We start from the raw sequence: 72,089 nt of genomic DNA, 5'->3' as shown, positions 1-72,089 counted from the left end.
GTGCTCCACTAAGCTGCTTTCTCCACCCACACCCACTACATAGGACCCTCCCGCCAGCTACGGACCTGGGACTGTGCTCTCCCTTAGGAGCGATCTCGCATTACCCCCACTGCGGGTAAGTGTTGGATGCAGGTGGTAGGGTCCCAAGCCATGCTCCTTCCTTACCTGAGGGTGAGATACCACACCTCTGGGTGAGATGCAGTACCTCTGTGGCGACTGAACCCTCAGGGGCACCACACACCCTTCTGCACAGTTTTGAAATGGCGATGAAGGTGTTTAGTGCTGACGATGCCGTTATCAGCATGACTATTCCGGTGATTTACATGCTGGAGCACACGTTAAACAGAATTCAGAGTCAGGTGGTGGGACAAGAGGAGGTAGAGGAAGTAGAAGAGGAGTCATATGCAGAAGGGATAACATCTCTAAGGTCCAGACAGTCGGCAGCACCAAGGCGGCAGGCATGGGAGGGTGGGGGAGAGGGATTAACCAGGGCGCATGGTAGCAGCCAAACTGTTGCGGAAGGTGCATGAGCCGAGGAAGAAGTGGAGGACGAACTGGCGATGGGCATGTAAGACTCATCAGACCTTGATCACATTTCTGTTGTGTGAGGTTGGGGGGAGAGGGCAGAGGAAGGAAGCATGATTCTTACCTCGCTACCAACACAACAAGGACTTGGTCCTCCAGGATGCGCAAGACACATAAGTGCCTTCTTGCTGCACTACCTGCATCATGACCCTTGGATTGTCAGAATTAGAAGTACTTGGTTGCCACACTCTTAGATCCCTGGTACAAAATTAAATTTGCCGAAATAATTCCTGCCATAGAAAGGGATTCACGCATGCAGGAGTATCAGTAGAGGCTGTTGCAGAATATTACATGTGCTTTTCCACAAAACACCAGTGGTGCACGCAGTGAATCTCACAGTTCTAACTTGCAAACCGTGGGACTGTCGAGTCTTCATCACTCAAACCGTAACAGTAACACAGTATCTGCTGGTAACAGCAATTTTGTGGAATCTTTTCACCACTTTTTTAGACCATCCTTTGCAAGGCCACAGGAGACAAGAAGTCTGACACATAGTCAACGCCTAGAGATGATGGTACAGGAGTATCTCCAAGTGAACATCGAAGCCATGACTGTGTCACTGGACCCTTGCTCATTTTGGGATTCCAATCTGGAAAAATGTCCGAAGCTCGCCACTCACGCCTTGGAGATCTTGTCATGCCCTGCAGCCAGCGTTCTCTCTGAATGTGTGTTCAGCGCTGATGGTGGTGTGCTGACAAATAAGCGCACGCAGCTGTCCACTGAGAATGTAGACAGACTCACGTTCATAAAGATGAACAAATCATGGATCCGCAAGGACTTTTCTACCCCTGTGTCATCCTGGGGAGACTAAAAGCTTGAGGATTTGGTAAAATCACCTCACCAACCGTTTTAAGCAACTCTGGGGCAATTGATGACACTTAAGTGGTGTCTGTGCCACAATTTTTGGAAAAAATGGAGACTCTTTTTGGAGTCCCCTTGCTGTGTTTTATGTGACGTTGGCATCGTCAATTCCAGGTGGGTTGGATCGCTCCCCCCCCCTTTTAACTGTAAGAAACTACATACACTATGGCTTGGGGTAACACAGATGGTTGAGTCTGAAGAGCTGTTTACTCGGAGGTCTGCTCCAAAGCTTCAGTGTCTGCTAGTCAGCGTAGAAGTTTTAACTGCATCTAGCCTAGGCAATACTTTGGGCGTAGTAGCCCAGCTGCGAAGCAAGCTGCACCGCCTGTGTATCTATTAATAATTTTTAATTGCATCTAGCCTAGGCAGACTTTGGGGACCCCCAACCAAACCCAGACGCTCAGCCCCCCTACCGCCCCCCTTTCCTTAACAATACAATAATGTAACTCTTACAACTGGATGGGTGAGGATCGGTCACAACTTTATTAACTCTTTATACTCATTCCATTAGAAAGGCATTTTATTTCTAAAATAATTCAGCTTGTTGCAGCATGCCCTGGGTCTCCACACTGGCAAGTTGGCCAAAAAGTGTAACTCTCCAATATGTCCTTTCTATTTCCAGGCCACGGAGGATCCTGCGTACTCGTATGCAGGACTCTGACCCCCATCCATCACTCTTAACGCTTGTTCCACTCCATCCTGGAGTCCTGACAGGAATATGTCCAGTCCAATATCCATTAAGTGAACACCGTCGGGCCGTATGAGGCCTGCTTTATCTCCTTCCAGTTGTCGGTGTTGTATCACTACACTGCTTCTGTCTCTTCTAAATTTTGCCATCCGAATATTTATTGCCCGCCTTGTCCGTTCGATGGCCGTGATGTCTCGCGCACCTTGCCATATCGCTATCGGCACAATCTCTGACCATACTATAGTTAGTTTTGTGAAAAATTCTCTGAAGCTCTCAGCGTCTAGTTTCATTATTGCCATTAGTTATGCGCTCTTGTGATGACCTAGGTCGTTTGCCCCGGCCTATATAACTAAGATGACCGGACCTCTTGCCTCTCTCCCTACGTTGATTACCTCCATTAGTACCTGTGGCCATAGCAGGCCTCCAATACCTCTCCAGTTGAAATATGTGTTATGAAACTCTAATTTACTCCCGCCTGGGCGGACTTTCGCCCTTTTTTCTGCCCAATATATATACGAGTGGCCTATCACCCACACTGTTAGCTTAGCGTCACCTGTAAAAGAAACAAACCACGTTAGGATAACAAGTCCGGTCATATGTATCTCGCCAAACACGTGGATCGCCATCTCCCTATCCTCTGAACTTCCGTTTCTGACAGTCCTGTTCTTGCTGCTTCCATGGCCGCGCCTATGTGGAATGAGTGTGTCCCGTAATCTTTGGGGTGGTTCCCTGTCGATGTTAGGCATTTATTAAATATAGCTTGGAACTGGTATCTTGATAATGGCATTCCATCAATGTGTGATATGAAGAAATTTCTTTGTGATCTGATGGTTATATATGTTTTTACTATTGTTACCCGACTCAGTGTACCGTTTGTGGGTTGTAGAAGTACCCAAGTGCCCCTGCCCGCTGGAACCGTTTTCGATTGGCGTATGCGTAGACGTATTGCATTATTGGCTATGACTACGTCCTGGTGTAATAACCCTCCACTAGTGGTAATTTTGGATTGAGGGACTAATTCGCTTATGCATAGCGCCCCAAAGAAGGCAATTGCAAATGCAGTAGACAGTAGTGTTGCTTCAAATTGTGAGTGTCATGTTAATGGCGTTAAGGATATAATGTGAGAAATCAGTTTTAGTGACACGGGACGGAACGTCTACACTCCTGACATGGCTGACCCCTTTTCCACCCTTTTATGGATTGTCTGATGATGAATCTCTTTGTCACATCTCCCCAATTCAGTAGTTGGAAGTGAAATGCTACTCCGGTCAGACAACGCTGCGCTGAAGCCCCTGATATGCCCCTCATCATTAGCTGGTGGAGAAATTCTATGGTGACTTGAAATCTGGCTTGTTCACATTGGTCAACCCGTCTGCCTGCTACTAGTCGTGTCAACTCTTCCCATGCCTTATCGTATGCTTGCCACGTCGACGGGGCAACTGACGCTCTGATTAATGGCATCAACTATTCGCCACTAGATCCCATAGGGAGGGTGGGCAACGGTTGCCCGATGGGTGGGGGTTGGGGAGGAGCTCTGTGAAAATCTGCCAATTAAATTGTGACAAAGCGTTAGCAGCAGCATTAGACCCCTCGGCATTGTGGCTAGTGCGGACCCATACATTGTGTTTTAGGCACAGGAATGCTAGCCGGCGTAGTAGGCCTAGCACTGGGAGAGACGATGAAGCCATCTTATTAATGCAGTGCGCTAGGCTCGTGTTTTTTGTTATGAAGCGTATATTTTTGTTTGCCAGGCGCGCGCCCCATATTTCTATTGCTACCACTATTGGGAAGAAAAATTATTTTCCAGGCTAGATGCAGCTAAAAATTATTAGTAATTTGAAAGCTGGTGGAGCTTAGTATAGATGGCCTAATAGAATGAGTACCACACACTGCTAATATGCCCAAAATTATTTTACAGGCAAGATGCAGCTAAAAATTATTATTAATTTCAAAGCTGGTGGAGCTTGGTATAGATGGCCTAATACTATGAGTACGACACACTACTTCTATGCCCAAAATTATTTTCCAGGCAAGATGCAGCTAAAAATTATTAGTAATTTGAAAGCTGGTGGAGCTTAGTATAGATGGCCTATTAGAATGAGTACCACACACTGCTAATATGCCGAAAATTATTTTACAGGCAAGATGCAGCTAAAAATTATTATTCATTTCAAAGTTGGAGGAGCTTGGTATAAATGGCCTAATACATTGAGTACCACACACTACTACTAGGCCCAAAATTATTTTCTAGGCAAGATGCAGCTAAAAATTATTAGTAATTTGAAAGCTGGTGGAGCTTAGTATAGATGGCCTAATAGAAGGAGCACCACACACTGCTAATATGCCCAAAATTATTTTACAGGCAAGATGCAGCTAAAAATTATTATTAATTTCATAGCTGGTGGAGCTTGGTATAGATGGCCTAATGCAATGAGTACCACACACTACTACTAGGCCCAAAATTATTTTCCAGGCAAGATGCAGCTGAAAATTATTAGTAATTTGAAAGCTGGTGGATAGTGTTGAGCATTCCGATACTGAAATATCGGGTATCGACCGATATTCGCTGTATCGGAGTTCCGATACTGAGTTCCAATACATTTACAATATCGAATACCGGAATCAGAAGTTCACATAATGCCTGCGCTCTGCATTGTCTCTGAAGGATGACAAGCTGGATGGCAGCGCTCAGCTGCGATCCAGCCTGTCATCAGAATGCCATCCTGGCGTGGGAGAATTCTCCTGCTCAAGCGCTGACATTACATTACATTACAATTAAATGGAATAGTAGGAATTAATATTTTTTTTAAGACGTTAATGCCACAGCCATGGTGGTTGTGGCATTACAGTGGTTGCCCAAATCGATGGGAACAGTGCTCACAGTGAAACATGAAAAGTCGGCAATTCATCAGCGGCATATACCGGTACCCGACAATTTAGAACAGAAAGAATAGAGCTTCACACATAGATTAGATAGATAGAAACATGTCAGTCACATATATAAGAAGTACAGTGACAGTGTTGGTTACTGTACTTGTCATATAGTGTTAAAGGATTTTTTTTTTCAAAATAATAGTGTTTTCATGCACCGTCTCTTTAAAAAAGCCGGCCGGCAATTCAGCATCGGTACCCGACAATTTAGAACAGAAAGATAGAGCATCACACATTGATTAGATAGATAGAAACATGTCAGTCACATATATAATAAGTACAGTGACAGTGTTGGTTACTGTACTTATCATTTAGTGTTAAAATAAAGGATTTATTAAAAAAAGAAATGGCGTGGGGTTCCCCGTAATTTTTGTTTCTAGCGGAGGTTAAGCAGACGGTTGGGGCAGACGTTTGAAGCCTAGGAAGGGGGTAATATCCACAGAGCTTCCCAGGCTACTAATATCAGCCCCAAGCTGAATACCTAGCCTTTACTAGCTATTAAAATTGGGGACCCAAAAAAAAAATGACGTGGGGTCCCCCCTATTTTAATAGCTAGCAAAGGCTAGGCAGACAGCTGGGGGCTGATATTAATAGCCCAGGAAGGGTGCCATGAATATTGGCCCCCTCCCAGGCTAGAAACACCAGCCGTCAGCCGCCCCAGAAATGGCGCATCCATAGGATGTACCAATTCTGGCACTTAGCCTCGCTCTTCCCACTGCCCTGTAGCGGTAGCAGTGGGGTAATAGGGCTGGAGTTGATGTCAGCTTATAATGCCAGCGGACATCAAGCCCAGGTTTGTAATGGAGAGGCGTCCATAAGACACCCCCATTACTAACCCCATAGTCAAAGTTAAAAAAAACACAAACACCCAGAATAAAGTCCTTTAATTGAAATAAACACACAATTCTTTATTGTTCTAAATTAAACCATACTTACCGTCATGCCTATTCCAGCTGAAGCCAACGATCTCCTGCAATAAAAGTAAAATAATAAAGCAACATCATCCTTACCTTTCCATGGTTCCCAGGATGGCTTCAGCTCTGCTACATTCACGTGACAGGCTGGATCGCAGCAGAAAGCTGCCATCCAGCCTGTCATGCCGCAGGTAGACACTGAGAAGCGCAGGCATGCTTGCGCTCCACAGTGTCAGACTGTGACGGCAGCCAGATGAGCCGACAATGTACTCAGCTCACCTCATACACGTCACTGACACCGTGGGAGAATTCTCCTGTGCATGCGGTGAGAGTGTGAGACTCGGCTCATCTGGATGCCGTCACAGCCTGACACTGAGGAGCGCAAGCAAGCCTGCGCTCCTCAGTGTCTGCCTGCGGCATGACAGGCTGGTTGGCAGCTTTCTGCTGCGATCCAGCCTGTCATCTCGATGTAGCAGAGCTGGAGCTGTCCTGGGAACCATCAAAAGGTAAGGATGATGCTGGTTTATTATTTTTCTTTCATTGCAGGAGATCATTGGCTTCAGCTGGAATGGGCGTGATGGTTCGTATCGTTTAATTTAGAACAATAAAGAATTGAGTGTTTATTTCAATTAAAGGACTTTATTCTGGGTGTTGTGTTTTTTTTAAATACTTTACTAGAAATTCATGGCGGTCATGTCTAATATTGGTGTGACCCCATGAATTTCGGACTTAGGGCCAGCTGATAATACCAAGCTGGCCCTAACCCCTTTATTACCCAGTGAGCCACCGCACCAGGGCCTTGGATGAGTTGGGTACAGCGCCAGAAGATGGCGCTTCTATGAACGCGCCATTTTCCGGGGTGGCTACGGACTGCAATTTGCAGCGGGGGGGGCCCAGAAAGCTTGGGCCTCCCTGCGCTGCAGATTCCAGCCCCCAGCTGCCTAGTTGTACCTGGCTGGACACAAAAATAGGGCGAAGCCCCACGTATTTTTTTTTTTCATTATTTCATGAAATTCATGAAATAATTAAGAAAAAAAGGGCTTCCATATATTGTTGTGTCCAACCAGGTACAAATAGGCAGTTGGTGATTGGGGGCAGCCAGTTCCTGCCTGCTGTACCTGGCTGGACACAAATATAGTGCGAAGCCCCACGTCAATTTTTTTTAAATAATTTCAGGAAATTCATGAAATAATTAAAAAAAAATGTATGTGGGGCTTCGCCCTATATTTGTGTCCAGCCAGGTACAGCAGGCAGGAACGGGGTGCGCCCAACCACCAGCTGCCTATTTGTACCTGGCCGGACACAACAAAATTGGGAAGCCCTTTTTTTTAATTATTTCATGAATTTCATGAAATAATTAAAAAAAAATTTACGTGGGGCTTCGCACTATATTTGTGTCCAGCCAGGTACAGCAGGCAGGAACGGGCTGCCCCCAACCACCAGCTTCCTATTTGTACCTGGCCGGACACAACAATATAGGGAAGCCCTTTTTTTTTTAATTATTTCATTAAATAATTTAAAAAAAATTGACGTGGGGCGTCACCCTATTTTTGTGTCCAGCCAGGTACAACTAGGCAGCTGGGGGCTGGAATCCGCAGCGCAGGGAGGCCCAAGCTTTCTGCCCCCCCCCCGCTGCAAATTGCAGTCCGCAGCCACCCTGGAAAATGGCCCGTTCATAGAGGCGCCATCTTCTGGCGCTGTAACCAACTCATCCAGGGCCCTGGTGCGGTGGCTAACTGGGTAATAAAGGGGTTATGGTCAGCTTGGTATTATCAGCTGGCCCTAAGCCCGAAATTCATGGGGTCACGCCAATATTAGACATGATCGCCATGAATTTCTAGTAAAGTATTTAAAAAAAAACACAACACCCAGAATAAAGTCCTTTAATTGAAATAAGCACACAATTCTTTATTGTTCTAAATTAAACCATACCTACCACCACGCCCATTCCAGCTGAAGCCAACGATCTCCTGCAATAAAAGAAAAATAATAAACCAACATCATCCTTACCTTTCGATGGTTCCCAGGACAGCTCCAGCTCTGCTACATCGAGATGACAGGCTGGATTGCAGCAGAAAGCTGCCATCCAGCTTGTCATGCCGGAGGCAGACACTGAGGAGCGCAGGCATGCTTGCGCTCCTCAGTGTCAGGCTGTGACGGCATCCAGATGAGCCGAGTCTCTCACGCTCACTGCATGCGCAGGAGAATTCTCCCACGCTGTCAGTGACGTGCATGAGGTGAGCTGAGTTCATTGTCGGCTCATCTGGATGCCGTCACAGCCTGACACTGAGGAGCGCAAGCATGCCTGCGCTTCTCAGTGTCTGCGGGATGACAGGCTGGATGGCAGCTTTCTGCTGCGGTCCAGCCTGTCATCTCGATGTAGCAGAGTTGGAGATGTCCTGGGAACCATCGGATGGTAAGGATGATGTTGGTTTTTTATTTTTCTTTTATTGCAGGAGATCGTTGGCTTCAGCTGGAATGGGCGTGATGGTAAGTATGGTTTAAATTAGAACAATAAAGAATTGTGTGTTTATTTCAATTAAAGGACTTTATTCTGGGTGTTTGTGTTTTTTTTAACTTTGACTATGGGGTTAGTAATGGGGGTGTCTTATAGACGCCTCTCCATTACTAACCTGGGCTTGATGTCAGCTGGCATTATAAGCTGACATCAACCCCAGCCCTATTACCCCACTGCCACCACTACAGGGCAGTGGGAAGAGCAAGGCTAAGTGCCAGGATTGGCGTATCCTATGGATGTGCCATTTCTGGGACGGCTGACGGCTGGTGTTTCTAGCCTGGGAGGGGGCCAATATTCATGTCACCCTTCCTGAGCTATTAATATCAGCCCCCAGCTGTCTGCCTAGCCTTTGCTAGCTATTAAAATAGGGGGGACCCCACGTCATTTTTTTGGGGGGTCCCCCATTTTAATAGCTAGTAAAGACTAGGTATTCACCTGGGGGCTGATATTAGTAGCCTGGGAAGCTCCGTGGGTATTACCCCCTTCCCAGGCTTCAAACATCTGCCCCAGTCATCTGCTTAACCTCCGCTAGAGACTAAAATTGGGGGGAACCTCACACCAATTTTTTTTTCAATAAATCCTTTATTTTAACACTAAATGACAAGTACAGTAACCAACACTGTCACTGTACTTATTATATATGTGACTGACATGTTTCTATCTATCTAATCTATGTGTGATGCTCTATCTTTCTGTTCTAAATTGTCGGGTACAGCTGCTGAATTGCCGGCCGGCTTTTTTAAAGAGACGGTGCATGAAAACACTATTATTTTTTTAAATAAATCCTTTACACTAAATGACAAATACAGTAATCAATACTGTCACTGTACTTCATATATATGTGACTGGCATGTTTCTATCTATCTAATCTATGTGTGAAGCTTTATTCTTTCTGCTCTAAATTGTCGGGTACCGGTGTATGCCGCTGCTGAATTGCCGGCTTTTCATGTTTCACTGTGAGCACTGTTCCCATCAATTTGGGCAACCACCTCCCCCAAAACATTCTACATTATTGTTAGTTGTTTTCCTTCATGTAGAATTAACCTACAAGGAAAGAAAGGGTTTATTTTCATTCCGATATTTGTGTCCCATTGACTTGCATTGGTTTCCGGTATCGGAATCGGCGATATCCGATACTTTTTGGGTATCGGCCCGATCCAATCCGATCCGATATTTCCTGATATCGGAAGGTATCGCTCAACACTACTGGTGGAGCTTAGTATAGATGGCCTAATAGAAGGAGTACCACTCACTGCTAATATGCCCAAAATTATTTTACAGGCAAAATGCAGCTAAAAATTATTATTAATTTCAAAGCTGGTGGAGCTTGGTATAGATGGCCTAATACAATGAGTACCACACACTACTACTAGGCCCAAAATTACTTTCCAGACAAGATGCAGATAAAAATTATTAGTAATTTGAAAGCTGGTGGAGCTTAGTATAGATGGCCTAATAGAAGGAGTACCACACACTACTAATATGCCCAAAATTATTTTACAGGCAAGATGCAGCTAAAAATTATTAGTAATTTGAAACCTGGTGGAGCTTGGTATAGATGGCCTAATACAGTGAGTACCACACACTGCTACTATGCCCAAAATTATTTTCCGGGCTAGATGCAGCTAAAAATTATTATTAATTTCAAAGCTGGTGGAGCTTAGTATAGATGGCCTAATGCAATGAGTATCACACACTACTACTATGCCCAAAAATATTTTCCAGGCAAGATGCAGCTAAAAATTATTAGTAATTTGAAAGCTGGTGGAGCTTAGTATAGATGGCCTAATAGAATGAGTACCACGCACTGCTAATATGCCCAAAATTATTTTACAGGCAAGATGCAGCTAAAAATTATTATTAATTTCAAAGCTGGTGGAGCTTGGTACAGATGGCCTAATACAATGAGTACCACACACTACTACTAGGCCAAAAATTATTTTCCAGGCAAGATGCAGCTAAAAATTATTATTAATTTCAATGCTGGTGGAGCTTGGTATAGATGTCCTCGTACAATGAGTACCACGCACTGCTACTAAGCCCAAAATTATTTTCCGGGCTACATGCAGCTAAAAATTATTATTAATTTCAAAGCTGGTGAAGCTTGGTATAGATGGCCTAATAGATTGAGTACCACACACTGCTACAGGCCCAAAAGGTTTAACTTGGCTAGGTGCAGTAAAAAATTTGTATTACATACACAGGTGGTATAGCTTGCAACAGAGATATGCTACTCCACTGACTAACACACACTGCAACAGGCCCAAAAGGATTTGCTTAGCTAGATTTAGCCAAATGCTGTGAATAACACTTGCACAGCACTAAAACAGACCTGCCTGGCAAAAAGTGATAGGAACTGATGTAACCTAGCCCTCAACAGGGCTGGAATTACAACTAGTCACTACTCCCAAACTATCTGTCGATTTAAGAGCACAGACCTGCCTGCTAAAAGTGCTAGGAACTGCTGTAACCTAGCCCTCAAAAGGGCTGCAATTACAAACTAGTCCCTACTCCCTAAACCTTTCTGTCTATTTAAGAGAAAATTTGCTTGCAATTCAGTTACACAATATAGCGCTAACAGCAGCAGCAGTGCCGTCTAATACTCAGCTGCAGCAGTGAGAAAATTGTGGAGACGGGGAAAATGGCTGGGTCTTATAGGGCAAGGACATGTGACATACACAGCCAATGACACATGCCCTTGCTTGTGTGAAAAAAAGCACTTCGCTCCTCGTGTGGGCTGCTGATAGGCTGACAGACTGCACCTCCCCACTGTAAATGCGGGAAAGAGAAAAAAAAATGGAGATCTTCATTATTTCTGCAGTGATCCATCCCATGCCCATCCCCCCACCCCGCTGTACACTCAAACTGTGTATTAACATTGATTATCAGCATTACTGTGAAAAAATCCAGTTACGATTTGGGTGCACGAACAGTTATCGAACATAAACTCGAACAGCCGGATTTTTTTCAAATCGTTCGTGTTCGTCGAACGGCTCGAACACCGCCCAAAACAGCTCGAATTTGAGATTGGCGAACAATTCGATTCGAACACCGCTCATCTCTATTTATAACATTTGTTACGCACACGCCCGGGCTGACTGGCGTGAGCATGATTAGTGATCCTACTGGACCATGAACCGAGGAGTGCCTGGAGGGGCGTAACTAAGTATTAACTTGGTCCGACCAAGGTCACAGGCTGCTCAGTCGACTCCGTGAACCAGGGAGGAACCGATCAGAAGGACCATGTGCTACTCCAGGTCAGACCCCGGTCACAGTTGTTGACCAACACCGGGGAATGCAGGAACAGGCAGGTTAGGCTGGCATACAGACAGGAGGGTACTGGCAGGCACGGTTGGTATGCAGAAAGGTGGGTATTAGCAGGCACGGCTGGTATGCCGACATTTGGGCACTGGCAGGCACGGCTGCATGCAGACAGGTGGGCACTGGCAGGCACGGCTGGCATGCAGACAGGCGGGTACTGGCAGATAGGAACGCAGGCAGGATAGGGACCAGTACAGACTGGGACACAGGAACGGAGCCGCAGGTACGGTAGACAAGCAGAGCAGAGCAAAACGCGCAGATGCGGTAGACAAGCAGAGCAGAGAAAAACCCGAAGATACGGTAGAAAAGTAGACCGGAGCAAAACCCGCAGGTGCGGTAGACAAGCAGAGCAAAACTCGCAGGTGCGGTAGACAAGCAGAGCAGAGCAAAACCAGCAGGTGTGGTAGACAAGCAGAGCAGGGCAAAACTCGCAGGTGCAGTAGAAAAGCAGAGCAGAGCAAAACCCGCAGATGCGGTAGACAAGCAGAGCAGAGCATAACCCGCAGATGCGGTAGACAAGCAGAGCAGAACAAAACCCGCAGGTGCGGTAGACAAGCAGAGCAGAGCAAAACCCGCAGGTGCGGTGAACAAGCTGAGCAGAGCGAAACCGCAGGTGTGGTGAACAAGCTGAGCAGAGCGAAACCGCCGGTGTGGTGAACAAGCAGAGCGAAACCAGCGGTGCGGTAGACAAGCAGGACGGAGCAAAACCGCAGGTGCGGTGGACAAGCAGAGCAGAGCAAAACCACAGGTCCGGTGAACAAGCAGAGCAGAGCGAAACCGCAGGTGCAGTGAGCAAGCAGAGCAGAGCGAAACCGCAGGTGCGGTGAACAAGCAGGCTAGAGCAAAACCACAGGTGCGGTGAACAAGCAGAGCAGAGCGAAACTGCAGGTGTGGTGAACAAGCAGGGCAGAGCAAAACCGAAGGTGCAGTGAACAAGCTGAACCAGATACACACAAGGTACTTACAATGAAGTAGCGAGTGTACACAAAACTCACAAACAGAAATTCAAAGACAACGAGTTGGAGTTAGGTGCAGGTTTAGACACTGCAGGAAAAGGGAAGGTTCGGACATAGAGAGAAACAGGTAATGGGCTAGGACACAGTTCAGACAGGAACTGAACCAGGAATAAGATACAGGAACGAGCCAGGGAACTCAGCCCCCATGGTGGCGGAGACAGACTAGAAGTCACAGATACAGGTAACAGGCCTGGGTATACAGCTCCCAGGTGTGGAAACAGACAAGATACAGGACAGGACCTGGCAACTCAGTTGCACAGAACACACTGAATGAAAGTGTTGCTTAGGCACCCCCTACTGGGTGGAGGAGTTTAAGTATCCAGTGACTCACAGAAATAGGCTGGGGAGGCATTAGGAGTGTGCACACAGTAACTATAAGAATTAGGCAGTAGCCACGCCGACGCCCTAAGCAAACAGACAAGAGACACAGCAGGTACTGGAGCAAAGTGTGCAGCCTGGATTGATAGGTAAGATGGCGGTCTTGCATGGTGGGAGGTGGTAAGTCATGCCAGCACGCCGCGATGGATGTTACAGTACCTCCCCCTTTACTCCCCCTCTTCTTCAAGCCTGCAAGGATTTTCTGCAGAGAATTTGGAGGCCGATCCTTCTCTTCAAGAAGATTACCTCTTCTGTCCACTAGAGGGAATGAAACTGGTCTCACCATCTTGGTGACTATTATGCTTCCACCCATTGAGCCATCCTCAGCAAAAGATGAAGTGAGTGAAGTACCGGGAACAAGACACAGGAAAGTCTCTCTCCATTTGTTAATATCGGATAGCACCCCAAAAGATTCAGGGGACAACTGGAGATCCTCCACCGGGTTGGGGGGGTGCAGAGACTCGGGGGTAACCACCGCCTTGATGTACACTTTGCCAAGCTTACTGGATGAAGTGGGCGAAGTACCAGGTACAGGGTGCAGAAAAGTCTCTCTCCATTTGTTATCAGATAGCACCCCGGAGGATTCAGTAGGCAATTGGAGGTCCTCTGCCTGGTTGGAGGGGTGCAGAGACTTGGAGGTAGCCACCGCCTTGATGGACTTATTGCCAGATTTGTTAGAGATGGAGGATTCTTGCTTAGGGACCAACTTCAGTCTGGTTTCTGAGATGACACGTCTGCAAGGTGGGGTGGTGCCAAAAGCCAGATCATTGGTACAATCGTTGAGACTGTGTGGGGACAATGCCTCCGCTTCCCTTCCTTCGGAGACTTCAGCGCACAGCGAGTCAGCGACTAGCAGATCTGGTGAAGAAGTAGAAGACACTGCTGACTGTCCTGAAGATATGGGGACTGGACACCCCTTGTACCTCAGCAGTCCCCCAGGAAACACCATGTAGGATCTCCAGACCTGAGCGGGCACAAGATCTCTCAGCTCTGGACGACCTCTGGGTAAACCAGACAGCACCTGGAATGTGAACTTCTTCATGTGTAATGCTCCAATCTGGAGCTTAATTTGTACAGACTTATTTTGACTGTTTCTGAGTAGGGCTCGTCCTTCCGCTGACAATTCCCAAACCAGATTCTGGAGTTGTCGGACGGGAATCAAACACCGACTCTTCAAGGCTTTATGCTCGAAACTTCAAGTTAATCCGAGGCCTTCACTTGCCACAGAGACAGTCACGGTCATCTGTGGAGAGGAAACATTAACGCCAAGGGCAGCCTCTCCCACAGGCCTAATGTCTTGGGATTCTCCAACCTTCGCTGGACAAAGACCATCAGGGTGCCCTAAAAAACCACAGCGAAAAGTCATGCGAAAAGAAAAGAGGTGGAGGAGTAAAAGGAGAGGGAGACCCAGATATAGGCATGTCATGCCCTTCTAAAATCAAGAAAGGCTGGAGTAAAAATCTAAAATCAGCCTACCAACACCCAGACGTCGTGACAAGAAAATTAAAAAAAGAAATATCTTTAGGTAGAATGGTGGTTCCATTCAGAACACTTTCCTTACAAGACATAGTGGTATCCCCGTTGTGAGTTGTGCCAAAAACGGAACCCAATACATTCGGACTAATCCACCATTTGTCATATCCAAGGGGCAGGTCAGTAAACGACATCATCAACGCGGAACCAAGTACAGTAGTATATATTGTACATCCTTTGACAAGGCAATCAGGCAGATCAAGAAGATGGGAAGTGTCACCCTAATGGCCAAAACAGACATTGATGCGGCGTTCCGGTTACTTACTACCTGTGCCTCCGAATAGTGTCCACCTATTGGGCTGCTTCTGGGAAGGAGCATACTATATAGATCTCTGTTTGCCCATGGGGTGTTCCAGATCCTGCTCACTATTTGAGGTGTTTAGTTGCTTCCTCGAATGGGTTGTAATGGACGTTTCTAAGGGGACACATATTATCCATTACCTCGACAATTTCTTATGCCTGGGCCCAAAAGATTCGCCACAGTGTGAATACACGCGGTAGTCCACCTGTGAGAAGAAGAGAGCTGGAGGGAGAGCGGACACCACAGAGCCGAGGGGTTAGATGGAGAGTGGAAATAGGAAAGAAGGCAAGGGAGGTAAGGGAGTACAGTGGAAGGCCCACCTGAGCTCCCCCACCTTCCTGCTGGGCGGGGAACAGCCCTGGGAAGAAAAGCCGCTTGCTCATCCCTTTGAGGTTATGGTCGCGAGCGGGCAGAGGGACTACGCTGGAGTGCGAAGCCGACACGGCCAGTCCGTTCCTGCCCGTGCGACCTCGGTGTCGCCGGGTTTGTGCCAGAGCCGCGGTGGACCCTGACGGCCAGCCCCCCTCTCCCAATACTGGTGCCTGTCCACTGGTGGGTCGAGCCCCCCTGCGGTGGGGGGGGAGTAACATCTGCAGAAGAAAGACCATCTTCCAGCCAAAATAAGATGTCTACTTCTTTTCATGGACAATGTGATACGATTCCTTTCTAACGGCCACGCCCATCGCTACAAATTCCAGATGAGGCACAAAAACAGCAGGTGCTTCAACGGATATCAAGTGCTCCTCAGTCCTCAGAGGTGTCACCCCAATCGCACTTGCTTCCTCACAGCTCCCAAGTCTCCATCTGCCCGTCTGAATATGGGATAACACAGACGGTTGAGTCTGCACAGCTGTTTACTCATACTATAGCCTGGGAAATGGAGGTCTGCTCCAGAGCTTCTGTTAATCCAGACGAGGAAATGATCTGCACTGATGCCCAGAATCTTTATGAGTCGGATCCAGGACCAGATGATGAAGGTTCTGAGCATAATGTAGACCCTCGTTCCCAAACTGTAACTCCTGTTGGTGGAGACAATGATGAAGACGATGATGAGACTCAAATACCTGATTGGAGCGACAACTTGACTTTTCGGTCAGGGCAGGAAGAGGTTGGCTCTGAGGACGACGGGTGTGAGAACACACAGGGTGATGATGACGAGGTTGGAGATCCCAGTTACTGTCATCCCACAGTCAGCCAGTCGATGAGGTCAGCAGAGGAGGTGGAGGAGGATGTGACTAGCCCACGGGATGGGGATGACTCGGTACCCGGGCCTTTGCCTGGCCTTTGGGATGTCGTGGTTGTCGGCTCCCGGGCCCGTACCCTGGGGTCACTCTTTAAAAGGGTTGATAATTGGCAATTTTATAAGAGTTTGTGACGCCACCTGTGGTATCTGGTGAGAAGCACCAGCGCTGCAGCAGTCCACTGAGGCCGGTGATAAGGCAGCTCGATGGTATAGCTAGGCCTCAGGGCAGCGTATGGAGGGGGAATGCAGGACAGGCGAGACCCAGCTGGGTCAGAGCAAGAACGGGAACGGACACGGTAGTCACTTCAGTACCTTTTACTGGTGGAAATTCAGGCACATTCCGGAGCACTGTAGGGTGAAGGGTGCATATCAGGATCCTCCCCAATGAGCGGGTGTAGGGCCTCCTGTTTCTTGCCTCTGCGTAGTAAGTTTCTGACCTGCCTGGAGCTAGGCCAAACTTTGTCTCTGTCCCGCGCTGGCTGACCTTGTGGTAGAGCCTTGTCTTGGAGTTCATGCTCCCAGTATGCGGGGCCTAAGCGTCTCCTGGCTCTGTTAAGTATCAGCACCTTAGCGATCCTGGGACTTGTAGTTCTCCAGGGATTTCGGTTATGCCTTACTGGGTCATAGAGATCCCGGTAAGCTCGGATCCGGTGTCTGGTAAATGCTTCGGAGTGAGCTGGTTAAGCTCCTCTGCCCCCTATGTACTAACTCTCCATTCGCCTTTGGCCTACTCGGGCCCTCACTAGGCTATTCACACTAACGGCAGCTTGCCGCGCTTCACCGATCTTATGGCGCTGGCACACCTTAAGCTCTAACTGGGCTTCCTGAATCTAGCTAGCAGGAGCCTCGTGCTCCACTGTTGAACTATTAACTGAGTTCTCTAGACTAGACTGAGCTCCACTGCAGACTGACCTCTCTTAGGCTTCTCTACTGCAGGAACTCTTCAGAGGAACTGAACTGCCTAGCTCCACCTTCCCTATTTATATCCCTAACGGGCTCCCTCTTCTGGTCTGAGGTGGAAGGTGGAGATGTGTGAATGTTTATGGGGGCCTCTTGTGGAGGATTCCATCAATGCACTCTTCTAGGATCTGTGATACCAAGCGCAGCTGGGCGTCACAGATGCTATTGACGACAATGTTAGGTTGCGACTTCCTGGACAGAGACGGAGTACTGGAAGCACGTGAACAACTGCATCCTCAACCACAACTCTGCCTCTGACCACAAGTCGTGGTGGCTCTTCAGGTCGCAAGGGCTCTAAGCCTTGCATAGCCTGGGCATTTTTTCAGATTGATAAGGATGACCCAGCTCGTGTTATCTGTAATATTTGTCACCATAAGCTAAGTAGAGGCCAAAAAATCCATAGCTTGAGTACTTCATGCATGAACCGTCACATGGATATGAAGCATAAGCTGCAGTGGGGAGCTCACTGTGCTACAATGCGGCCTAGCGGGTCGGGCCAACCACTGTCTGCCCCATCTTGTGCATCCGCGGCCTCTTCATCCTCTGTGACTCGGGGGACATCAGTCACACATGTTTTTGGACGCAGACCTGCCACCTCTTTACCCACAACAGCTAGTGTGATTGGCAGGTCATCATTTCATTTGGAAGTGGAAACACCAGCTGGTGTTGAGCGCTCTCCGACATCGAGAGCACCACCTTTGGATCAAGGCAACCTAACTTTTCCTCCTACATCTTCCTCACAGACCGGCAGTTTGCCGGGGACACCCTATTCAACGCCGTCTAAGCAAAACAGCCAGCCCTCGGTCCCTCAGATGTGGACAAGTAAAATACCATTTCCTCCTAGCCATGACAAAGCTAAGAGGTTGAATTTCACCATCTGCAAGCTGTTGGCTGCAGAAATGCTGCCTTTCCGTCTTGTGGACACAGAGGATTTTCGAGACCTTATGTCTGTCGCAGTGCTCCAGTACCAGATGCCCAGTCGTCACTACTTCTCAAAGAAAGGTGTGCCTGCGCTACACCAGCATGTCGCACACAACATCACCGCTTCTTTGAGAAACTCTGTGTGTGACAGGGTGCATTTCACCAGACACTTGGATGAGTAGGCATGGACAGGGGCATTACATGTCGCTGACTGGGCACTGGGTAACTATGGTGACAGCAGGACAAGGGACTGCTGTCCAAGTCTTGCCGTCACCACGAGTTGTGCTTCAATCCTCTTTATCTCAAAGTTCCTCCACTGCTTCCACCTCCTCAACCTCCTCTCAGTCCTCCACCTGCACCCAAAGCCTGTCTGGTAATGCCACCCGCTTTCTAACTGCGCAGAAGGAATCCTGCACACCTCCTTACTATGCTGGCAGCAGGGCTCAACGGCATCAGGCGGTGTTTACTTTGAAATGTCTGGGAAATGTGAGTCACACAGCTGAGGAGTTGTGGTCAGCTCTGAAGGCCCAGTTTCATGAATGGTTGTCTCCACTGGACCTGCAATCAGGGAAGGCCTTGTGCGACAATGCTGCAAACCTGGGTGCGGCCCTTTGCCAGGGCAATGTCACACAGGTGCCTTGTATGGCTCACGTGTTGAACCTGGTTGTCCAGCAATTTTTAGCCCACTATCCCGGACTAGATGGCCTTCTGCAGAGGGCATGGTCGCTGTGTGCTCACTTGCGCCGTTCGCATCCCACAGCTCAACGACTTACATCTCTACAGAAGTCGTTGGGCCTGCCAGTTCACCGGCTGAAATGCGATGTGCCGACACGGTGGAATTCAACTCTGCTCATGTTGCAGTGACTGTGGCAGCACCGACAAGCCCTGGTGCAATACGTTCTGACGTATAGCCTGGGCCAATGAGATCCAGAGGTGGGGCAAATCACGCTGCAGGAGTGGTCTCAGATCAGGGACCTATGAAGTTGTCGCGCCCCCTGGGCCATGGGGTACCCGGGGCCGGGCCGGTAGACACTGGGGGTTGTAGTCACTGTGGCGGTGACCCGGTCCGTGACCGAGGGCGGTCAATCGAAGGGTAATTTGTATATATGGGTTTTATAATGTCCGACTACGCCACCTGTGGAGTGCGATCAAAGGGGCCGCCGCTGCGGAACAGTCCTCTGAAGCTGGTGGTTTTGCAGCAATGGTATTATTACTCCCCACAGGAAGAGTGTAGCTTCAGGGCAGTGTGGGTGGATGATGGTGGTTGTAGTGCTGGGAGTCAGTAATGAACACAGAGTCCATGTGATGCAGTCCCAAGATCTTTACTCACAGTTGTTGCAGTCCATATTACAGGTACCAGAGCAATCTCCCCCGTCGTGCTGTGCGTACTCAGTGAGGGGCTCAGTCCACCCCCAGATAGCTCTGGAGTACTTAGCAGGACCCCCTTCTGTGTGTCCTTTCTCTGGCCTTCTCCCTGCACCTCACACCCAGTGACACTTCTATCCGGTATCCTCGGGCCTTGGCGGGAGACGTGTGTTCCGTCCCCTGGGTCCAATGTGGCTACCTTCTTAGTGAGACTGGTGTGGACTTTGGCCTGCAGTTCTAGTTGAGCCTTGCTGTTTCTCCGCTAGTTGAGGGACCGGTTCCCCTTATCTGGCCTGACCCCTCTACCTCCTGGTAGCTGCGGGCGTACGGGTGGCCTTCTGCACGGCCCGTACCCCTAGGGTCCCATCGGTTCCTGGAGCCTTCCTGCTCCCACTCCTCTCTTCTCTCCTTCAGTCCTGGGCCTCCCAGGCTAGGCCCGCCTCCGAAGCAGAGCTCATGCAGAGCCTCTGCTCCTGTCACTTCTCCTCCTCTGACTGGCTTGCTCTTTCTAAGATGGCTTCCTATTTATACTCTCCCTGTCATGTGCTCCACTAAGCTGCTTTCTCCACCCACACCCACTACATAGGACCCTCCCGCCAGCTACGGACCTGGGACTGTGCTCTCCCTTAAGAGCGATCTCGCATTACCCCCACTGCGGGTAAGTGTTGGATGCAGGTGGTAGGGTCCCAAGCCATGCGCCTTCCTTACCTGAGGGTGAGATACCACACCTCTGGGTGAGATGCAGTACCTCTGTGGCGACTGAACCCTCAGGGGCGCCACACACCCTTCTGCACAGTTTTGAAATGGCGACGAAGATGTTTAGTGCTGACGATGCCGTTATCAGCATGACTATTCCGGTGATTTACATGCTGGAGCACACGTTAAACAAAATTCAGAGTCAGGTGGTGGGACAAGAGGAGGTAGAGGAAGTAGAAGAGGAGTCATATGCAGAAGGGATAACATCTCTAAGGTCCAGACAGTCGGCAGCACCAAGGCGGCAGGCATGGGAGGGTGGGGGAGAGGGATTAACCAGGGCGCATGGTAGCAGCCAAACTGTTGCGGAAGGTGCATGAGCCGAGGAAGAAGTGGAGGACGAACTGGCGATGGGCATGTAAGGCTCATCAGATGTGGGAGACCTTGATCACATTTCTGTTGTGTGAGGTTGGGGGGAGAGGGCAGAGGAAGGAAGCATGATTCTTACCTCGCTACCAACACAACAAGGACTTGGTCCTCCAGGATGCGCAAGACACATAAGTGCCTTCTTGCTGCACTACCTGCATCATGACCCTTGGATTGTCAGAATTAGAAGTACTTGGTTGCCACACTCTTAGATCCCTGGTACAAAATTAAATTTGCCGAAATAATTCCTGCCATAGAAAGGGATTCACGCATGCAGTAGTATCAGTAGAGGCTGTTGCAGAATATTACATGTGCTTTTCCACAAAACACCAGTGGTGCACGCAGTGAATCTCACAGTTCTAACTTGCAAACCGTGGGACTGTCGAGTCTTCATCACTCAAACCGTAACAGTAACACAGTATCTGCTGGTAACAGCAATTTTGTGGAATCTTTTCACCACTTTTTTAGACCATCCTTCGCAAGGCCACAGGAGACAAGAAGTCTGACACATAGTCAACACCTAGAGATGATGGTACAGGAGTATCTCCAAGTGAACATCGAAGCCATGACTGTGTCACTGGACCCTTGCTCATTTTGGGATTCCAATCTGGAAAAATGTCCGAAGCTCGCCACTCACGCCTTGGAGATCTTGTCATGCCCTGCAGCCAGTGTTCTCTCTGAATGTGTGTTCAGCGCTGATGGTGGTGTGCTGACAAATAAGCGCACGCAGCTGTCCACTGAGAATGTAGACAGACTCACGTTCATAAAGATGAACAAATCATGGATCCGCAAGGACTTTTCTACCCCTGTGTCATCCTGGGGAGACTAAAAGCTTGAGGATTTGGTAAAATCACCTCACCAACCGTTTTAAGCAACTCTGGGGCAATTGATGCCACTAAAGTGGTGTCTGTGCCACAATTTTTGGAAAAAATGGAGACTCTTTTTGGAGTCCCCTTGCTGTGTTTTATGTGACGTTGGCATCGTCAATTCCAGGTGGGTTGGGTCGCTCCTCCCCCCTTTTAGCTGTAAGAAACTACATACACTATGGCTTGGTGTAACACAGATGGTTGAGTCTGAAGAGCTGTTTACTCGGAGGTCTGCTCCAAAGCTTCAGTGTCTGCTAGTCAGCGTAGAAGTTTTAACTGCATCTAGCCTAGGCAATACTTTGGGCGTAGTAGCCCAGCTGCGAAGCAAGCTGCACCGCCTGTGTATCTATTAATAATTTTTAATTGCATCTAGCCTAGGCAGACTTTGGGGACCCCCAACCAAACCCAGACGCTCAGCCCCCCTACCGCCCCCCTTTCCTTAACAATACAATAATGTAACTCTTACAACTGGATGGGTGAGGATCGGTCACAGCTTTATTAACTCTTTATACTCATTCCATTAGAAAGGCATTTTATTTCTAAAATAATTCAGCTTGTTGCAGCATGCCCTGGGTCTCCACACTGGCAAGTTGGCCAAAAAGTGTAAATCTCCAATATGTCCTTTCTATTTCCAGGCCACGGAGGATCCTGCGTACTCGTATGCAGGACTCTGACCCCCATCCATCACTCTTAACGCTTGTTCCACTCCATCCTGGAGTCCTGACAGGAATATGTCCAGTCCAATATCCATTAAGTGAACACCGTCGGGCCGTATGAGGCCTGCTTTATCTCCTTCCAGTTGTCGGTGTTGTATCACTACACTGCTTCTGTCTCTTCTAAATTTTGCCATCCGAATATTTATTGCCCGCCTTGTCCGTTCGATGGCCGTGATGTCTCGCGCACCTTGCCATATCGCTATCGGCACAATCTCTGACCATACTATAGTTAGTTTTGTGAAAAATTCTCTGAAGCTCTCAGCGTCTAGTTTCATTATTGCCATTAGTTATGCGCTCTTGTGATGACCTAGGTCGTTTGCCCCGGCCTATATAACTAAGATGACCGGACCTCTTGCCTCTCTCCCTACGTTGATTACCTCCATTGTACCTGTGGCCATAGCAGGCCTCCAATACCTCTCCAGTTGAAATATGTGTTATGAAACTCTAATTTACTCCCGCCTGGGCGGACTTTCGCCCTTTTTTCTGCCCAATATATATACGAGTGGCCTATCACCCACACTGTTGGCTTAGCGTCACCTGTAAAAGAAACAAACCACGTTAGGATAACAAGTCCGGTCTTATGTATCTCGCCAAACACGTGGATCGCCATCTCCCTATCCTCTGAACTTCCGTTTCTGACAGTCCTGTTCTTGCTGCTTCCATGGCCGCGCCTATGTGGAATGAGTGTGTCCCGTAATCTTTGGGGTGGTTCCCTGTCGATGTTAGGCATTTATTAAATATAGCTTGGAACTGGTATCTTGATAATGGCATTCCATCAATGTGTGATATGAAGAAATTTCTTTGTGATCTGATGGTATATATGTTTTTACTATTGTTACCCGACTCAGTGTACCGTTTGTGGGTTGTAGAAGTACCCAAGTGCCCCTGCCCGCTGGAACCGTTTTCGATTGGCGTATGCGTAGACGTATTGCATTATTGGCTATGACTACGTCCTGGTGTAATAACCCTCCACTAGTGGTAATTTTGGATTGAGGGACTAATTCACTTATGCATAGCGCCCCAAAGAAGGCAATTGCAAATGCAGTAGACAGTAGTGTTGCTTCAAATTGTGAGTGTCATGTTAATGGCGTTAAGGATATAATGTGAGAAATCAGTTTTAGTGACACGGAACGGAACGTCTACACTCCTGACATGGCTGACCCCTTTTCCACCCTTTTATGGATTGTCTGATGATGAATCTCTTTGTCACATCTCCCCAATTCAGTAGTTGGAAGTGAAATGCTACTCCGGTCAGACAATGCTGCGCTGAAGCCCCTGATATGCCCCTCATCATTAGCTGGTGGAGAAATTCTATGATGACTTGAAATCTGGCTTGTTCACATTGGTCAACCCGTCTGCCTGCTACTAGTCGTGTCAACTCTTCCCATGCCTTATCGTATGCTTGCCACGTCGACGGGGCAACTGACGCTCTGATTAATGGCATCAACTATTCGCCACTAGATCCCATAGGGAGGGTGGGCAACGGTTGCCCGATGGGTGGGGGTTGGGGAGGAGCTCTGTGAAAATCTGCCAATTAAATTGTGATAAAGCGTTAGCAGCAGCATTAGACCCCTCAGCATTGTGGCTAGCGCGGACCCATACATTGTGTTTTAGGCACAGGAATGCTAGCCGGCGTAGTAGGCCTAGCACTGGGAGAGACGATGAAGCCATCTTATTAATGCAGTGCGCTAGGCTCGTGTTTTTTGTTATGAAGCGTATATTTTGTTAGCCAGGCGCGCGCCCCATATTTCTATTGCTACCACTATTGGGAAGAAAAATTATTTTCCGGGCTAGTTGCAGCTAAAAATTATTAGTAATTTGAAAGCTGGTGGAGCTTAGTATAGATGGCCTAATAGAATGAGTACCACACACTGCTAATATGCCCACAATTATTTTACAGGCAAGATGCAGCTAAAAATTATTATTAATTTCAAAGCTGGTGGAGCTTGGTATAGATGGCCTAATACTATGAGTACGACACACTACTACTATGCCCAAAATTATTTTCCAGGCAAGATGCAGCTAAAAATTATTAGTAATTTGAAAGCTGGTGGAGCTTAGTATAGATGGCCTAATAGAATGAGTACCACACACTGCTAATATGCCCAAAATTATTTTACAGGCAAGATGCAGCTAAAAATTATTATTAATTTCAAAGCTGGTGGAGCTTTATATAGATGGCCTAATACTATGAGTACCACACACTACTACTATGCCCAAAATAATTTTCCAGGCAAGATGCAGCTAAAAATTATTAGTAATTTGAAAGCTGGTGGAGCTTAGTATAGATGGCCTAGTAGAATGAGTACCACACACTGCTAATATGCCCAAAATTATTTTACAGGCAAGATGCAGCTAAAAATTATTATTCATTTCAAAGTTGGAGGAGCTTGGTATAGATGGCCTAATACAATGAGTACCACACACTACTACTAGGCCCAAAATTATTTTCTAGGCTAGATGCAGCTAAAAATTATTAGTAATTTGAAAGCTGGTGGAGCTTAGTATAGATGGCCTAATAGAAGGAGCACCACACACTGCTAATATGCCCAAAATTATTTTACAGGCAAGATGCAGCTAAAAATTATTATTAATTTCATAGCTGGTGGAGCTTGGTATAGATGGCCTAATGCAATGAGTACCACACACTAGTACTAGGCCAAAAATTATTTTCCAGGCAAGATGCAGCTGAAAATTATTAGTAATTTGAAAGCTGGTGGATAGTGTTGAGCATTCCGATACTGAAATATCGGGTATCGACCGATATTCGCTGTATCGGAGTTCCGATACTGAGTTCCAATACATTTACAATATCGAATACCGGAATCAGAAGTTCACATAATGCCTGCGCTCTGCATTGTCTCTGAAGGATGACAAGCTGGATGGCAGCACTCAGCTGCGATCCAGCCTGTCATCAGAATGCCATCCTGGCGTGGGAGAATTCTCCTGCTCAAGCGCTGACATTACATTACATTACAATTAAATGGAATAGTAGGAATTAATATTTTTTTAAGACGTTAATGCCACAGCCATGGTGGTTGTGGCATTACAGTGGTTGCCCAAATCGATGGGAACAGTGCTCACAGTGAAACATGAAAAGCCGGCAATTCATCAGCGGCATATACCGGTACCCGACAATTTAGAACAGAAAGAATAGAGCTTCACACGTAGATTAGATAGATAGAAACATGTCAGTCACATATATAAGAAGTACAGTGACAGTGTTGGTTACTGTACTTGTCATATAGTGTTAAAGGATTTTTTTTTCAAAATAATAGTGTTTTCATGCACCGTCTCTTTAAAAAAGCCGGCCGGCAATTCAGCATCGGTACCCGACAATTTAGAACAGAAAGATTGAGCATCACACATAGATTAGATAGATAGAAACATGTCAGTCACATATATAATAAGTACAGTGACAGTGTTGGTTACTGTACTTATCATTTAGTGTTAAAATAAAGGATTTATTAAAAAAAGAAATGGCGTGGGGTTCCCCGTAATTTTTGTTTCTAGCGGAGGTTAAGCAGACGGCTGGGGCAGACGTTTGAAGCCTAGGAAGGGGGTAATATCCACAGAGCTTCCCAGGCTACTAATATCAGCCCCAAGCTGAATACCTAGCCTTTACTAGCTATTAAAATTGGGGACCCAAAAAAAAATGACGTGGGGTCCCCCCTATTTTAATAGCTAGCAAAGGCTAGGCAGACAGCTGGGGGCTGATATTAATAGCCCAGGAAGGGTGCCATGAATATTGGCCCCCTCCCAGGCTAGAAACACCAGCCGTCAGCCGCCCCAGAAATGGCGCATCCATAGGATGTACCAATTCTGGCACTTATCCTCGCTCTTCCCACTGCCCTGTAGCGGTAGCAGTGGGGTAATAGGGCTGGAGTTGATGTCAGCTTATAATGCCAGCGGACATCAAGCCCAGGTTTGTAATGGAGAGGCGTCCATAAAACACCCCCATTACTAACCCCATAGTCAAAGTTAAAAAAAACACAAACACCCAGAATAAAGTCCTTTAATTGAAATAAACACACAATTCTTTATTGTTCTAAATTAAACCATACTTACCGTCATACCCATTCCAGCTGAAGCCAACGATCTCCTGCAATAAAAGTAAAATAATAAAGCAACATCATCCTTACCTTTCCATGGTTCCCAGGACGGCTTCAGCTCTGCTACATTCACATGACAGGCTGGATCGCAGCAGAAAGCTGCCATCCAGCCTGTCATGCCGCAGGTAGACACTGAGAAGCGCAGGCATGCTTGCGCTCCACAGTGTCAGACTGTGACGGCATCAAGATGAGCCGACAATGTACTCAGCTCACCTCATACACGTCACTGACACCGTGGGAGAATTCTCCTGTGCATGCGGTGAGAGTGTGAAACTCGGCTCATCTGGATGCCGTCACAGCCTGACACTGAGGAGCGCAAGCAAGCCTGCGCTCCTCAGTGTCTGCCTGCGGCATGACAGGCTGGTTGGCAGCTTTCTGCTGCGATCGAGCCTGTCATCTCGATGTAGCAGAGCTGGAGCTGTCCTGGGAACCATCAAAAGGTAAGGATGATGCTGGTTTATTATTTTTCTTTCATTGCAGGAGATCATTGGCTTCAGCTGGAATGGGCGTGATGGTACGTATCGTTTAATTTAGAACAATAAAGAATTGTGTGTTTATTTCAATTAAAGGACTTTATTCTGGGTGTTGTGTTTTTTTTAAATACTTTACTAGAAATTCATGGCGGTCATGTCTAATATTGGCGTGACCCCATGAATTTCGGACTTAGGGCCAGCTGATAATACCAAGCTGGCCCTAACCCCTTTATTACCCAGTGAGCCACCGCACCAGGGCCTTGGATGAGTTGGGTTCAGCGCCAGAAGATGGCGCTTCTATGAACGCGCCATTATCCGGGGTGGCTACGGACTGCAATTTGCAGCGGGGGGGGCCCAGAAAGCTTGGGCCTCCCTGCGCTGTAGATTCCAGCCCCCAGCTGCCTAGTTGTACCTGGCTGGACACAAAAATAGGGCGAAGCCCCACGTATTTTTTTTTTTCATTATTTCATGAAATTCATGAAATAATTAAGAAAAAAAGGGCTTCCATATATTGTTGTGTCCAACCAGATACAAATAGGCAGTTGGTGATTGGGGGCAGCCAGTTCCTGCCTGCTGTACCTGGCTGGACACAAATATAGTGCGAAGCCCCACGTCAATTTTTTTTAAATTATTTCAGGAAATTCATGAAATAATTAAAAAAAAATTGATGTGGGGCTTCGCCCTATATTTGTGTCCAGCCAGGTACAGCAGGCAGGAACAGGGTGCCCCCAACCACCCGCTGCCTATTTGTACCTGGCCGGACACAACAATATAGGGAAGGCCTTTTTTTTTAATTATTTCATGAATTTCATGAAATAATTAAAAAAAAATTGACGTGGGGCTTCGCACTATATTTGTGTCCAGCCAGGTACAGCAGGCAGGAACGGGCTGCCCCCAACCACCAGCTTCCTATTTGTACCTGGCCGGACACAACAATATAGGGAAGCCCTTTTTTTTTAAATTATTTCATGAAATAATTTAAAAAAAATTGACGTGGGGCGTCACCCTATTTTTGTGTCCAGCCAGGTACAACTAGGCAGCTGGGGGCTGGAATCCGCAGCGCAGGGAGGCCCATGCTTTCTGCCCCCCCCGCTGCAAATTGCAGTCCGCAGCCACCCCGGAAAATGGCCCGATCATAGAAGCGCCATCTTCTGGCGCTGTAACCAACTCATCCAGGGCCCTGGTGCGGTGGCTCACTGGGTAATAAAGGGGTTATGGTCAGCTTGGTATTATCAGCTGGCCCTAAGCCCGAAATTCATGGGGTCACGCCAATATTAGACATGATCGATATGAATTTCTAGTAAAGTATTTAAAAAAAAACACAACACCCAGAATAAAGTCCTTTAATTGAAATAAGCACACAATTCTTTATTGTTCTAAATTAAACCATACCTACCGCCACGCCCATTCCAGCTGAAGCCAATGATCTCCTGCAATAAAAGAAAAATAATAAACCAACATCATCCTTACCTTTCGATGGTTCCCAGGACAGCTCCAGCTCTGCTACATCGAGATGACAGGCTGGATTGCAGCAGAAAGCTGCCATCCAGCTTGTCATGCCGCAGGCAGACACTGAGGAGCGCAGGCATGCTTGCGCTCCTCAGTGTCAGGCTGTGACGGCATCCAGATGAGCCGAGTCTCTCACGCTCACTGCATGCGCAGGAGAATTCTCCCACGCTGTCAGTGACGTGCATGAGGTGAGCTGAGTTCATTGTCGGCTCATCTGGATGCCGTCACAGCCTGACACTGAGGAGTAGTGTTGAGCCACCCCCGTAGTGTTCGGGTTCGGTTCGGTTCGTCGAACACCGGGATGTTCGAGGAACTGTTCGTCGAACTGTTCGTCGAACACCTTAGAACAACGTCGAACACCGTTAAAACCAATGGCAGGCAAACAAAAACACATAGAAACACATAGAAAACACCTTCAAAGGTGTCCAAAAGCTGACAAACTGCTCAGAAGACGCTTTCTTTAAAAAAGCCGGCCGGCAATTCAGTAGCGGCAAACACCGGTACCCGACAATTTAGACAAGAAGGAATAGAGCCTCACACATAGATTAGATAGATAGAAACATGTCAGTCACACATATATGATGTACAGTGACAGTGTTGCTTACTGTACTTGTCATTTAGTGTAAAGGATTTATTAAAAAATATAATAGTGTTTTCATGCACTGTCTCTTTAAAAAAGCCGGCCGGCAATTCAGCATCTGTACCCGACAATTTATAACAGACAGAATAGAGCTTCACACATAAATTAGATAGATAGAAACATGTCAGTCACATATATATGAAGTACAGTGACAATGTTGCTTACTGTACTTGTCATTTAGTGTAAAGGATTTATTAAAAAATATAATAGTGTTTTCATGCACTGTCTCTTTAAAAAAGCCGGCCGGCAATTCAGCATCTGTACCCGACAATTTATAACAGACAGAATAGAGCTTCACACATAGATTAGATAGATAGAAACATGTCAGTCACATATATATGAAGTACAGTGACAATGTTGCTTACTGTCCTTGTCATTTAGTGTAAAGGATTTATTAAAAAAAATAATAGTGTTTTCATGCACCGTCTCTTTAAAAAAGCCAGCCGGCAATTCAGCAGCGGTACCCGACAATTTAGAACAGACAGAATAGAGCTTCACACATAGATTAGATAGATAGAAACATGTCAGTCACATATATATGAAGTACAGTGATAGTGTTGGCTACTGTACTTGTCATTTAGTATTAAAATAAAGGATTTATTATTAAAAAAAATTGGCGTGGGGTTCCCCTTAATTTTAGGCTCTAGCGGAGGTTAAGCAGATGGCTGGGGCAGATGTTTGAAGCCTGGGAAGGGGGTAATACCCACGGAGCTTCCCAGGCTACTAATATCAGCCCCCAGCTGAATACATAGCCTTTACTAGCTATTAAAATGGGGGACCCCCCAAAAAAATGACGTGGGGTCCCCCCTAATTTAATAGCTAGCAAAGGCTAGGCAGACAGCTGGGGGCTGATATTCATAGCCCAGGAAGGGAGCCATGAATATTGGCCCCCTCCCAGGCTAGAAACACCAGCCGTCAGCCGCCCCAGAAATGGCGCATTCATAGGATGCGCCAATTCTGGCACTTAGCCTCGCTCTTCCATGCTGCCCTGTAGCGGTGGCAGGGGGTAATAGGGCTGGGGTTGATGTCAGCTTATAATGCCAGCTGACATCAAGCCCAGGTTAGTAATGGAGAGGCATCTATAAGACACCCCCATTACTAACCCCATAGTCAAAGTTAAAAGAAAACACAAACACCCAGAATAAAGTCCTTTAATTGAAATAAAGACACAATTCTTTATTGTTCTAAATTAAACCATACTTACCATCACGCCCATTCCAGCTGAAGCCAACGATCTCCTGCAATAAAAGAAAAATAATAAAGCAACATCATCCTTACCTTTCCATGGTTCCCACGACAGCTTCAGCTCTGCTACATCGAGATGACAGGCTGGACCGCAGCAGAACGCTGCCATCCAGCCTGTCATCCCGCAGACACTGAGAAGCGCAGGCATGCTTGCGCTCTGCAGTGTCTGGCTGTGACGGCATAAAGATGAGACGAGTTCATGTCCAATGAACTCGGCGCACCTCATGCACGTCACTGACAGCGTGGGAAAATTCTCACGCTGAAGCGCTGAGTGCAGGAGAATTCTCCCACGCTGTCAGTGACGTGCATAAGGTGAGCTCATGTCCAATGAACTCAGCTCACCTCCTGCACGTCACTGACAGCGTGGGAGAATTCTCCTGCACTCAGCGCTTCAGCGTGAGAATTCTCCCACGCTGAAGCGCTGAGTGCAGGAGAATTTTCCCACGCTGTCAGTGACGTGCATAAGGTGAACTCATGTCCAATGAACTCAGCTCACCTCCTGCACGTCACTGACAGCGTGGGAGAATTCTCCTGCTCTCAGTGCTTCAGTGTGAGAATTCTCCCACGCTGAAGCGCTGAGTGCAGGAGAATTTTCCCACGCTGTCAGTGACGTGCATGAGGTGAGCCGAGTTCATTGGACCTTAACTCGGCTCATCTGGATGCCCTCACAGAGAGACACTGTGGAGCGCAAGCAAGCCTGCTCTTCTCAGTGTCTGCGGGATGACAGGCTGGATGGCAGCGTTCTGCTGCGGTCCAGCCTGTCATCTCGATGTAGCAGAGCTGAAGTTGTCATGGGAACCATGGAAAGGTAAGGATGATGTTGCTTTATTATTTTTCTTTTATTTCAGGAGATCGTTGGCTTCAGCTGGAATGGGCGTGACGGTAAGTATGGTTTAATTTAGAACAATAAAGAATTGTGTGTTTATTTCAATTAAAGGACTTTTTTCTGGGTGTTGTGTTTTTTTTAAATACTTTACTAGAAATTCATGGTGGTCATGTCTAATATTGGCGTGACCCCATGAATTTTGGGCTTAGGGCCAGCTGATAATGCCAAGCTGGCCCTAACCCCTTTATTACCCAGTGAGCCACCGCATCAGGGCCCTGGATGAGTTGGGTACAGCGCCAGAAGATGGCGCTTCTATGAACGCGCCATTTTCCGGGGTGGCTGCGGACTGCAATTTGCAGCGGGGGTGGCCCAGAAAGCTTGGGCCTCCCTGCGCTGCGGATTCCAGCCCCCAGCTGCGTAGTTGTACCTGGCTGGACACAAAAACAGGGCGAAGCCCCACGTCAATTTTCTTTAAATTATTTCATGAAATAATTAAGAAAAAAAGGGCTTCCCTATATTGTTGTGTCCGGCCAGGTACAAATAGGCAGCTGGTGGTTGGGGGCAGCCCGTTCCTGCCTGCTGCACCTGACTGGACACAAATATAGTGCGAAGCCCCACGTCAATTTTTTTTTAATTATTTCATGAATTTCCTGAAATAATTAAAAAAAATTGAAGTGGGGCTTCGCACTATATTTGTGTCCAGCCAGGTATAGCAGGCAGGAACGGGCTGCCCCCAACCACCAGCTGACTATTTGTACCTGGCCGGACACATCAATATAGGGAAGGCCTTTTTTCCTTAATTATTTCATGAATTTCATGAAATAATTAAAAAAAAAATACGTGGGGCTTCGCCCTATTTTTGTGTCCAGCCAGGTACAACTAGGCAGCTGGGGGCTGGAATCTGCAGCGCAGGGAGGCCCAAGCTTTCTGGGCCCCCCCCGCTGCAAATTGCAGTCCGCAGCCACCCCGGAAAATGGCGCGTTCATAGAAGCGCCATCTTCTGGCGCTGTACCCAACTCATCCAGGGCCCTGGTGCGGTGGCTCACTGGGTAATAAAGGGGTTAGGGCCAGCTTGGTATTATCAGCTGGCCCCAAGCCCAAAATTCATGGGGTCACGCCAGTATTAGACATGACAGCCATGAATTTCTAGTAAAGTATTTAAAAAAAACACAACACCCAGAATAAAGTCCTTTAATTGAAATAAACACACAATTCTTTATTGTTCTAAATTAAACTATACTTACCATCACGCCCATTCCAGCTGAAGCCAACGATCTCCTGCAATAAAAGAAAAATAATAAACCAACCTCATCCTTAACTTTCCATGGTTCCCACGACAGCTTCAGCTCTGCTACATCGAGATGACAGGCTGGACCGCAGCAGAACGCCGCCATCCAGCTTGCCATGCCGCAGACACTGAGAAGAGCAGGCATGCTTGCGCTCCTCAGTGTCTCGCTGTGACGGCATCCAGATGAGCCGAGGTCATGTCCAATGAACTCGGCTCACCTCATGCACGTCACTGACAGCGTGGGAAAATTCTCACGCTGAAGTGCTGAGTGCAGGAGAATTCTCCCACGCTGTCAGTGACGTGCATGAGGTGAGCTCATGTCCAATGAACTCAGCTCACCTCATGCACCTCACTGACAGCGTGGGAAAATTCTCCTGCACTCAGCGCTTCAGCTTGAGAATTCTCCCACGCTGTCAGTGACGTACATGAGGTGAACTCATGTCCAATGAACTCAGCTCACCTCATGCACCTCACTGACAGCGTGGGAAAATTCTCCTGCACTCAGCGCTTCAGCGTGAGAATTCTCCCACGCTGTAAGTGACGTGCATGAGGTGAGCCGAGTTCATTGGACATGACCTCGGCTCATCTTTATGCCGTCACAGAGAGACAATGTGGAGCGCAAGCAAGCCTGCTCTTCTCAGTGTCTGCGGGATGACAGGCTGGATGGCGGCGTTCTGCTGCGGTCCAGCCTGTCATCTCGATGTAGCAGAGATGAAGCTGTCGTGGGAACCATGGAAAGGTAAGGATGAGGTTGCTTTATTATTTTTCTTTTATTGCAGGAGATCGTTGGCTTCAGCTGGAATGGGCGTGATGGTAAGTATGGTTTAATTTAGAGCAATAAAGAATTGTGTCTTTATTTCAATTAAAGGACTTTATTCTGGGTGTTTGTGTTTTTTTTAACTTTGACTATGGGGTTAGTAATGGGGGTGTCTTATAGACGCCTCTCCATTACTAACCTGGGCTTGATGTCAGCTGGCATTATAAGCTGACATCAACCCCAGCCCTATTACCCCCTGCCACCGCACCAGGGCAGCGTGGAAGAGCGAGGCTAAGTGCCAGAATTGGCGCATCCTATGAATGTGCCATTTCTGGGGCGGCTGACGGCTGGTGTTTCTAGCCTGGGAGGGGGCCAATATTCATGGCACCCTTCCTGGGCTATTAATATCAGCCCCCAGCTGTCTGCCTAGCCTTTGCTAGCTATTAAATTAGGGGGGACCCCACGTCATTTTTTTTGGGGGTCCCCCATTTTAATAGCTAGTAAAGGCTATGTATTCAGCAGGGGGCTGATATTATTAGCCTGGGAAGCTCCGTGGGTATTACCCCCTTCCCAGGTTTCAAACATCTGCCCCAGCTGTCTGCTTAACCTCCGCTAGAGCCTAAAATTAAGGGGAACCCCACGCCAATTTTTTTAATAATAAATCCTTTATTTTAATACTAAATGACAAGTACAGTAACCAACACTATCACTGTACTTCATATATATGTGACTGACATGTTTCTATCTATCTAATCTATGTGTGAAGCTCTATTCTGTCTGTTATAAATTGTCGGGTACAGATGCTGAATTGCCGGCCGGCTTTCTTAAAGAGACGGTGCATGAAAACACTATTATTTTTTTTAATAAATCCTTTACACTAAATGACAAGTACAGTAAGCAACACTGTCACTGTACTTCATATATATGTGACTGACATGTTTCTATCTATCTAATCTATGTGTGATTCTCTATTCCTTCTATTCTAAATTGTTGGGTACAGATGCTGAATTGCCAGCCGGCTTTTTTAAAGAGACGGTGCATGAAAACACTATTATTTTTTTTGATAAATCCATTACGCTAAATGACAAGTACAGTAAGCAGCACTTTCACTGTACTTCGTATATATGTGACTGACATGTTTATTAGTGTTGTGCCACCCCCGTAGTGTTCGAGTTCGGTTCGGTTCGTCGAACACCCGTGTGTTCGCCGAACTGTTCGTCGAACTGTTCGTCGAACACCTTCGAACACCGTTAAAAACAATGGCACGCAAACAAAAACACATAGAAACACATAGAAAACACCTTCAAAGGTGTCCAAAAGCTGACAAACTGCTCAGAAGACATAACTAACACATGGAAAAGTGACAAGTACATATAGTCATGCGAAAATAAAAGAGGTGGAGGAGTAAAAGGAGGGGGAGACACAGATATAGGCATGTCATGCCCTTCTAAAATCCAAAAAGTGAGAAGCCGACACGGCCAGTCCGCTCCTGCCCGTGCCACCTCCGTGTCGCCGGGTTTGTGCCAGAGCCGCGGTGAACCCTGACGGCCAGCCCCCCTCTCCCAATACTGGTGCCTGTCCGCTGGTGGGTCGAGCGAGCCCCCCTGTGGTGGAGGCAGCTCTAAGCTTTTTAATTTAAATTGTCTCTCTAATTTGAATGAATACACTTTAAATCCATTTACAAGGATCTATTGGAGGGCAAGTCTCATGCCAGCAGCCGCGTAATTCCAGCTCCAGTAGCGTCCACTAAAGCTGCTGCAGTTAAAAAGCTTTTATAAGGATCGAGCTTGGCTGTCCACCGCAAGGCATCCTACTGCCAGTCCCAGCCCCTATGCCTTGGGGTGCCTCCTGATGCTCTTCACTAAGTATCCCATGGTCCCGAATCATTTCCTTTGAAAAAATTAAGTGTCTAAACTACAGGTGGTGTAGCTTGCTTAACAGCCGGGATAATCCGCTGACTAGCAGACACTGCTACTAGGCACAAAGTATTTCCTGGGCTAGATGCAGTTAAAAATTTCTAATTAGATACTCTCGTTGGATGCTGAGAAAGCATTCCATAGAGTCTCCTGGCACGCCATATATGATTCTCTTAAAAAGCTTGGGGTAGGGGTCTAGGGGACCCTTTTATAGCCAAAATCACGGCCCTGTATCGCAATACGTCACCTAGGCTGAAGATAAATGGAACTGTAGCACCCTGAGGGCTCGGTTGCTACAGACGTATTGCACCTCACCCAGAGGTGTGATATCTCACTCTCAGGTAAGGATGGAGTGTGGATCAGGACCCGACACCTGCATGCATTACACCACATTGCCGTGGGGCAGGGCGACCAATATGCCCCTGAGATGGGCACGACAGTCCCTGTCCCTGGCTGGAGTGGGGGGAGGGAACACTGAGGAAGGGGAACCCTGTAGTGCAGGAGCAGGGAGGAAGCAGTTCCTGGGTGCATTGAGAAGGGAGTATAAAAGGTGGGCACCATCTTAGTTCAGTGCAGAGAAGTCTGAGCAGAAGTGGCAGGGAGCAGGGCCTCTGCATGAGCTCTGCTCCGGACGCGGGCCTAGTAACAGAGGCCCAGGCCTGGAAGAGGGAGAAGGAAGGAAGAGGAGCGGAGAAGGCTCCAGGAACGAGGAATGAAGGGATCCCAGGGGTGCGGACGGGCGAGTCGCCACCGCACGCCCGAATCCACCTGCGTGGAGGGGTCAGGCCAAAGGGGGAGACCGGTCCCCGAACTAGTGGAGGCAGGAAACGACCCTCAGCTAGAAACCGGAGGCTGTGACATTTTATGTGGCGCAGCCCCTCGCTACACCCGCTAGGAAGGCACCACATAGGGTCAGGGAAACTGGCGCCAAGTTTACCAAGAGGAGGCCCGAGGCAGCCGGACAGAAGTGTTGGTAAGAAAGGCCAGACAAAGGACACACAAAGGGGGTCCTGTGAAGTGCTCCAAAGTTATCTGGGAGTTGTCTGAGCCCCTCACCTGGTGAACACAGTACGACGTGGGCAGCCGTTACCTGCAGACGTGGTCTGGATAATAAGAACTGTGAGTAAAGGCCCTGGACTGCATCACTGACTCCGTGTCGTTACTGCTGCTGCCCTGCACCATCACCCCCATCCTCCGCATACACTGCCCTGAGGCTATACTCCTCCCGTGGGGAGTTATGCTACGCTCTGCTGCACCCACAACACCAGCCTCAGCGGTCTGCCCTGGAGCGGCGGTTCACTCTGACCGCAATCCACGGGTGGCGTAGTCGGACATTTAAACATCAAAACCACATAAATAGTTCCGCCACTTGTTTGACCGCCCTGAGCCACGGAACCGGGTTGCCGCCACGGAGACTAAAACCACCAGCATCCACCAAAAAGGGTCCGGCTCCGGGTGTCCCAAGGCCCAGGGGGCGCGTCAGAACATTTTCATCACCTTTCACAATCACCAATGGGACAAGGCAGGGATGTTCTCTGTCCCCTCTCTTATACATCCTAGTGACGGAGCACCTGCTCTCATCAATTCGCCATAACCCCAATATTAGGTGGATTGAGGTGGGAGGCACCGAGTACAAGTGCTCTCTATTTGCTGATGATGTCCTAGTATATATCACTCAATCACATATATCCATCCCTGCTGTTATGGCTGAAATAGATCACTTTGTTACATGGTCAAATTTTAAAATCAATGCAGCGAAGTCTGAGGCCCTCGATGTCTCCCTCCCCAAATCCATATAGGATTCCATCCAGTCCAACTTTCCCTTTGCCTGTCCCTCACAGGGTATCAAATACTTAGGAATTCCTATTCATAGAGACCTCTCCCATCTATGTTATCTTAATTTTGGGCCCTTTATTGAACAACTCCATACAGACCACGGTTGGCAAGTTAGAACTGTAAGATTCACTACGTGAACCGCTGGTGTTTTGTGGAAAAGCACATGTACACTGTGTTCCAAATTATTATGCAAAAAGTGTTTAGGAGTGATAAGGGAAGAATTTGTTTGTTTGTCAGTTAAACTCATTGATGGTGATGTGTGACAGGGCTCTTTATATCACTGTAAGCAATTGCAGACACCTGTGCTAATTAGTTTGGCAGGTGTGTCCAATGAAAGGCAAGACTACTTAAGAAGGCTCTCTCACATTATTAAGCAGCCTACATTTTCTGCCAAAATGGGAAAGAAAAAGGATGTGTCGGCTGCTGAGAAGCAACAAATTGTGGAGTGTTTAGGTCAAGGCATGACTACAATCAACATTGTGCGATGATCAGGATGAAGTGTCTTGGCAATCAAGAAGTATGTAGCTGATTCACAGTACACACGTGTGCGTGCTGATAAGGGCAAATTGAGGACTCTTTCCTACAGGCAATTACGTCAGGTTGAAAGAGCAGCGGCCAAAAAGCCTTGTCATAGCAGCAGACAAGTTTTTGAAGCTGCTTGTGCCTCCAACGTCCCCCGAACAACAAGATGCAGGGTCCTTCAGAGGTTTGCAGCTGTGCATACGCCATCCTGTCGACCTCCTCTATCCACTTCACACAAGCAGAAACGGCTCCAGTGGGCCAAACATTACATGAAGACTGATTTCAAAACAGTTTTGTTCACGGATGAGTGCCGTGCAGCGCTCGATGGTCCAGATGGATGGAGTGGAGGATGGCTGGTTGATGGACACCCCACGCAAACACGGCTACAGCGCCAACAAGGAGGAGGTGGAGTAATGTTTTGGGCTGGAATCATGGGGAGAGAGATTGTCGGCCCCTTTAGGATCCCTGAAGGCGCTAAAGATGAACTCCATAATGTATGTGGATTTTCTCAAACAGCACTTCCTGCCATGGTTCAAGAAGAAGAACCGTGTATTTCACAGCAAGATCATTTTTCTGCATGATAATGCACCATCTCATGCTGCACATAAAACATCTGCATCTCTGGCTGATATGGGCATAAAAGGGGACAAACTTATGGTGTGACCCCCATGCTCCCCTGACCTCTACCCCATTCAGAACCTTTGGAGCATCATTAAAAGGAGTGTCTATGATGGCGGGAGGCAGTTCACATCTAAGCAACAGCTCTGGGAGGGTATTCTGTCCTCATGCAAAACAATTGAAGCAGAAACCATCCAAAACCTGACAAATTCAATGGACGAGAGAGTTCAGAAGCTCCTTTCGAACAAGGGGTCCTATGTGAAAATGTAACATCACCTAGAATAAAGTTTTGAGTTGAAAACTGTTTGATTTCAGTTTCTAACAACCTGCTAATGCTTATAATTTCAAAAATGACCATTTTTTTGGTCTTTATTAAAATGAAAAGGTTGATCGAAAAGTTTGGGGGATCTAAGAGTGTGGCAACCCAGTAGTCATGATTACTTCGAATTCTGACAATATGAGGGTCATGCTGCAGGTAGTGCAGCAAGAAGGCACTTATGTGTCTTGCGCATCTCGGAGCCCCAAAATTATTTTCCGGGCTAGATGCAGCTAAAAATTATTTTTAATTTTAAATCTGGTGAAGCTTATTATAGATGGCCTAATAGGATCAGTGCTGCACACTGCTACAAAGCCCAAATTATTTTCCAGTCAAGATACAGATAAACATGATTAGTAATTTGAAAGCTTAAAACGGTTGGTAGTGTGATTTTAACCAATCATCAAGCTTTTACTCTCCCCAGGATGACACAGGGGTAGAAAAGTCGTTTCGGATCCATGATTTGTTCATCTTTATGAACGTGAGTCTGTCTACATTATCAGTGGAGAGCCGCGTGCGCTTATCTGTCAGCACACCACCAGCAGTGCTGAACACATGTTCAGACAGAACGCTGGCTGCGGGGCATGACAAGATCTCCAAGGCGTAAGTGGCTAGCTCCGGCCATTTATCCAGATTGGAAGCCCAAAAAGAGCAAGGGTCCAGTGACACAGTCGTGGCTTCAATGTTTACTTGGAGATACTCCTGTACCATCGTCTCTAGGCGTTGACTATGTGTCAGACTTCTTGTCTCTTGTGGCCTTGCAAAGGATGGGCTAAAAAAGTGGTGAAATGATTCCGCAAAATTGATGTTACCAGTAGAGATGAGCGGTGTTCGACTAGAACTGTTCGCCAATCTCAAATTCGAGCTGTTTTGGGCGGTGTTCGAGTTGTTCTACGAACCCGAACGATTTGCAAAAAATTCGGCTGTTCGAGGTTATGTTCGATAACTGTTCGTGCACCAAAAGCTTGTCCTGCATGTCTGGCGCTATTTAGAGCACCAATCATGCAGGGATTGTCTGTCACTCACTGTAATGCCACAGCCATGGTGGTTGTGGCATTACAGTGATTGCCCAAATCGATGGGAACAGTGTCAACAGTGAAACATGAAAAGCCGGCAATTCAGCAGCGGCATACACCGGTACCCGACAATTTAGAACCGAAAGAATAGAGCTTCACACATAGATTAGATAGATATAAACATGTCAGCCACATATATACGAAGTACAGTGAAAGTGCTGCTTACTGTACTTGTCATTTAGCGTAAAGGATTTATCAAAAAAAATAATAGTGTTTTCATGCACCGTCTCTTTAAAAAAGCCGGCCGGCAATTCAGCAGCGGTACCCGACAATTTATAACAGACAGAATAGAGCTTCACACATAGATTAGATAGATAGAAACATGTCAGTCACATATATATGAAGTACAGTGATAGTGTTGGTTACTGTACTTGTCATTTAGTATTAAAATAAAGGATTTATTATTAAAAAAAATGGCGTGGGGTTCCCCTTAATTTTAGGCTCTAGCGGAGGTTAAGCAGACGGCTGGGGCAGATGTTTGAAGCCTGGGAAGGGGGTAATACCCACGGAGCTTCCCAGGCTACTAATATCAGCCCCCAGCTGAATACATAGCCTTTACTAGCTATTAAAATGGGGGACCCCCCAAAAAAAATGACGTGGGGTCCCCCCTAATTTAATAGCTAGCAAAGGCTAGGCAGACAGCTGGGGGCTGATATTAATAGCCCAGGAAGGGAGCCATGAATATTGGCCCCCTCCCAGGCTAGAAACACCAGCCGTCAGCCGCCCCAGAAATGGCGCATTCATAGGATGCGCCAATTCTGGCACTTAGCCTCGCTCTTCCACGCTGCCCTGGTGCGGTGGCAGGGGGTAATAGGGTTGGGGTTGATGTCAGCTTATAATGCCAGCTGACATCAAGCCCAGGTTAGTAATGGAGAGGCGTCTATAAGACACCCCCATTACTAACCCCATAGTCAAAGTTAAAAAAAACACAAACACCCAGAATAAAGTCCTTTAATTGAAATAAAGACACAATCCTTTATTGTTCTAAATTAAACCATACTTACCGTCACGCCCATTCCAGCTGAAGCCAACGATCTCCTGCAATAAAAGAAAAATAATAAAGCAACCTCATCCTTACCTTTCCATGGTTCCCACGACAGCTTCAGCTCTGCTACATCGAGATGACAGGCTGGACCGCAGCAGAACGCTGCCATCCAGCCTCTCATCCCGCAGACACTGAGAAGCGCAGGCTTACTTGCGCTGCTCAGCGTCTCTCTGTGACGACATCCAGATGAGCCGAGTTCATGTCCAATGAACTCAGCTCACCTCCTGCACGTCACTGACAGCGTGGGAGAATTCTCCTGCACTCAGTGCTTCAGCGTGAGAATTCTCCCGCTGAAGCGCTGAGTGCAGGAGAATTTTCCCACGCTGTCAGTGACGTGCATAAGGTGAGCTCATGTCCAATGAACTCAGCTCACCTCCTGCACGTCACTGACAGCGTGGGAGAATTCTCCTGCACTCAGCGCTTCAGTGTGAGAATTCTCCCACGCTGAAGCGGTGAGTGCAGGAGAATTTTCCCACGCTGTCAGTGACGTGCATGAGGTGAGCCGAGTTCATTGGACATTAACTCGGCTCATCTGGATGCCCTCACAGAGAGACACTGTGGAGCGCAAGCAAGCCTGCGCTTCTCAGTGTCTGCGGGATGACAGACTGGATGGCAGCGTTCTGCTGCGGTCCAGCCTGTCATCTCGATGTAGCAGAGCTGAAGCTGTCATGGGAACCATGGAAAGGTAAGGATGATGTTGCTTTATTATTTTTCTTTTATTTCAGGAGATCGTTGGCTTCAGCTGGAATGGGCGTGATGGTAAGTATGGTTTAATTTAGAACAATAAAGAATTGTGTGTTTATTTCAATTAAAGGACTTTTTTCTGGGTGTTGTGTTTTTTTTAAATACTTTACTAGAAATTCATGGTGGTCATGTCTAATATTGGCGTGACCCCATGAATTTCGGGCTTAGGGCCAGCTGATAATGCCAAGCTGGCCCTAACCCCTTTATTACCCAGTGAGCCACCGCATCAGGGCCCTGGATGAGTTGGGTACAGCGCCAGAAGATGGTGCTTCTATGAACGCGCCATTTTCCGGGGTGGCTGCGGACTGCAATTTGCAGCGGGGGTGGCCCAGAAAGCTTGGGCCTCCCTGCGCTGCGGATTCCAGCCCCCAGCTGCCTAGTTGTACCTGGCTGGACACGAAAACAGGGCGAAGCCCCACGTCAATTTTCTTTAAATTATTTCATGAAATAATTAAGAAAAAAAGGGCTTCCCTATATTGTTGTGTCCGGCCAGGTACAAATAGGCAGCTGGTGGTTGGGGGCAGCCCGTTCCTGCCTGCTGTACCTGACTGGACACAAATATAGTGCGAAGCCCCACGTCAATTTTTTTTAAATTATTTCATGAAATAATTAAGAAAAAAGGGCTTCCCTATATTGTTGTGTCCGGCCAGGTACAAATAGGCAGCTGGTGGATGGGGGCAGCCCGTTCCTGCCTGCTGTACCTGGCTGGACACAAATATAGTGCGAAGCCCCACGTCAATTTTTTTTAAATTATTTCATGAATTTCCTGAAATAATTTAAAAAAATTGAAGTGGGGCTTCGCACTATATTTGTGTCCAGCCAGGTACAGCAGGCAGGAACGGGCTGCCCCCATCCACCAGCTGCCTATTTGTACCTGGCCGGACACAACAATATAGGGAAGCCCTTTTTTTCTTAATTATTTCATGAATTTCATGAAATAATTAAAAAAAATTGAAGTGGGGCTTCGCACTATATTTGTGTCCAGCCAGGTACAGCAGGCAGGAACGGGCTGCCCCCATCCACCAGCTGCCTATTTGCACCTGGCCGGACACAACAATATAGGGAAGCCCTTTTTTTCTTAATTATTTCATGAATTTCATGAAATAATTAAAAAAAATTGAAGTGGGGCTTCGCACTATATTTGTGTCCAGCCAGGTACAGCAGGCAGGAACGGGCTGCCCCCAACCACCAGCTGCCTATTTGTACCTGGCCGGACACAACAATATAGGGAAGGCCTTTTTTTCTTTTGTGTCCAGCCAGGTACAACTAGGCAGCTGGGGGCTGGAATCTGCAGCGCAGGGAGGCCCAAGCTTTCTGGGCCCCCCCCCGCTACAAATTGCAGTCCGCAGCCACCCCGGAAAATGGCGCGTTCATAGAAGCGCCATCTTCTGGCGCTGTACCCAACTCATCCAGGGCCCTGGTGCGGTGGCTCACTGGGTAATAAAGGGGTTAGGGCCAGCTTGGTATTATCAGCTGGCCCCAAGCCCAAAATTCATGGGGTCACGCCAGTATTAGACATGACCGCCATGAATTTCTAGTAAAGTATTTAAAAAAACCACAACACCCAGAATAAAGTCCTTTATTTGAAATAAAGACACAATTCTTTATTGTTCTAAATTAAACCATACTTACCATCACACCCATTCCAGCTGAAGCCAACGATCTCCTGCAATAAAAGAAAAATAATAAACCAACCTCATCCTTACCTTTCCATGGTTCCCACGACAGCTTCAGCTCTGCTACATCGAGATGACTGGCTGGACCGCAGCAGAACGCTGCCATCCAGTCTGTCATCCCGCAGACACTGAGAAGCGCAGGCATGCTTGCGCTCCTCACTGTCTCGCTGTGACGGCATCCAGATGAGCCGAGGTCATGTCCAATGAACTCGGCTCACCTCATGCACGTCACTGACAGCGTGGGAAAATTCTCACGCTGAAGTGCTGAGTGCAGGAGAATACTCCCACGCTGTCAGTGATGTGCATGAGGTGAGCTCATGTCCAATGAACTCAGCTCACCTCCTGCACGTCACTGACAGCGTGGGAAAATTCTCCTGCAATCAGCGCTTCAGCGAGAATTTTCCCACGCTGTCAGTGACGTGCATGAGGTGAGCCGAGTTCATTGGACATGAACTCGGCTCATCTGGATGTCGTCACAGAGAGACGCTGAGCAGCGCAAGCAAGCCTGCGCTTCTCAGTGTCTGCGGGATGACAGGCTGGATGGCAGCGTTCTGCTGCGGTCCAGCCTGTCATCTCGATGTAGCAGAGCTGAAGCTGTCGTGGGAACCATGGAAAGGTAAGGATGAGGTTGCTTTATTATTTTTCTTTTATTGCAGGAGATCGTTGGCTTCAGCTGGAATGGGCGTGATGGTAAGTATGGTTTAATTTAGAACAATAAAGGATTGTGTCTTTATTTCAATTAAAGGACTTTATTCTGGGTGTTTGTGTTTTTTTTAACTTTGACTATGGGGTTAGTAATGGGGGTGTCTTATAGACGCCTCTCCATTACTAACCTGGGCTTGATGTCAGCTGGCATTATAAGCTGACATCAACCCCAACCCTATTACCCCCTGCCACCGCACCAGGGCAGCGTGGAAGAGCGAGGCTAAGTGCCAGAATTGGCGCATCCTATGAATGCTCCATTTCTGGGGCGGCTGACGGCTGGTGTTTCTAGCCTGGGAGGGGGCCAATATTCATGGCTCCCTTCCTGGGCTATTAATATCAGCCCCCAGCTGTCTGCCTAGCCTTTGCTAGCTATTAAATTAGGGGGGACCCCACGTCATTTTTTTTGGGGGGTCCCCCATTTTAATAGCTAGTAAAGGCTATGTATTCAGCTGGAGGCTGATATTAGTAGCCTGGGAAGCTCCGTGGGTATTACCCCCTTCCCAGGCTTCAAACATCTGCCCCAGCCGTCTGCTTAACCTCCGCTAGAGCCTAAAATTAAGGGGAACCCCACGCCAATTTTTTTAATAATAAATCCTTTATTTTAATACTAAATGACAAGTACAGTAACCAACACTATCACTGTACTTCATATATATGTGACTGACATGTTTCTATCTATCTAATCTATGTGTGATGCTCTATCTTTCTGTTCTAAATTGTCGGGTACCGCTGCTGAATTGCCGGCCGGCTTTTTTAAAGAGACAGTGCATGAAAACACTATTATTTTTTTAAATAAATCCTTTACACTAAATGACAAGTACAGTAAGCAACACTATCACTGTACTTATTATATATGTGACTGACATGTTTCTATCTATCTAATCTATGTGTGAAGCTCTATTCTTTCTGTTCTAAATTGTTGGGTACAGATGCTGAATTGCCGGCCGGCTTTTTTAAAGAGACGGTGCATGAAAACACTAATATTTTTTTTAATAAATCCTTTACACTAAATGACAAGTGCAGTAACCAACACTGTCACTGTGCTTCTTATATGTGTGACTGACATGTTTCTATCTATCTAATCTATGTGTGATGCTCTATTCCTTCTTGTCTAAATTGTCGGGTACCGGTGTATGCCGCTGCTGAATTTGCCGGCCGGCTGTTTTAAAGAGAGTGTCTTCTGAGCAGTTTGTCAGCTTTTGGACACCTTTGCAGGTGTTTTCTATGTGTTTCTATGTGTTTTTGTTTGCCTGCCATTGGTTTTAACGGTGTTCGACGGTGTTCTAAGGTGTTCGACGAACAGTTCGACGAACAGTTCCTCGAACATCCCGGTGTTCGACGAACCGAACCGAACCCGAACACTACGGGGGTGGCTCAACACTAGTTACCAGCAGATACTGTGGTTCTGTTACGGTTTGAGTGCTGAACACTTGACGGTCCCACGGTTGGCAAGTTGGAACTGTGAGATTCACTACGTGCACCACTGGTATTTTGTGGAAAAGCACATGTAAGATTCTGCAACAGTCTCTGCTGATACTCCTGCATGCGTGCATCCCTTTCTATGGCAGGAATAATTTCTGCAAATTTACTTTTGTACCGGGGATCTAACAGTGTGGCAACCCAGTAGTCCGGATTATTTCTAATTCTCACAATTCGAGGGTCATGTTGCAGGTAGTGCAGCAAGAAGGCACTCATGTGTGTTGCGCATCCAGGAGCACCAAGTCCCTGTTGTGTTGGTGGCGAGGTAACAATCATGCTTCCTTCCTCTGTCCTCTCCCCCCAACCTCGCACAACAGAAATGTGATCAAGGTCTCCCTCATCTGATGAGTCTTCCATCAGTTCGTCCTCCACTTCTTCCTGGGGTCCTGCACCTTCCTCACTAGTTTGGCTGCTACCATGCGCCCTGGTAAAACCATCTCCCCCACCCTCACATGCCTGCCGCCTTGGTGCTGCCGACCGTCTGGACCTTGCAGATGTTAGCCCTTCCGCATACAACTCCTCCTCCTCTACTTCCTCCACCTCCTCTTGTGCCACCACCTGACTCCGAATTCTGTTTAACATGTGCTCCAGCATGTAAATCACCGGAATAGTCATGCTGATAATGGCATCGTCAGCACTAAACATCTTCGTCGCCATTTCAAAACTGTGCAGAAGGGTGCATAGGTCCCTGATCTGAGACCACTCCTCCAGCGTGATTTGCCCCACCTCTGAATCTCGTTGGCCCAGGCTATACGTCAGAACGTATTGCACCAGGGCTTGTCGGTGCTGCCACAGTCGCTGCAACATGTGCAGAGTTGAATTCCACCGGGTAGGCACATCGCATTTTAGCCGGTGAAGTGGCAGGCCCAACGACTTCTGTAGAGATGTAAGTCGCTGAGCTGCGGGATGCGAACGGCGGAAGTGAGCACACAGCGACCGTGCCCTCTGCAGAAGGCCATCTAGTCTGGGATAGTGGGCTAAAAATTGCTGGACAACCAGGTTCAACACGTGAGCCATACAAGGCACGTGTGTGACATTGCCCCGGCGAAGGGCCGCACCCAGGTTTGCAGCATTGTCGCACACGGCCTTCCCTGGTTTCAGGTCCAGTGGAGACAACCATTCATGAAATTGGTTCTCCAGAGCTGACCACAACTCCTCAGCTGTGTGACTCACATTTCCCAGACATTTCAATGTAAAAACCGCCTGATGACGTTGAGCCCTACTGCCAGCATAGTAAGGAGGTGTGCAGGATCCTTTCTGCGCAGTTAGAAAGCTTGTGGCATGACCAGACAGGCTTTGGGTGCAGGTGGAAGACCGAGAGGAGGTTGAGGAGGCAGAAGCAGTGGAGGAACTTTGACATAAAGAGGATTGACGCACAACTCGTGGGGACGGCAAGACTTGGACAGCAGCCCCTTGTCCTGCTGTCACCATAGTTACCCAGTGCCCAGTCAGCGACATGTAACGCCCCTGTCCATGCCTACTCGTCCAAGTGTCTGTGGTGAAATGCACCCTGTCACACACAGAGTTTCTCAAAGAAGCGGTGATGTTGTGTGCGACATGCTGGTGGAGCGCAGGCACACCTTTCTTTGAGAAGTAGTGCCGACTGGGCATCTGGTACTGGGGCACTGCGACGGACATAAGGTCTCGAAAATCCTCTGTGTCCACCAGGCGGAAAGGCAGCATTTCTGTAGCCAAGAGCTTGCAGATGGTGAAATTCAACCTCTTAGCTTTCTCATGGCTAGGAGGAAATGGTCTTTTACTTGTCCACATCTGAGGGACCGAGGGCTGGCTATTGTGCTTAGACGGGGTTGATAAGGGTGTCCCCGGCAAACTGCCGGTCTGTGAGGAAGATGCAGGCGGACATGTTAGGTTGACTTGATCCAAAGGTGGTGCTATCGATGTCGGACAGCGCTCAACACCAGCTGGTGTTCCCACCTCCAAAGAAAATGATGATCTGCCAATCACGCTGGCTGTTGCGGGTAAAGAGGTGGCAGGTCTGCGCCCCAAAACAGGTGTGACTGCTGTCCCCCCAGTCACAGAGGATGAAGAGGCCGCGGATACACAAGATATGGCAGACGGTGGTTGGCCCGGCCGGCTAGGCCGCATTGTAGCACACTGAGCTTCCCACTGCAACTTATGCTTCATGTCCATGTGCCGGTTCATGCATGAAGTACTCAAACTATGTATTTTTTGGCCTCTACTTAGCTTTTGCTGACAAATGTTACAGATAACACGAGTTGGGTCATCTTTATCGATCTGAAAAAATGCCCAGGCTATGCAAGGCTTAGCACCCATGCGACCTGAAGAGCCACCACGACTTGTGGTGAGAGGCAGAGTTGTGTTTGAGGATGCAGTTGTTGACGTGCTTCCAGTACTACGTCTCTGTCCAGGAAGGCGCAACCTGACCTCGTCGTCACTAGCATCTTCCTCCACCTCCTCTGCTGACCTCATCTCTTGGCTGACTGTGGGTTGACAGTAAGTGGGATCTCCAACCTCATCATCATCACCCTGTGTGTTATCACACCCGTCGTCCTCAGAGCCAACCTGTTCCTGCCCTGACAAAAAACTAAAGTTGTCGCTCCAATCAGGTATTTGAGTCTTATCATCGTCTTCCTCATTGTCTCCACCAACAGGAGTTACAGTTTGGGAATGAGGGTCTACATTATGGTCAGAACCTTCTGCGTCTGGTCCTGGATCCGACTCATAAAGATTCTGGGCATCAGTGCAGATCATTTCCTCGTCTGGATTCACAGAAGCGCTGGAGTCGACCTCTGATTCCCAGGCTATAGTATGAGTAAACAGCTCTGCAGACTCAACCATCTGTTCTACCTCATACTCAGACGGGCAGCTGGAGATTTGGGAGCTGTGAGGAAGCAAGTGCGATTTGGGTGACAACTTTGAGGACTGGAGTATTTGTGATGTTGAAGTTGATGTGGAGGAGAGCCCACTTAAAGGAGCACTTGATATCCGTTGAAGCACCTGCTGTTTTTGTGCCTCATCTGGAATTTGTAGCGATTGGCGTGGCCGTAAGAAAGGGATCTTATCACATTGTCTGCTAAAAGAAGTAGACATTTTAGTTTGGCTGGAAGATGGTCTTTCTTCTGCAGATGTTACTGTTGCTTTAACACCTACCCCACGGACACAACCTTTTTTCCCCTTCCCAACACGCCTATTCCCCTTTCCACCAGCAGCAGACCTTTTTCCACTCATTTTGGTGGTTAACTAATTCACAACTCTGGAGTTGTTTGCACAAAAAAACAATGGATGGTAACCGAGCAGAGCTGAGTGGCCAAACTGTGGTATTAGGCCAAAACTATTGGCTGGGTTAGATGCAGAAAAAAATTATATTCAATTTGCAACGTGATGGAGGTCAGTATAGATGGACTAATACAAAAAGTCCCACACACAGCTAGAAGCCCAATATTTTTTCAGAGGTAGATGCAGAAAAAAATATATTCAGTTTTCAACCTGATGGAGGTCAGTATAGATGGATTAATAGAACAAGACCCACACACAGCTAGAAGCCCAATATTTTTTCAGAGCTAGATGCAGAAAAAAATTATATTCAGTTTGCAACCTGATGGAGGTCAGTATAGATGGATTAATAGAACAAGACCCACACACAGCTAGAAGCCCAATATTTTTTCAGAGCTAGATGCAGAAAAAAATTATATTCAGTTTGCAACCTGATGGAGGTCAGTATAGATGGACTAATACAACAAGTCCCACACACAGCTAGAAGCCCAATATTTTTTCAGAGGTAGATGCAGAAAAAAATATATTCAGTTTGCAACCTGATGGAGGTCAGTATAGGTGGACTAATAGAACAAGTCCCACACACTGCTAGAAGGCCAAATATTTTTTCAGAGCTAGATGCAGAAAAAAATTATATTCAGTTTGCAACCTGATGGAGGTCAGTATAGATGGATTAATAGAACAAGACCCACACACAGCTAGAAGCCCAATATTTTTTCAGAGCTAGATGCAGAAAAAAATTATATTCAGTTTGCAACCTGATGGAGGTCAGTATAGATGGACTAATACAACAAGTCCCACACACAGCTAGAAGCCCAATATTTTTTCAGAGGTAGATGCAGAAAAAAATATATTCAGTTTGCAACCTGATGGAGGTCAGTATAGGTGGACTAATAGAACAAGTCCCACACACTGAACACACACACTTGGCTAGAACGCCAAATATTTTTTCAGAGCTAGTTGCAGAAAAAAATTATATTCAGTTTGCAACCTGATGGAGGTCAGTATAGATGGATTAATAGAACAAGACCCACACACAGCTAGAAGCCCAAAATTTTTTCAGAGCTAGATGCAGAAAAAAATTATATTCAGTTTGCAACCTGATGGAGGTCAGTATAGATGGATTAATAGAACAAGACCCACACACAGCTAGAAGCCCAATATTTTTTCAGAGCTAGATGCAGAAAAAGATTATATTCAGTTTGCAACCTGATGGAGGTCAGTATAGATGGATTAATAGAACAAGACCCACACACAGCTAGAAGCCCAATATTTTTTCAGAGCTAGATGCAGAAAAAAATTATATTCAGTTTGCAACCTGATGGAGGTCAGTATAGATGGATTAATAGAACAAGACCCACACACAGCTAGAAGCCCAATATTTTTTCAGAGCTAGATGCAGAAAAAAATTATATTCAGTTTGCAACCTGATGGAGGTCAGTATAGATGGATTAATAGAACAAGACCCACACACAGCTAGAAGCCCAATATTTTTTCAGAGCTAGATGCAGAAAAAAATTATATTCAGTTTGCAACCTGATGGAGGTCAGTATAGATGGATTAATAGAACAAGACCCACACACAGCTAGAAGCCCAATATTTTTTCAGAGCTAGATGCAGAAAAAAATTATATTCAGTTTGCAACCTGATGGAGGTCAGTATAGATGGATTAATAGAACAAGACCCACACACAGCTAGAAGCCCAATATTTTTTCAGAGCTAGATGCAGAAAAAAATTATATTCAGTTTGCAACCTGATGGAGGTCAGTATAGATGGATTAATAGAACAAGACCCACACACAGCTAGAAGCCCAATATTTTTTCAGAGCTAGATGCAGAAAAAAATTATATTCAGTTTGCAACCTGATGGAGGTCAGTATAGATGGATAAATAGAACAAGACCCACACACAGCTAGAAGCCCAATATTTTTTCAGAGTTAGATGCAGAAAAAAATATATTCAGTTTGCAACCTGATGGAGGTCAGTATAGATGGACTAATACAACAAGTCCCACACACAGCTAGAAGCCCAATATTTTTTCAGAGGTAGATGCAGAAAAAAATATATTCAGTTTGCAACCTGATGGAGGTCAGTATAGGTGGACTAATAGAACAAGTCCCACACACTGCTAGAAGGCCAAATATTTTTTCAGAGCTAGATGCAGAAAAAAATTATATTCAGTTTGCAACCTGATGGAGGTCAGTATAGATGGATTAATAGAACAAGACCCACACACAGCTAGAAGCCCAATATTTTTTCAGAGCTAGATGCAGAAAAAAATTATATTCAGTTTGCAACCTGATGGAGGTCAGTATAGATGGATTAATAGAACAAGACCCACACACAGCTAGAAGCCCAATATTTTTTCAGAGCTAGATGCAGAAAAAAATTAGATTCAGTTTGCAACCTGATGGAGGTCAGTATAGATGGACTAATAGAATGATGCTATGCCCAAAAGATTTTACTTCACTAGGTGCAGTAAAAAAATTGGTATTCTATACACAGGTGGTATATCTTGCAACACAGATAGGCTACTCCACTGACTAACACACTCTGCAATAGGCCAAAAAGGATTAGCTTTGCTAGATTCAGCCAAATGCTGTGAAAAAAACTTGCACAGCACTGGCACAGACCTGCCTGGCAAAAACTGATAGGAACTGATGTAACCTAGTCCTGAAAAGGACTCCAATTACAATTAGTCTTTACTCCCACAACCTATCTATTTAAGAGCACAGACCTGCCTGATAAAAGTCGTAGGAAATGCTGTAACCTAGTCCTTAAAAGGACTGCAATCACAACTATTCCCTACTCCCAAGCTATCTGTATATTTGTGCGAAAATTGGCTTGAAATTAACAAGGTATAGCGCACACAGCAACAGCGGTGCCGTCTAACACGCAGCTGCAGCAGTGAGAAAATGGTGGCGACGGGGAAAATGGCTTGGTCTTATAGGGCAAGGACATGTGACATACACTGCCAATGACACATGCCCTTGCTTGTGTGAAAAAAAGCACTTCGCTCCGTGTGTGCGCTGCTGATAGGCTGACAGATTGCACCTCCCCACTGTAAATGCGGGAAAGAGAAAAAAAAATGGAGATCTTCATTGTTCCTGCAGAGATCCATCCCCTGCCCCTCCCCCCACACCGCTGTACACTCAAACTGCGTATTAACATTAATTTTCATCATTACTGAGAAAAAATCCAGTTATGATTTTGGTGCACGAACAGTTATCGAACATAACCTCGAACAGCCGAATTTTTCTCAAATTGTTCGTGTTCGCCGAACGGCTCGAACACCGCCCAAAACAGCTCGAATTTGAGATTGGCGAACAGTTTGAGTAGAACAACGCTCATCTCTAATGTTTATATCTATCTAATCTATGTGTGAAGCTCTATTCTTTCGGTTCTAAATTGTCGGGTACCGGTGTATGCCGCTGCTGAATTGCCGGCTTTTCATGTTTCACTGTGAGCACAGTTCCCATCGATTTGGGCAATCACTGTAATGCCACAACCACCATGGCTGTGGCATTACAGTGAGTGGCAGACAAACCCTGCATGATTGGTGCTCTAAATAGCACCAGACATGCAGGACACGCTTTTAGTGCACGAACAGTTATCGAACATAACCTCGAACAGCCGAATTTTTTGCAAATCGTTCGGGTTCGTCGAACAACTCGAACACCGCCCAAAACAGCTCGAATTTGAGATTGGCGAACAGTTCTAGTCGAAAACCGCTCATCTCTACTGAGGAGCGCAAGCATGCCTGCGCTTCTCAGTGTCTGCGGGATGACAGGCTGGATGGCAGCTTTCTGCTGCGGTCCAGCCTGTCATCTCGATGTAGCAGAGTTGGAGATGTCCTGGGAACCATCGAAAGGTAAGGATGATGTTGGTTTTTTATTTTTCTTTTATTGCAGGAGATCGTTGGCTTCAGCTGGAATGGGCGTGATGGTAAGTATGGTTTAATTTAGAACAATAAAGAATTGTGTGTTTATTTCAATTAAAGGACTTTATTCTGGGTGTTTGTGTTTTTTTTAACTTTGACTATGGGGTTAGTAATGGGGGTGTCTTATAGACGCCTCTCCATTACTAACCTGGGCTTGATGTCAGCTGGCATTATAAGCTGACATCAACCCCAGCCCTATTACCCCACTGCCACCACTACAGGGCAGTGGGAAGAGCAAGGCTAAGTGCCAGGATTGGCGCATCCTATGGATGTGCCATTTCTGGGACGGCTGACGGCTGGTGTTTCTAGCCTGGGAGGGGGCCAATATTCATGGCACCCTTCCTGAGCTATTAATATCAGCCCCCAGCTGTCTTCCTAGCCTTTGCTAGCTATTAAAATAGGGGGGACCCCACGTCATTTTTTTGGGGGGGGTCCCCCATTTTAATAGCTAGTAAAGACTAGGTATTCAGCTGGGGGCTGATATTAGTAGCCTGGGAAGCTCCGTGGGTATTACCCCCTTCCCAGGCTTCAAACATCTGCCCCAGCCATCTGCTTAACCTCCGCTAGAGACTAAAATTGCGGGGAACCTCACACCAATTTTTTTTTTAAAAAATCCTTTATTTTAACACTAAATGACAAGTACAGTAACCAACACTGTCACTGTACTTTTTAAATATGTGACTGACATGTTTCTATCTATCTAATCTATGTGTGATGCTCTATCTTTCTGTTCTAAATTGTCGGGTACCGCTGCTGAATTGCCGGCCGGCTTTTTTAAAGAGACGGTGCATGAAAACACTATTATTTTTTTAAATAAATCCTTTACACTAAATGACAAATACAGTAATCAATACTATCACTGTACTTCATATATATGTGACTGGCATGTTTCTATCTATCTAATCTATGTGTGAAGCTTTATTCTTTCTGCTCTAAATTGTCGGGTACCGGTGTATGCCGCTGCTGAATTGCCGGCTTTTCATGTTTCACTGTGAGCACTGTTCCCATCAATTTGGGCAACCACATCCCCCAATACATTCTACATTATTGTTAGTTGTTTTCCTTCATGTAGAATTAACCTACAAGGAAAGAAAGGGTTTATTTTCATTCCGATATTTGTGTCCCATTGACTTGCATTGGTTTCCGGTATCGGAATCGGCGATATCCGATACTTTTTGGGTATCGGCCCGATCCAATCCGATCCGATATTTCCTGATATCGGAAGGTATCGCTCAACACTACTGGTGGAGCTTAGTATAGATGGCCTAATAGAAGGAGTACCACTCACTGCTAATATGCCCAAAATTATTTTACAGGCAAAATGCAGCTAAAAATTATTATTAATTTCAAAGCTGGTGGAGCTTGGTGTAGATGGCCTAATACAATGAGTATCACACACTACTACTATGCCCAAAATTATTTTCCAGGCAAGATGCAGCTAAAAATTCTTAGTAATTTGAAAGCTGGTGGAGCTTAGTATAGATGGCCTAATAGAAGGAGTACCACACACTGCTAATATGCCCAAAATTATTTTACAGGCAAGATGTAGCTAAAAATTATTATTAATTTCAAAGCTGGTGGAGCTTGGTATAGATGGCCTAATACAATGAGTACCACACACTACTACTAGGCCCAAAATTACTTTCCAGACAAGATGCAGATAAAAATTATTAGTAATTTGAAAGCTGGTGGAGCTTATGATAGATGGCCTAATAGAAGGAGTACCACACACTACTAATATGCCCAAAATTATTTTACAGGCAAGATGCAGCTAAAAATTATTAGTAATTTGAAAGCTGGTGGAGCTTGGTATAGATGGCCTAATACAATGAGTACCACACACTGCTACTATGCCCAAAATTATTTTCCGGGCTAGATGCAGCTAAAAATTATTATTAATTTCAAAGCTGGTGGAGCTTAGTATAGATGGCCTAATGCAATGAGTATCACACACTACTACTATGCCCAAAAATATTTTCCAGGCAAGATGCAGCTAAAAATTATTAGTAATTTGAAAGCTGGTGGAGCTTAGTATAGATGGCCTAATAGAATGAGTACCACGCACTGCTAATATGCCCAAAATTATTTTACAGGCAAGATGCAGCTAAAAATTATTATTAATTTCAATGCTGGTGGAGCTTGGTATAGATGGCGTCGTACAATGAGTACCACGCACTGCTACTAAGCCCAAAATTATTTTCCGGGCTACATGCAGCTAAAAATTATTATTAATTTCAAAGCTGGTGAAGCTGGTGAAGCTTGGTATAGATGGCCTAATAGATTGAGTACCACACACTGCTACAGGCCCAAAAGGTTTAACTTGGCTAGGTGCAGTAAAAAATTTCTATTACATACACAGGTGGTGTACAACAGAGATATGCTACTCCACTGACTAACACACACTGCAACAGGCCCAAAAGGATTTGCTTAGCTAGATTTAGCCAAATGCTGTGAAAAACACTTGCACAGCACTAAAACAGACCTGCCTGACAAAAAGTGATAGGAACTGATGTAACCTAGCCCTCAACAGGGCTGGAATTACAACTAGTCACTACTCCCAAACTATCTGTTGATTTAAGAGCACAGACCTGCATGCTAAAAGTGCTAGGAACTGCTGTAACCTAGCCCTTAAAAGGGCTGCAATTACAAACTAGTCCCTACTCCCTAAACCTTTCTGTCTATTTAAGAGAAAATTTGCTTGCAATTCAGTTACACAATATAGCGCTAACAGCAGCAGCAGTGCCGTCTAATACTCAGCTGCAGCAGTGAGAAAATTGTGGAGACGGGGAAAATGGCTGGGTCTTATAGGGCAAGGACATGTGACATACACAGCCAATGACACATGCCCTTGCTTGTGTGAAAAAAAGCACTTCGCTCCTCGTGTGGGCTGCTGATAGGCTGACAGACTGCACCTCCCCACTGTAAATGCGGGAAAGAGAAAAAAAAATGGAGATCTTCATTATTTCTGCAGTGATCCATCCCATGCCCATCCCCCACCCCGCTGTACGCTCAAACTGTGTATTAACATTGATTATCAGCATTACTGTGAAAAAATCCAGTCACGATTTGGGTGCACGAACAGTTATCGAACATAAACTCGAACAGCCGGATTTTTTTCAAATCGTTCGTGTTCGTCGAACGGCTCGAACACCGCCCAAAACAGCTCGAATTTGAGATTGGCGAACAATTCGATTCGAACACCGCTCATCTCTATTTATAACATTTGTTACGCACACGCCCGGGCTGACTGGCGTGAGCATGATTAGTGATCCTACTGGACCATGAACCGAGGAGTGCCTGGAGGGGCGTAACTAAGTATCAACTTGGTCCGACCAAGGTCACAGGCTGCTCAGTCGACTCCGTGAACCAGGGAGGAACCGATCAGAAGGACCAGGTGCTACTCCAGGTCAGACCCCGGTCACAGTTGTTGACCAACACTGGGGAATGCAGGAACAGGCAGGTTAGGCTGGCATACAGACAGGAGGGTACTGGCAGGCACGGTTGGTATGCAGAAAGGTGGGTATTAGCAGGCACGGCTGGTATGCCGACATTTGGGCACTGGCAGGCACGGCTGCATGCAGACAGGTGGGCACTGGCAGGCACGGCTGGCATGCAGACAGGCGGGTACTGGCAGATAGGAACACAGGCAGGATAGGGACCAGTACAGACTGGGACACAGGAACGGAGCCGCAGGTACGGTAGACAAGCAGAGCAGAGCAAAACGCGCAGATGCGGTAGACAAGCAGAGCAGAGAAAAACCCGAAGATACGGTAGAAAAGTAGACCGGAGCAAAACCCGCAGGTGCGGTAGACAAGCAGAGCAAAACTCGCAGGTGCGGTAGACAAGCAGAGCAGAGCAAAACCCGCAGGTGTTGTAGACAAGCAGAGCAGAGCAAAACTCGCAGGTGCAGTAGAAAAGCAGAGCAGAGCAAAACCCGCAGATGCGGTAGACAAGCAGAGCAGAGCAAAACCCACAGGTGCGGTGAACAAGCTGAGCAGAGTGAAACCGCAGGTGCGGTGAACAAGCTGAGCAGAGCGAAACCGCAGGTGTGGTGAACAAGCTGAGCAGAGCGAAACTGCAGGTGTGGTGAACAAGCAGGGCAGAGCAAAACCGAAGGTGCAGTGAACAAGCTGAACCAGATACACACAAGGTACTTACAATGAAGTAGCGAGTGTACACAAAACTCACAAACAGAAATTCAAAGACAACGAGTTGGAGTTAGGTGCAGGTTTAGACACTGCAGGAAAAGGGAAGGTTCGGACATAGAGAGAAACAGGTAACGGGCTAGGACACAGTTCAGACAGGAACTGAACCAGGAATAAGATACAGGAACGAGCCAGGGAACTCAGCCCCCATGGTGGCGGAGACAGACTAGAAGTCACAGATACAGGTAACAGGCCTGGGTATACAGCTCCCAGGTGTGGAAACAGACAAGATACAGGACAGGACCTGGCAACTCAGTTGCACAGAACACACTGAATGAAAGTGTTGCTTAGGCACCCCCTACTGGGTGGAGGAGTTTAAGTATCCAGTGACTCACAGAAATAGGCTGGGGAGGCATTAGGAGTGTGCACACAGTAACTATAAGAATTAGGCAGTAGCCACGCCGACGCCCTAAGCAAACAGACAAGAGACACAGCAGGTACTGGAGCAAAGTGTGCAGCCTGGATTGATAGGTAAGATGGCGGTCTTGCATGGTGGGAGGTGGTAAGCCGCGATGGATGTTACAGTACCTCCCCCTTTACTCCCCCTCTTCTTCAAGCCTGCAAGGATTTTCTGCAGAGAATTTGGAGGCCGATCCTTCTCTTCAAGAAGATTACCTCTTCTGTCCACTAGAGGGAATGAAACTGGTCTCACCATCTTGGTGACTATTATGCTTCCACCCATTGAGCCATCCTCAGCAAAAGATGAAGTGAGTGAAGTACCGGGAACAAGACACAGGAAAGTCTCTCTCCATTTGTTAATATCGGATAGCACCCCAAAAGATTCAGGGGACAACTGGAGATCCTCCACCGGGTTGGGGGGGTGCAGAGACTCGGGGGTAACCACCGCCTTGATGTACACTTTGCCAAGCTTACTGGATGAAGTGGGCGAAGTACCAGGTACAGGGTGCAGAAAAGTCTCTCTCCATTTGTTATCAGATAGCACCCCGGAGGATTCAGTAGGCAATTGGAGGTCCTCTGCCTGGTTGGAGGGGTGCAGAGACTTGGAGGTAGCCACTGCCTTGATGGACTTATTGCCAGATTTGTTAGAGATGGAGGATTCTTGATTAGGGACCAACTTCAGTCTGGTTTCTGAGACGACACGTCTGCAAGGTGGGGTGGTGCCAAAAGCCAGATCATTGGTACAATCGTTGAGACTGTGTGGGGACAATGCCTCCGCTTCCCTTCCTTCGGAGACTTCAGCGCACAGCGAGTCAGCGACTAGCAGATCTGGTGAAGAAGTAGAAGACACTGCTGACTGTCCTGAAGATATGGGGACTGGACACCCCTTGTACCTCAGCAGTCCCCCAGGAAACACCATGTAGGATCTCCAGACCTGAGCGGGCACTAGATCTCTCGGCTCTGGACGACCTCTGGGTAAACCAGACAGCACCTGGAATGTGAACTTCTTCATGTGTAATGCTCCAATCTGGAGCTTAATTTGTACAGACTTATTTTGACTGTTTCTGAGTAGGGCTCGTCCTTCCGCTGACAATTCCCAAACCGGATTCTGGAGTTGTCGGACGGGAATCAAACACCGACTCTTCAAGGCTTTATGCCCGAAACTTCAAGTTAATCCGAGGCCTTCACTTGCCACAGAGACAGTCACGGTCATCTGTGGAGAGGAAACACTAACGCCAAGGGCAGCCTCTCCCACAGGCCTAATGTCTTGGGATTCTCCAACCTTCGCTGGACAAAGACCATCAGGGTGCCCTAAAAAACCACAGCGGGACCGCAATCCGATTTTGTGACTGAGTTCCGGCCTCTGCTTTGCCTGACGAACATGGTCATCTTTCATGGATTCTGTGCGGGTAACTGCCTCTACAAGCTGGGGAACAGGAGGTCTTTGGGAGGACAGAACCTGGCGTGACTGTTTACCGCTACGCCTTGCACGTCTGGCCTGCCTCTTGAGGTTGGGAAGAGAAGTATTCTGTGGAGCATTGTCATAATGTGTGGATTCTGTGTGGGCAGCAGCCTCTTCTGGCTGGGGAACTGGTGGGCTACCTACACGCATCACCCATCGGGACTGCTCCAGGATATTGGGAAGAGAAGCTTTAGCAGAAGCTTCAGGGTTAGGGTCATTGAAGACCATTAGAAAGGCCACCAGGAAGGCCTGCAGGTCAGAGACGATAGTATCCCATGCTTACCATAGGGGGTGATCCAATTCAAGGCATCACCCGCTAAGTAGGACATCATGAATGCTACTTTAACCCAATCAGTGGGAAAATAGTGAGCATAGAATTTGAAATGCAGCATACATTGCTCCACAAACGCATGGCTTTGTTTTGGATCCCCATAGTACCGTGGTGGATGTGCAGGAACGAGTGCTGATAGCTCCATTTGGGCTGGTGCGTAAATCGCCTGGACCTCAGCTTGAGAAAAATTTTTTCCTTGGTGCACGTATTCACCAGACAGGAATTCAAAGGTCTCCGAGAGCGAAGAGCCGTGGGGTTCAATGGGAACCATGGCCTGGCAAACTGTTACGCACACGCCCGGACTGACTGGCGTGAGCATGATTATTGATCCCACTGGACCATGAACCGAGGAGTGCCTGGATGGGTGAAACCACCCAACATATCCGAGACCGCATCTCACAACATAAATCTACGATCAGATGTAAACGCACGATGCTTCTATACCAGCACATTTTTGGCGATGTCACATGGTATCTCACAATTGAGATACCAGGTTATAGACCACATTCCTCCACATCGACGGGGGGGCAATCGGATCCAACAGCTCAAAAAACGTGAGCTATACTGGATACACACTTTACAGACCCTGACTCTAAAGGGACTTAATAGAGAATATGAGGTACACTACTAATTGTCATGTAATGTTTTATGGAACCATGTGATTATATACCACTTATTTTCTCTTCTTTATTTTTCTTTTAGGTCTCTAATTAGAGTGTACTGTTTATCCAGAACTGAACTACCAATATGTAATTTTGCAGTTTTTTTCCCCCCATTATACATATTAGTACCTTCTTGTCAATATTTCTTTCCCTATTATGAGGCACATTGAGACTGCTACACCTTTAATACATCAATTGCATGCTTTCCTATGTTCACTGCGCATGACAGGAACTTCCATGCGTTTCACTGCTCTCTTCTGCGTTCCAGCATGCGCACCGGAAGTGCACCTATTTGCACTGCGCATGACCGGATATTCATTAGCGGCATCACTACTTGCACGGCATTGATTGAAGTACCGGGTATAAGAAGGATGGGTACTCACTCTTGCCACACTGCACGGCGTCCCACCGCTACATTAGTCAAGAACATATCCCCATCTTCCAGGTATGCTCCGTTATGTTTCTTTTCTATTGCTCGTTCATTTCTGATGTGTGACCATTATTGATGTGCCTATCTTCTATAGGGATCTCCATAGATACAGCATAGATTCCTTCCCTCCTCCTTCTACAATTTATATAATCCTCTCTCTTTTTTCCTTATTTTTTTCTTAAAAGAATGCAATATGTGAATACTATGCTACAAATGATTTCACATTAGCCCTCAATTATTACTGAGTAAATAGTCCACAATATAATGCATATTTTTTGAATTTTCAAGCTACTTCTTTTATATTATTGAATTAAACCCCTTATACATATATTACATGTGTTATTCTTACCTAGGAGCAATATATTCACTTATTATGCCCAATGCTTGAGTATAAAGCGAACTTGTTTACGTACTGGTTTGGTACATACAGACTGTGATTATTTTTATTATTTATATTTTTGATTTACAACTGTATTTCTTATGTTTATTATTTTGTTTATGTTTAAGAAAAGGCCCTGAAAAAGACAATGTAGGTCGAAACGTTGGCCTGTGTATCGTCTATGGGGTTTCTGTTTCAACAAAGAATAAATTCTTTTGTATCTACATTGGAGTGCAGGAGTTCTTTTATTTATTAAGTATCAACTCGGTCTGACCAAGGTCACACGGCGGCTTACAGACAGGTGGGCACTGGCAGGCACGGCTGTTATGCAGAAAGGTGGGTATTGGCAGGCACGGCTGGTATGCAGACAGGTGGGCACTGGCAGGCACGGCTGGCATGCAGACAGGTGGGCACTGGCAGGCATGGCTGGCATTTCGACAGGCGGGTACTGGCAGGCACGGCTTTCTGGCAGGTAGGAACGCAGGCAGGATAGGGACCAGTACAGACTTGGACACAGGAATGAATCCGCAGGTGCGGTAGACAAGCAGAGCAGAGCAAAACCTGCAGATGCGGTAGACAAGTAGACCAGAGCAAAACCCACAGGTGCGGTAGACAAGTAGACCAGAACAAAACCAGCAGGTGCGGTAGACAAGCAGAGCAAAACCCACAGGTGCAGTAGACAAGCAGAGCAGAGCAAAACCCGCAGGTGCAGTAGACAAGCAAAGCAGAGCAAAACCCGCAGGTGCGGTAGACAAGCAGAGCAGAGCAAAACCCGCAGATGCGGTAGACAAGCAGAGCAGAGCAAAACCCGCAGATGCGGTAGACAAGCAGAGCAGAGCAAAACCCGCAGATGCGGTAGACAAGCAGAGCAGAGCAAAACCCGCAGATGCGGTAGACAAGCAAGGCAGAGCAAAACCCGCAGATGCGCTAGACAAGCAGAGCAGAGCAAAACCCGCAGATGCGGTAGACAAGCAAGGCAGAGCAAAACCCGCAGATGCGGTAGACAAGCAGAGCAGAGCAAAACCCGCAGGTGCGGTGAACAATCTGAGCAGAGCGAAACCGCCAGTGCAGTGAACAAGCAGAGCGAAACCGCCGATGCGGTGAACAAGCAGAGCGGAGCGAAGCCGCAAGTGCGGTGGACAAGTAGAGCAGAGCAAAACCGCAGGTGCGGTGAACAAGCAGAGCAGAGCGAAACTGCAGGTGCGGTGAACATGCAGAGCAGAGCAAAACCACAGGCTCGGTGAACAAGCAGAACCAGATACACACAAGGTACTTACAATGAAGTAGCGAGTGGACACAAAACTCACAAACAGAAGTTGAGAGACAACGAGTTGGAGTTAGGTGCAGGTTCAGACACTGCAGGAAGAGGGAAGGTTCGGACATAGAGAGAAACAGGTAATGGGCTAGGACATAGTTCAGACAGGAACTGAACCAGGAATAAGATACAGGAACAATCCTGGAAACTCAGTCCCCAGGGTGGCGGACACAGACTAGAAGTCACAGATACAGGTAACAGGCCTGGGTATACAGCCCCCAGGGGCGGAAACAGATAAGATACAGGACAGGACCTGGCAACTCAATTGCACAGAACACACTGAATGAAAGTGTTGCTCAGGCACCACCTACTGGGTGGAGGGGGTTTAAGTATCCAGTGACTCACAGCAATAGGCTGGGGAGGCATTAGGAGTGCGCACACAGTAACTATAAGAATCAGGCAGCAGCCGCGCAGCTGCCCTAAGCAATCAGACAAGAGACACAGCAGGTACTGGAGCAAAGTGTGCAGCCTGGATGGATAGATAAGATGGCGGTCTTGCATGGTGGGAAGTGGTAAGCCATGCCAGCACGCCGCCAGGGATGTTACAACATGGATCGGTGAAAAAAAAAATCTAACTTTTTCCACAAAAATGATGTCTTAGCCCCAAATTTTTTATTTTCACAATGGTAGGAGTATAAAATGGACCCCAAAAACTTTAGTGCAATTTCTCCTGAGTACGCTGATACCCCATATGTGGGGAAAATACATTGTTTGGGCGCACGGCAGGGTTCAGAAGGGAAGGAGAACTGTGTTACTTTTTGAACGCAAAATTGGCTGGAATTGAGAGCAGACGTCATGTTGCGTTTGGAGAGCTCCTGATGTGCCTAAATAGTGGAAACCCCCCACAAGTGACCCCATTTTGGAAACTAGAACCCTCAAGGATTTTATCAAGGGGTATAGTGAACATTTTGAACCCCGAGGTACGAAACAGAAATTGATAACATTAGGTCATCATATTGAATAAGTTCTCATTAGTCTTGAGCGCAAGTGCTCACTTTTTGAGTTTGCATCGGGTACTCAGGTATGCCCCATGTATCACGGGTGCTCTACTGACATGCTCGAGTCCCCGCCCCGCATGTTTCATGATTGTTAGACACCCAAAAAAAAATGTGGGGATCGCACATACATGGCTCACAATCCCCGCCAGGTTTTTTGGCCTCAAAGCATATGGGGCAGAGACTCGAGCATGTCACTCAAGCACCCGCGATACTCGGTGCATACCCTAGCACCCGATGCAAACTCAAGTAGCTAGCACTTGTGCTCAACACTAGTCGCCATATTGTCACTTTTTTTCTTTACTTTTGAAAAAATCCCAACCCCAACACAAATCTAACCCTAGCACAACCCTAACTCTAGCAAAACCCTAACCCTAGCACAACCCTAACTCTAGCACAACCCTAATTCTAGCACAACCCTATCCCTAGCACAACCCTAACCCTAGAGTTTATTTTTTACGCCTTTCATCGTGATGTATAAGTGATTAGACGACTTTATTGTTTGGGTCGGTGCGATTACAGCGATACCAGATTCATAGCTGGTTTTTATTATTGACAGCTGTCCCACACTAAAAGATGTTTTTTTTTTGCAAAGATTATTTTGCATAGCCATATTTTGAGAGCTATAATTTTTCCATATTTCGGCCGACAGAATCATGTTATGGCTTGTTTTTTGCGGGAAGAGTTGGCGCTTTTAACAGTACCATTTTCAGGACCTGACATTTTTTGATCGCTTTCTATTTCAATTTTTGGGAGGCACAATAAACAAAAACCAACAAATCAGGAATAGTTTTTTGGGTTTGTTTTATGCCGTTCTGGTATGCGTGTGGAAAAATTGATCTTTATTCTTCGGGTCAGTACGCTTACAGCGGTACCACATTTATATAATTTATTTATGTTTTCGCGCTTTTACACAATAAAAACTATTTTATAGAAAAGAGAATATTTTTTGCATCACTTTATTCTGAGAGCTATAACTTTTTTATTTTTCGGCTGATGGAGTTGTATGGTGGCTTGTTTTTTGCTGGACAAGATGACATTTTTAGTGGTACCATTTTTATTTACATTCATCTTTTTGATCTAGTTTTATTCCATCTTTTGTTTGGCGGTATGATGATAAAGCTTCATTTTTTGCTTTGTTTTTTATTTATGTTTTTTATTGTGTTCACTAAAGGGGTTAACTAGTGGGACAGTTTTATAGGTCAGGTCATTCTGGACACGGCGATACCAAATATGTATACTTTTATTGGTTTTTTTTGTGTTTTTTTTCATAATACTATTTATTGATGGGTACAATATATTTTTATTTTTGAGGGATTATTTTTTTTTATGTATTTTTACAATTTTTTTTTTACTTTCTGATTCTTTTTTAACTTTTACACGTTGTCCCACTATGGGACTTTTACTTTTTACATTCTGATCTCCTGTATAGCTGAGGAATGCAGCAGCATCCCTGTGCTATACATGCTGTCAGCGGTGCAGAGGGAGAAGATACTGTGATCATGCACTGCACATGATCAAAGTATCTTCCTGGTGTCAGGTGACCCAGATGTCGTCATGACGACTTCCGGGTCACATGACAACCACGGGACCAGCCACAGGCACCGCCAGAATGCTGCAATCGACTTTGATCGTAGCATTTCGAGGGTTATTGTGCTTGGAGTGGTGTGGGGCTGCTCCCAGCACATAGCACCGGGTGTCAGCTGTGACAATCACCCTCTGTGCAGGCGGAATTGCTGATGCGTGCTAATACATATCTGGTCCATAAGGCCCAGGGCACAGTTATGTATTAGTATGTATCATTTCGGTAAGGGGTTAATGTGTGCATTTTCAAGCAGCCAATCATGGTGCAGGAACCATCCACAACGTCCAGACAGAAGGGCTTGTGTCATTGGCTGCCAAAGTCACATGTCCCACTCCATATAAAGAGCAGACGTGTTGCTTTGTTGCCATTTTGTCAGTGTAACAGCGTAGAGAGGCTGCTCCTGCTGCTGCTACTGGATAGCAAGAGAGTGAGATAGTTAGCTAGGCGGTTGCTTGTACGTCAGATATATACTTGCGCTTGCATTCCAAGTAACACAAAGCTAAGGAGATAGATGATTCAACCATCATAAATAATTTGGTTGTTTTCTAGGAGACTGAGCAAAATATAAACCCAGTGACATGTGTCAGTGAGATGTACCGTCCCTGGCCACATTCACTTGTCCACATGTTTGTTTAGGCGGTCCTTCCCAGTAAGTGCACTGAGAAGGGCACAGGTAATTTTCTGTGACCCGCTCTTGTGGAAGGCGGAGACGATACCGGGAGAAATAGTGGTGGCTGGGGACCGAGTAGGAACACCCGGCTGCTGCCATGAGGTTGTGGAAAGCTTCCGCCTCCACGAACCTAAAAGGCAACATTTCAAGTGCAAGCAGTCCAGAAATGTGGCAGTTTAGTATTGCGGCCTGTGGGTGGGTGAGTGGTTGGCTGCATACTTGCTCATGCATTTCAAGTAACACAAAGCTAAGGAGAGAGATGATTCAACCATCATGAATAATTTGATCATTGTCTAGGACACCGAGAACAATATTAACCCAGTGACATGCGTCAGTGAGATGTACCGTCCCTGGTCAAATCCACGTGTTTGTGGTTAAGTGGTCCTTCCCACTTAAGTGCTCTGGGAAGGGCACGGGTAATTTTCTGGGACCCGCGCTTGTGGAAGGTGGAGACAATACTGGGAGAAATAGTGGCGGCTGGGGACGAAGTATGGACACCCGGCCGCCGCCGCCATGAGGTTGTGGAAAACTTCCACCTCCACGAGCCTAAAAGGCAACATTTCAAGCAGTCCAGAAATGTTTAGTATTGCTGCGTGTGGGTGGGTGTCTGGCTGTGTACTTTCACTTGCATTCTAAAAACCCTGGTAGGGACAACTGAACACTGCAAAGGGACAAGGATGTGGACGGTGATGGTTGCAAGTCTGCAATGACAGGTGCTGGGCGGGAGGCATCTTCGCATGTGTCATGGACAGGGCATTGGCGTGCACGCACAACAGCTGAAGAGGCAGTGGTGTCACCCACAGACACTGTTTCTGAACCTTGGTGTTTGGCCCAGCTTGTCAGGTTCTTTGCTGTCATGTGCCTGAGCATGCTGGTGGTGGTGAGGCTGGTAGTTTTGGTGCTCTTGCTGATGCTGGCCTGGCAGATGTTGCAAATGGCCTTTTTGGGGTTATCTAAACAGTCTTTAAAAAAGAACCAAACTAGGGAAGACCTAACAGTTGCACTGGCATTTTCCATTGTGTTGATGCTCCAGGGAGAAGTTGCCCGCCTTGTGTCTGTGGCCACCACACTGCTTGTTCCTGCCCGTTGTGGTGCTATGCCTCCCTCCTCCTGTGTGCTGCTGTCCTTGCTCTGCATGTCCTCCTGCCAGGTTGGGTCAGTTACTATATCAACCACCACCTCATCTTCCACTTCCGCACCCTGGTCCTCCTCCTGACTTTCTGTCCATTGTGTCTCATCATTATCCACCTCTTGCAACAGTATTTTCACTTTCCCACCGTCATCTTCGGGTGACCATGGCTCCTCAAATCGCTACATGTGATTTTTTGCTGCCTTGCTCGAAGCTAGCCAGTCGAGAGACCCAAATTTATCGATAGAAAAGTGAACAGCTCTTGGGGTAACCCTGGACTCTCCTTCAAACCACATATTCAAGCTCTTTCCACTTCCCAGCGGACCGAGCGAGAGGCCAGAGTCTATAAATGGAAAGATGAACAAAACAGCTTTTTCAAGTGTCAAAGTGTGGGATCAGTTGTCTCAGGGCACTTGGAATGGCGGGAGGAAGGAGGATCAGGGTGAGGAAGATGCCGACTCCAAAAGAAAAAATCTCTCGGATCCGCACATTCATCAACCACAAATCTACAAAAACACTAGTGCAAGCGCTCATCATCTCCCTTCTCAACGACTGCAACCTCCTGCTCTGTGGCCTCCCTTCAAACACTCTCGCATTCCTCCAATCTATCCTAAACTCTGTTGCCAGACTAATCCACCTGTCCCCTCACTATTCCCTGGCCTCTCCTCTCTGTCAATCCCTTCACTGGCTCCACAATACACAGAGACTCCAGTTCAAAACCCTAACCTTGAAATGCAAAGCTATCCATAACCTGTCCCCTCCATACATCTGTCTCCCCGTACTTAACTGCACGCAACCTCCGATCCTCACAAGATATCCTTCTCTACTCCCCTCTTATCTCCTTTTCCCACAATCGCATACAAGATTTCTCTCGTGCATCCCCCTTCTCTGGATCTCTCTACCCGACCATTTCTGACTCTCGCCTACTGTTGAAACCTTTAATAGGAAGCTGAAGACCCGCCTCTTGCGACATGCGCACAACCTGCAGTAACCCTCGCTCCTCCATACCGCTGCAAGACCAGCTCTATCCTCACCTACTGTATCCTCACCCATGCCTTGTAGACTGTGAGCCCTCGCGGGCACAGTCCTCTCCTCTCCTGTACCAGTCGCTGTCACATTTTTGCTCAAGATTATTCTAATTGTTTGTTTCACATGTAAAGTGCCATGGAATAAATAGCGATAAAGTAATAATAATAAAGTGATCCAGACTCGCATCTACTGAGACTGAACCATGTGCAACACAGGGTGATGGTGGTGGAAAGTTGACTGGAAACTTTATCTGCTATCCAACCAACAACCTTTTCACACTGCTCTGGCTTCAATAGTGGTGTTCCGCTGCCCTCTAGAAATTGGGACAGGAAGGTAGCTCGACATGACATGGGTGTTTGTTGTGCTCCCTCAGCAGGCACAGTTTCATCTTGCCCATGGCCTCTGCGTGCCCTATCACCATCACCATAACGTCCACTTCCCCGTCCATTGACACACACCTTGCTCATTTTAAATGGAGTTTAAGATTTGTCGTGTTGCCAAAAATGTCTGTATTATTACCGCAGTAATATAGGATCACGTCTGATGAGATGACCACAGTTTTAGACAGTGCCCTGGGAGTCAGAGATGCTTCCAGCCCCAGGGGTCTTCCCCATGCTGTTCCCATGTCACACACCACATGGCCAGATAAGGTTGTAAAATCTTAAAATGTAATTTCCCGGTGAATGCATTTCTCTGGATTGGAAGCAATGCAAAAGTGCAAAAACACATCAAAAATGCTACGTGTGAACATAGCCCAAGGTGTGGAGGAGCATTTTTGTTTTTGTACATTTTTTTTGCCTTATATACAAGTCATTACCCTGGAAAGGATGTTAGTCAACATATTTCCCAGGAAAATCCATTTTGGTTTCGTTTTTGTATGTTTTATTGTGAGTCCGTAAAAGTGGCGTAATACCTCTGACAACATTGTTGATAGCAGTGACTTGGGAGTCAGAAATGCTTCCAGGGGTCTTCCCCATGCTGTTCCCATGCCATTTGAGCACTGTTCCGATTTGGGCAATTTTTAGGCCCTCTGCAGACTGCCGGGGGTAGCCCCCAGAAAAATGCTCGAGTTTCCCATAGACTTACATAGGGCTCGTTACTCGGACAGAGCACTCGAGAATTCCAATTTGCTCGGTGCTCGCCCGAGCATCTCACTGCCCGAGATGCTCGGCGCTCGCAGGGTATTTCTGGGGTTGCTCGGCTGGAGCTCGGGTCCCCTCCCTGCATGTTTGGCACTCTTTAGAGCACCATTCAACATGCAGGGATTGTTTGCCACACACTCTAATGTCGCAGCCATGTTGGTTGTGGCATTACAGTGATTGGCTGGCCACACAGAGTCATCAGGTCCATATCAGAACTGGCGCCACCATGCTCGTCACAGTCACTCTGGAATCAAACAGTGTAGGGAGAGCTGCGGCTGAGCTAGGGAGAGATTTGCTTGTTTCTAGTTAGTGTAGGTATACCAGACTATATTAGAGACACTTATCCCTCTCAACTAACAGTCCTTCTGAGGACTAATCCAGCCGCAGAGATAACAGTGCTAAGCAGGCAGGCAGGGTATATAGTAGACTGCAGTGCACATAGCAAGAGGGTCCATTTCAGTTCTGTCTGCTGCTGGTGCTTTTACAGATATTTGTAGAACTAGGCCCAGGTATCAGGGGCCAGGAATAATTTTTTTTATCTTAATCCTGATTATTTGCTTAAAAAGCAATCCAGAGAACACCGTCTATCTGTGCCATTTGCTTGTTGGCACTGCAGAATACACCCAGGTCTTTTCCATATTACAGAGCTAAAAATCCAGCTATTTAAAACGGATCACATATAATTGTGCTCAAAATATTGCCGTTTCTGGCCTCCATTGAAATTTTCTTGCAGTGTGTCAGTGAACTTATTGACATGAAGTCAGCGCTGTTAAAAATAGTTACCTACAGGCCAGCTATTTAAAACTGTTGTTTGTCCGTCACACGGATCACATATAATTGCGCTGAAAATTCTGCCATTTCTGGCCTCCATTAAAATTTTGTTTCAGTGTGTCAGTGAAGTTATGTACTCCAGTTTGCTGGTAAAAATAGTTATCTACAGGCCAGCTATTTAAAACTGTGGCTTGTCCATCACACGGATAATATATAATTGCGCTGAAAATATTGCCATTTCTGGCCTCCATTTAAATTTTGTTGCAGTGTGTCAGTGAACTTATTGATGAGGTCGGAACTGTTAAAAATAGTTACCTACAGGCCAGCTATTTAAAACTGTGGTTTGTCCGCCACATGGATCACAAATAAGTTCGCTCCAAATTCAGCCATCTGTAGTGAGCGTGGAAGATATTGTCCTCCATTTAAAATGGGCAAGGCACATGGCAAGGGACGGGGAACTGGACGTGATGGTGATGGTGCATGCAGAGGCCAAGTCTGTGGGCAAGCTGAAATTGTGCCACAACAAACACCCACATCTTATCGCTCTACCTTCTAGTCCCAATTAATAGGGGACCGTAGTATACCATTATTGAACACAGAGCAGTGTGAAAAGGTTATTGGTTGGATAGCAGATAATGCTTCCAATCACTTAGCCACCACCACCATCCTGTCTTCCACATGGTCAAGTCTCAGTAGCTGTGAGTCTGGACCCCATATTCCTCACCATAATCCTCCTTCCTCCCACCATGCCGAATGCCCAGAGACAACTGATCTCACACTTGGACACTCCGAAGAGCTGTTCACTTTTCCATTTATAGATTCGGGCCTTTCGCCTGGTCCACTTGAAGCGGGGCAGGAGATCGCATGTAGCAATGCAAAAATATTTGAGCAGCCACGGTCATACGAAGGCCACAGTGGGAAAGTGTCACAAGATGCGGATGATGATGAGACACAATTGCCAGAAAGTCAGGAGGAGGACCAGGGTGTGGAAGTGGAAGACGAGGAGGTGGATGATATAGTAACTGACCCAACCTGGCAGGAGGACATGCAGAGCAAGGACAGCAGCACACAGGGGGAGTGAGGCAGAGCACCCCAACAGGCAGGAAGAAGCAGTGTGGTGTCCACAGACACAACCCGGGTAACCGTTCCCGGTAACATCAACACAGCAGAAGTTGCCAGTACAACTGATAGGTCTTCCCAAGTCTAATTGTATTTTAAAGACTCTGCTGATAACCCAAAAAAGGCCATTTGCACCACCTGCCAGGCCAGCATCAGAAGGGATAGCAAAACTACCAGCCTGACCACCACCAGCATGATCAGGCACATGGCAGTTAAGCACTCGACTTTGTGGGCCGAACCCCAGGATCCAAGAACAGTGTCTGCGGGTGGCACCACTGCTTCTTCCACTGTTGTGCGTGTAAGCCAATCCCCTTACCATAGTGCATGCGAAGATGCCTCCTGCCCTGCACCTGTTGTTGCACACTCTGAACTAGCACCATCAGCAAGCACGTCCTTGTCCCAGAGCAGCGTTCAGTTGTCCATAGCCCAGTCATTGGAACGAAAGCTCAAATACGCAGCCAACTCCCTACAGGCCACACCACTAAATTCCAACATTTCGCGACTGCTTGTGCTCGAAATGTTGCCTTTTAGGCTCGTGGAGATGGAAGCTTTCCTCAACCTGATGGCGGCAGCCGTCCTTCTATACTCGGTGCCCAGCAGCCAGTATTTCTCCCAGTGTGCCGTCCCCGCATTACACAAGCACGTGTAACACAACATTAGCCGTGCCCTCAGCAATGCAGTTACAGGCAAAGTCCACCTAACAACGGACACGTGGATAAGTGCTTGTGGGTAGGGACAGTACATCTTGCTGACGGCACACTGGGTTAATATAGTGGAAGTCGGAACCCAGTTGGACCTTGGGACGGAACACATCCTCCCGACACCGAGGATTGCGGGCCCCAGCTCAATCAAGGTTGCACTCAAAGTCTACAGTCTCTGCACCTCATCCTCCTCAGCCTCCTCCTCCTCTTCAGTCTCCATCTCCGAAATGACCACATAAGTCACAAGTTGGAAGCAGTGCAGCACTGCCTCTGCAAAGCGGCAACTTGCTGTAATGAAGCTAATATGCTTAGTTGACAAACAGCACAATGCTGAAGAGTTGTGGACAGCTCTGAAAAAGCAGGCAGATCTGTGTCTGACACCACTGAACCTACAGCCAGGCATGGTTGTGTGTGACAATGGCAGGAACCTGGTGGCGGCTCTGAGGCAAGGCGAGCTCACACACGTACCATGCCTGGCCCACATGCTTAACCTCATGGTTCAGCGGTTTCTCAAAAGCTACCCAGAGCTGCCGGATCTGCTTGTCAAAGTACGCCGCTTGTGTGCCCATTTTAGAAAGTCAGCTACAGCTTCCGCCGCCCTTGCTGTACTTCAGCAGCATTTGCAGCTTCCGGCTCACCGACTGGTGTGTGATGCCCCCACGCTTTGGAAGTCTACACTGCAGATGTTGGGAAGGATTTGTGAGCAGAAGAGGGCAGTTGTTGGCTACCATCATCAACAAGGCCATCGTTATTCATTTCAGACTCCACACATAAGACCTCAGGAGTGGACATGGATGTCAGACATCTGTACCATCCTCCAAAACTTTGAGGAGTCCACCAAGATGGTTAGTGGCGATGACGCCATAATTAGCATCACCATCACGCTTCTCTGTCTTCTGAAACACTCTCTGCTCACAATCAAAGAGGATGCATTGCAGGCAGAGCACAATGAGATGGAGCGAGGAACCATACAGGTTGATTACACAGCCCAGCCTCATCTCATGTCAACGTGGATTGGGTGACAATGAGGAGGAGGAGGAGGAAGAACAGAAGCTAGTTTCATGCGCTATAGACGGTACTACCTGCACAACTGTCATACCGTCTGTTCAGCGTGGATGGCCTGAGGACAGAGAGTAGGAGGAGGAGAGCATGGTCAGTCGTTCTCTCGGTGAGGACATAGAAGTCTTGCCTGTTAGCAGTCTTGCATGCATGGCTGAGTTTGTTTCTCTGCCTTACCCGTGACCCTCGCGTTCTCAAAATTTTGAGTGACAGTCATTTCTAGTTGGTGACCCTTCTAGACCCATGCTACAAAAAGAACTTTACATCTCTTATTCCTGAGGCAGACAGGTCTACAAAAAGGGGGCAGTACCAGAAGGCCCTTGTTGCGGAACTATTAAAAAAATTCCCATCCGAACATGCTGGCGGCAGAGGTCACAGTTCGTTGGACAACCAAGGAGTACAGCCAAGAGAGACACAACTCCAATCCATCAGAGGCAGGGGAACACTGTCAAAGTTCTGGGAGAGTTTTGTCAGCACTTCCCATCGCACAGG

The sequence above is a fragment of the Phyllobates terribilis genome, unplaced genomic scaffold (genome assembly GCF_046119375.1).
Source record: "Phyllobates terribilis strain yellow unplaced genomic scaffold, ASM4611937v1 Scaffold_2__4_contigs__length_985480577, whole genome shotgun sequence".
Taxonomy (NCBI): domain Eukaryota; kingdom Metazoa; phylum Chordata; class Amphibia; order Anura; family Dendrobatidae; genus Phyllobates; species Phyllobates terribilis.
Note: the sequence above shows the minus strand (reverse complement) of the source record.